The 61793-nt window shown below is 48.7% G+C and overlaps 3 protein-coding genes across 6 annotated transcripts; 2 read left to right on the forward strand and 1 right to left on the reverse strand.

Annotated features, from left to right (window-relative positions):
* Window positions 1-4271: 4271 nt before the first annotated feature.
* Window positions 4272-6251, forward strand: LOC130879906 (cardiotrophin-2). The gene is made up of 2 exons (XM_057778731.1): window positions 4272-4433; window positions 5780-6251. Exons 1-2 carry the CDS (start codon window positions 4272-4274, stop codon window positions 6236-6238), a joined length of 621 nt encoding a protein of 206 aa, XP_057634714.1. The 3' UTR covers window positions 6239-6251.
* Window positions 6252-6756: 505 nt separating this feature from the next.
* Window positions 6757-11469, reverse strand: LOC130879820 (cardiotrophin-1). 3 transcript variants are annotated; one of them, XM_057778657.1, is made up of 3 exons: window positions 11391-11469; window positions 10040-10158; window positions 6757-8134 (listed from the first exon to the last, which is right to left on the reverse strand). In XM_057778657.1, the coding sequence occupies exons 1-3, from the start codon at window positions 11413-11415 to the stop codon at window positions 7667-7669; spliced, it is 612 nt and encodes a 203-aa protein (XP_057634640.1). In that variant the 5' UTR covers window positions 11416-11469; the 3' UTR covers window positions 6757-7666. The 3 variants fall into 3 exon arrangements, with proteins under 3 accessions (XP_057634640.1, XP_057634641.1, XP_057634643.1); XM_057778658.1 differs by having other exon boundaries at window positions 10040-10155; window positions 11391-11447; XM_057778660.1 differs by lacking the exon at window positions 11391-11469 and adding an exon at window positions 11127-11219.
* Window positions 11470-14043: 2574 nt separating this feature from the next.
* Window positions 14044-49256, forward strand: Bcl7c (BAF chromatin remodeling complex subunit BCL7C). Of its 2 annotated transcripts, none has more exons than XM_057779686.1 (6): window positions 14044-14502; window positions 14961-15039; window positions 15369-15477; window positions 15560-15721; window positions 17201-17286; window positions 45094-49256. In XM_057779686.1, the coding sequence occupies exons 1-6, from the start codon at window positions 14411-14413 to the stop codon at window positions 45289-45291; spliced, it is 726 nt and encodes a 241-aa protein (XP_057635669.1). In that variant the 5' UTR covers window positions 14044-14410; the 3' UTR covers window positions 45292-49256. The 2 variants fall into 2 exon arrangements, with proteins under 2 accessions (XP_057635669.1, XP_057635670.1); XM_057779687.1 differs by lacking the exon at window positions 45094-49256 and adding an exon at window positions 17839-18023 and having other exon boundaries at window positions 14053-14502.
* The last annotated feature ends 12537 nt before the right edge of the window (window positions 49257-61793 follow it).

Below are 61793 nucleotides of genomic sequence, written 5' to 3' on the forward strand. Positions count from 1 at the left end.
CCTGGTTTACAGAGTAAGTTCCAGAACAGGCTCCAAAACTACACAGAGAAACCCTGTCTCGATAAAACAAAAAACAAAGAAAGAAACAAAAGTAATTTTCCCTCTGCAGTTGCATGAATATGGGGGTGCAGACACAGTTCCCTCTGCAGTTGCATGAATATGGGGGTGCAGACAAAGAGAGATAACTATATATTCAGAGATTTGGGACAGGCAGGAGGGGACTGACAGCGTCTACAGTGCCATGGTGATTACCTGGTCAGATTTGTGCTGCAAAGAAATGAATCACACTGGGGATGCTGGTACATGCCTGTGATCCCAACACTTGGGAGGTTGAGGCTGGAGGATGGTGAGTTTGAGGCTAGCTTGGAGTACATAGCAAGTTCCATCCTAGGCTCCATAACAAGACACCGTCTACAAACAGACAAGTAAAATATAATGGTGCATGAGAAGAGATGAGCTCACTCAAACTTCCTGAATAGGTGATGAAAGCTTTCTACTCTCAGTCTTCTTGTCTTACCTGCTCATTCATTCATTCATTCATTCATTCATTCATTCATTCGTTTGTTGTTGTGTGGTTTTTTTTTTTGTTGTTGTTTTGTTTTGTTTTTTTGAGAAAGGGGTTCACTGTGTAACAGACCTGGCTGTCCTGAAACTTGCTCTATAGACCTGACTGGCCCCAAACTCACAGAGATCCACCTGCCTCTGCCTTCCAAGTGCTGGAATTAAAGATGTGCACCAACACTCAGAGATCTGTCCCCCTCTGCCCGCCCCCAGTGCTGGGATTGAAAGCTTACACTGCACCTGCCCCCTTACTCTCAGTTTTCTCCCAACTGGTTCTGAGTTTAGGGACCTAAATGAACTAAGGGGACCATGTGCACTTACCTTCCTCCTACCGGGTGGGTGAGCCTCTCACACTGTTGAGGGGAGCACAAGCTCCATCAGGGATTTGGGAGGACGATGATTGTCAGCATGTATTCAGTGGAAAACAATCAGCACAGATGCCTGCAATCTCATCACTCAGGAGACTAAGCAGGAGGATGGAAAGAAAGCTCGGGGCCAGCCTGAGCATTTAGTGAGATTGCATGTGAAAACCAAGCATGAAAGGCATGCTGGGGCCTGGGCTGCCAGGCTCAGTTGGGAGAATATTCATACTGCATGCACGTAGCTTTGGGGTTGTCTCTAGCCCCGCAGAGACTGGGTGTGGTTCTGCACAGAGACCCTGTCTCAAATAAACAAGAAGGCTGGAATACCGCAGAGATAGCTGCACATCACATTGCACGTTACAATGGCCAGGGCCTGGAACTTGTGTAGGTGCCCATCAACGTACGAATGGAAAAAAGGAAATGGAATACTTACACACAATGAAATTTCATTCAGCTATAGAAGAGCGAAATTATAACATTTTCAAGCAAAATGAAGAGAAGCAAGATCATGGTGTTAGGCAAAATAAGCTAGATTCAGACAAATATTGCATGTGAACCTGTTTATATGCATGTGTAGGACATAAATGAGAGGGGAAAAAGTGGGGGAGAGGGGACAAGGGGGGGCAATGGAATACATGTGACATGAAAACAGAAAGGGGATGTTTTTGGGGGAAGAAACCTTAAAAAGGGGGAGAAGAATAGGAGAGGGTAAGAATAAAGTGTGTGTGTGTGCATTGTGTGTTACAATGAAACCCTTCCTTTGTCTGGTAGTCAAGATATTAAATAAATAAATACTGACTATAGAACTCAATAGAGAGAGAAAGGGAGAGAGCGAGAACCTGGAAATAAGACTGTTGCTACATTCACTCAACAAATAATGTATGACCAGGCAGTGGTGGCGCACGCCTTTAATCCCAGTACTCGGGAGGCAGAGGCAGGCGGATCTCTGTGAGTTCGAGACCAGCCTGGTCTACAGAGCTACTTCCAGGACAGGCTCCAAAACCACAGAGAAACCCTGTCTCGAAAAACCAAAAAAAAAAAAAAAAAAAAAAAACAAATAATGTATGGAAGGCAGCAACGAACCATGTAAGGGTTCTCTTTCCTGGGGCGACATTAGGGAGCTGTAGCAACAAATTGTAAGTAAACAAATAACAAAATAAATAATGAATAAATGAATAAATACATAAATAAATAAAACCAGCAGTGGTGGCACACACCTTTAATCCCAGTACTTGGGAGGCAGGGGTAGGGGGATCTCGGTGAGTTCGAGGCTAGCTTGGTCTATAGACAGAGTTCCAGGACAGGAACCAGAGTTCCAGTTCCAAGGCTACACAGAGAAATTCTGTCTTGAACAAACAAACAAACAAACACAAAAACAAAATGGGCTGGAGAGATGGCTCAGTGATTAAGAGCATTGGTTGCTCTTCCAGAGGACCCAGGTTCAATTCCCAGCACCCACATGTCAGCTCACAACTGTCTGTAATTCCAGTTCTAGGGGATCTGACACCTTCACACCAATGCACATAAAATAAAGTTGTTTCAAAACAAAACAAATACATAATTGTAGGCAACATGGTCTCTAAAGATGATAAATCAGGAGAGGGACACTGTTTTCTAATACTGTATTTATTACTGTTGTGTGAGCCATGTGTGATGTGTGTGCATATATGAAGAGGCCAGAGGAGGAATTTCAGAACTTGCTTCTCTCCTTTCCACTGTGTGTTCTGAGGATCAAACTCAGCTTGCCAGCCTCGCTTGGAAGTTCTTTTACCTGCTGAGACCAACTTTTGATATGGGGGCCAGGCTTTGCTGAGCTGAGACCCAAAGAAAAGGAAGGACACAGCCTTGGAAATGTTTTGGGGGTTCCTGTGGGGCACAGCAAGGGTGAGGTCATGAAGGAGGAAATGTGGGAAGAACATAAGGAGAGAAAATGCTGAGGGAACAGAGTCTTTGCAGTCCACCTGGGGACTTCTGTCTACACTGGATGAGGAAGGAGCCATGGGGATGCTGGAACAGTGGAGGGACATGCTTGGATGGGAGGGATCATGGGATGCTGGAACAGTAGAGGGACATGCTTGGATGGGAAAGACTGCACAGGAGGCCATCAGGTGGGACTGGAGACCAGAGGAGAGGGGAAGTGACTAGGATCAACCCGAGGCGCTACAGGCGGTAAGGAGTGAGGCAATTAGATTCTGGGGACATCTTTTGATTTTTTTTTTGTTTTTGTTTTTGTTTTTCAAGCAGGGTTTCTCTGTGGTTTTGGAGCCTGTCCTGGAACTAGCTCTTGTAGACCAGGCTGGTCTCCAACTCACAGAGATTCGCCTGCCTCTGCCTCCCAAGTGCTGGGATTAAAGGCGTGCGCCACCACCGCCCGGCCCCGATTTTTTTTTTTAAGTTTGTTGTTGCTGTTGTTTTTAATTTTATTGTTTTTAGTGCCTAAGGAAGCCAAAAAGAAGGCATTGGATCTCCTGGAACTGGAGCTAAGGAAAGTTGTAGGCCACCATGTGGGTGCTGGGACTTGAAGTTGGGTCTTTTGGGAGAGCAGCCAGTGCTCTTAACTGCTGAGCCATCTCTCTGGACTGTTTTAAATTTTTACTAAAAGTAATGAATGTACAGAAAGGTACACATTGTACTTGTAGGTGGCCTAGTACAGCTGGATTTTTTTGTTTGTTTTTGTTTTGTTTTGTTTTTTCTTTTTTTTTTTTTCTTTTTTTTTTGGTTTTTTGAGACAGGGTTTCTCTGTGGTTTTGGAGCTTGTCCTGGAACTAGCTCTGTAGACCAGGCTGGTCTCGAACTCACAGAGATCCGCCTGCCTCTGCCTCCCGAGTGCTGGGATTAAAGGCGTGCGCCACCACCGCCCGGCCTGTTTTGTTTTTTTAAGACAGGGATTCTCTGTGTAGCTTTGGAACCTGTTCTGGAACTAGCTCTTGTAGATCTCGAACTCACAGAGATCCGCCTGCCTCTGCCTCCCAAATGCTAAGGTTAAAGGCATGCGCCACCACCGCCTGCCTGGCCTGGATGGGTTCTTATAAAGGGAACATTTCTAACGAGCATTCAGATAAGAAACACTCCCACAATTGCATGCGGTGGTACAGGCCTATAATCCCAACACTCAGGAAGCAGAGGCAGGTGGATTTCTATGAGTTTGAGGCCAGCCTGGTCTACATAGTGAACTCTAGAACAGCCAGGGTTATACAGTGAGACCTTGTCTCAAAGGTGAGTTCTGGGCATGAAACAATCTGTCAACCAGGTAACTTTGCTCTGACTTGAATAGACATCAGTCCACAAAAGCTGTCCTCCTCGAAGACACTGTTGGAATGAATGCCTGATGAGGGGACCAGGGACTTAATGTGGACTCTCTTGTGTTCTGTACCAGCTCCCCTCTGCCTCCTGAGCCTGTTGCCACCCCTCAGTCCTGCAGCCCCCATCTCCCCATCAGAGCCCATCAGTCAAGCGTATAGCCTGGCTCTCTACATGCAGAAGAACACATCAGCACTGCTGCAGACCTATGTGAGTGACACTGGGCACAGGCAGGGGTCTGGGGGAGGTTCTGGCCTGGACAGGGCAAGCAGAGCAGGTCCAGGAGACCCCCCCTCTGTGAGCCTGAGGGTGCGGTGGCTCTTAGCCTGAGGAAACCAAAAGAGGGCATCAGATCTCCTGGAACTGGGGCCAAGGGAAGTTGTAGGCTGCCGTGTGGGTGCGGGGAATCGAACCCGTGTTCACTTCACATGTGTTGTCCTGGAGCCACCTCATGCCCTGGGCTTGCTCCATCCCATTGGTTCCTGGACTCTTCAAATGTCTCTGAGAGGTGGAGCTAGAATCCATTTTACAGGTGAGAAGGTGGAGCTGTAGAGAGGTAGGTAATTTGCCTTCAGGTACTGAGCTAGGGAGCGCAAAGCCAGCGTCTGGGACCAGGTCTGCGGAACTCCTTACTAGAAGCTCCCACCCGCACACTTACTGTCTAGATGTAGAACTGGCAGCTTGCTGAGTCTTGGATGTTGGTTTGCTTGACCCATGCGTGCTGGTTTCCATTCTCGGTAGCAGGGACAGGGATGCCGTTGTCCTCATCTGAGCCTGTCCCTTCCTAACTCACACAACTGCCTGGCCTGACCCTGGAGTTCACAACTCTCCCACTGCGGTTTTCCTTTACATCAGTGTGATTACAAAATCCAGGCTCTAGGTTGGGCATGTTGACTCATATCTTCCAGACCAGCAACAGGGGAAGAGAAGCAGGTTGAACTCTGTGAGTTTGAGGCCAGCCTACACACAGATAGACAATGAAATCCTATTTTAAAAATAAAGAGCCAGGCAGTGGTGGCGCAAGCATTTAATCGCAGCATTCAGGAGGGAGAGGCAGGTGGATCTCTGTGAGTTCGAGGCCAGCCTGGTCTACAGAGTGAGTTCCAGGACAGGCTCCGAAGTTACAGAGAAACCCTGTCTCAAAAAATGAAAAACAAACAAACCCCACAAAAAAAAAAGAAGAAGAAGACAAAAGAGAGAGAAACATCAGCTGTTACATTTTAATAATGTGCTCGGGCTGAACATACAGTCATAGTGCTCACTGGTATTCCTATATCAGTATGTGGTTCTCCCCTTATTGCAGGTCACACACTTAAGTGTGTTATTTCCTACCACTGTACAGTACTGCCACGCAGAGCTATGGGTTCTTGCGGTTCAGTGAGGCACAGTTGGTGCACAGAGGACGTAATGGAGCCAGCAGTGCGCTTGCTTACCCCTGCAGCTCCCAAAGGGCGGTGGATGGTGGCTTCTCTGGGGAAATGCCAGTTTCAGAGGGAAGATGTCTCCCCAGAAACTCCTTCAGTCACTTCCCTTCTATTTGTCTGTCTCTCATACAGCTCCAGTACCAGGGCAGCCCCTTCAGTGACCCTGGCTTTTCAGCCCCGGAACTCCAGCTCAGCAGCCTGCCTCCGGCTGCAGTCTCCTTCAAGATCTGGCACGCTATGGACGATGCAGAGCGGCTGAGGCGAGCCCAGGGAGCCTTCCTGGCCTTGACCCAGCACCTCCAGCTTGTGGGGGACGACCAGAGTGATCTAAATCCTGGCAGTCCCATTCTGTTGGCCCAGCTAGGAGCGGCAAGACTCAGGGCCCAAGGCCTACTGGGCAACATGGCTGCTATCATGACTGCCCTGGGGCTGCCCATTCCCCCAGAAGAGGATACTCTGGGACTTGTCCCTTTTGGGGCCTCAGCCTTTGAGAGGAAATGTCGAGGCTACATAGTGACCCGGGAATATGGTCACTGGACGGATCGGGCTGTGAGGGACTTGGCTCTACTCAAGGCCAAGTACCCAGCATAGAAGGTCGGCCTTCTGTCAGAAGTCCCAAGGCTTTTCTCTCAGAGGACTCATTCTGAGATGGAGAACACATCATATCTTACTTAGCAGTCAGGACCCCTGAGCCAAGCATTTGAACTATTTTCTGGAAGCCAAGCCTCCACTCCTTATGGCCTGGGTCTTCCTGCTGGGTCCTAGCAACTCCCTTCCGGATCTGGGCAGGACTCCATGGACCCATCTGATGGATCAACAAACAGAGTGTTGATAGTCCTACTACCTGGTTGTAAAGAAGAGCCCTTCTGAAGAGGCTTCACTTCCCACCCTAGGGAGAGGACAGCTGGTCTCCCCCCTGGGCTTGCCCTGCCCTGACTTTGCTCTTCCTGTATTTGAGGAAGTCCTGGGGCTTGCTTCCTGTCTCTGTCTACCTCAGCTCCCAGGTGAGAACACGGCCTTTCTGAACTCAGGCCTCTTTTTGCTCGAGTTCTTGTCCCCAATCTGCCTCTCCATTGGCGGCTTCTGTTGAATTGTCCAATGGATGGAGGCCCAACGCCCAGCCACAATCACCAGGGCTCTTCCTCATCTGCTTCCTGCTGAGGACACCTACTTTGTGGTCAGGACTGACAAGTGGTATCCCTGGCCTGGGCCCTTCGTGGATTTGTACTGTGCCTCTGTGGGCGGGAACCCACCTCCTGTGCGCTAAAGATCCTTTTCTCCTCAACTCTCATTCCCCATATGCAACAACTGTGTTTCATTAAATTGTGATTTTATTGTTAAACATTTATTTACAAATATTAATTTATTCTCAAATAAAACTCTCTTAAGATGCTTTTGACTTTCCCTCTCCATAGACCAGGCTAGGGCTGGGGCCCCTGGGAACGGGATATGGAGGTAAGAAAAGGAAGGGCATTGAAGGGGGAGGGGTAAGGCTCTAAAGGATCTGGCGGGAGGAGAGAGGCACCAGGGAGACAGATGGTCCTGAGGGAGGTGGTCTTGCACTTCTGGTTAGGAAAGGACAAAGGAACTAAAGGGATAGAAAGTGTCACCTCCGTGGTGACCATGGGGAGAGAGATGGAGAAACTGGGAGTCAGAGGCAGGTGGAGCTCTGTGAGTTTTAGGCCAGCTGGTCTACATAGCGAGCTTCTTCAGGTCATCCACGGCTACCTAGTAAGACCCTGTTTCAAAAATGAACAAGCAAGCAAACAAAGAGCAAGAGACGTGGAACGAGAAATAGAAACCTCCTGAAGGAAAAAAAAATCAAGACGGGAGGAAAAGAGGGAAAAAAAGAGAAACAGGTAGGCACGGAGCTCCCTGAGGAAACAAGATCAAAGAGAAAGAGACCACAATACTGCAGAAAGACGGGGACAGGGCAAGAACACAGTGACTCATATGGAGAGAGAGAATTGGAAGCCAAAGAGGTGGGACAGAGTGAGCTTGCAAGAACAGTACTAACTCTCAGGCGACGCCTCCAGGCACCAGCTGGCTCAGGTCGCCCTCGGTGCGGCTCACCCACTCGCCATAGAGGCCGCACACGTGGAGCCCCAGCACCTTGGCTGAGAAGACGCCCGCAGTGCTGTTGGCGTTGTAATGGGTGGTGGTGGCGGTGGGCTCCGCTCTGGGCCCGCGGGCTGCTGCGCCCAGAGCCGCCAACACCGTCTCTAGCGCGGCTCCCAGGGCGCGAGCCTGGCGCGCCGCTTCCTCCAGGCTCCGCAGCAGGCGCGGGGCGCGCGGGTTCAGCTCCGCCTGGTGGCGGCGCACAGCATCCAACAGCGCGGGGAGCGCACTCAAGGCGGCCGCGTCCAGACGCAGCCGCTCGGACAGCGGTAGCCCCGCGTGGCTCGGCGCTGGGCCGCTCAGGCCGGCCAGGGAAATCCGCGGTGGTGAGAAGCCCGGCAGCCCAAAGGGGTCTCCCTGCTGCTGTACCTGTGGAGATATGGCCACCGGTCAGCCGGGCTCCTGGGACCTTGTTGGGGGCTCGTCCACTCCTAACAGCCCTCCTCCCCTCTCGTGGGGCCTTAGTTTCTTGCAAATGATTGATCCTATTGTGTTTGAGATTAAACTAAGAAATTACACGGGCTTGCACACCACTGTCTTTGTTTCTCTAACAGCTAATAAGAGTTAAGCGTTAGAATCCAGGAAGAACTCTATAAATATTTTTTTTAAATTACTTTTATCGGGGAATACTTTTGAGAAAACAGTCTCACTATGTAGTATCCTGGAACTCACACTGTAGACCAGGCTGGCCTCGAACTCACGGAGATCCGCCAGCCTCTGGAGTGCTGGGATTAAAGGTGTGCGCCACCACACCTAGCTTTCCTTGTTTATTTTGAGACAGGGTCTCACTATAGCTTTTGCTGGCTAGGCTGGCCTCAAATTCACAGAGATCAACCCGCCTCTGCCTCCCAAGGGCTGGCGTGTGCCCACGGTGTGCTGGGAGGATGGCACCACACTGCACAGGTGAGAGGCAAAGACAACTTCACAGAGTCGGTTTTCTGCCACCTTTATGTTGGTTTTGGGGATCAAACTCTGGTCACAATTGCCTGGCAAGCCCCTTTACCAGTTAAACCGTATCTCCAGTCCCAGCCCTAGGTTTAACTCCTATCTGCCACTTACTAGCTGTGACATCCCACAAGACCATTGCCTTCTTTTGGCTTCGGCCTTCTTGTCTGTGAGAATAAAGAATGCTCCCTGTTCTGTCTTTCTACCAGAGGTCTCTCGAGGACCACAGAAACAGTGCAGGGACCAAGTCAAATTCACTTCCTCTTCCCTACTCGATTGCCACCAAATGGAAGACAAAGGGGACTTGTAATTTGTCAAATGCTCTAACAATAATATTTATTCTTTGCATATCTTGCCTCGGATGCAGGCCTCGTGGTTGCTGCTTTGAATACGGTGTCTTCCTAAAGATGGGTGATAATGACGAAGATGGCTTTGTAAGTAAGAAACCCGCGGCCCACTGAGATGGTTGCCGGTCTGACAACCTGAGTTTGATCCCGGGATCCACACGGCAAAAGAGAAAACCAAGTCCCTCAGTTGTCGTCTGACTTTCATTACACGCCATGACACTTGGGTGCCCACACACATGCACACAAAATAAATGAATATAATTTAAAAATGGGAGGAACACAAGCCATGATTGGCAGTAGGTTCCCTGGGAAGCAGCAGAGATGGAGTTTGGTCTGCTGACAAAGCTGGCTATATCCTCCTACTGCCAGTGTTAGATTCCTCTTTAAGGTTTACCGCTACATCCCAAGGTCTTAAGTTAGCAACCCTACAGTCTGAATCAAAACACCAGCCTTTACTGCGCCTGGTAATCTAGAAGAGTCTTTTTTATGTGGCCAGGATAGGACTGTTGGCGGGCCCCTTTGTTCTGGAGAGTCCCTCATGGGTAGAACTTTTGCCCCTGACTGAAACCCCTTCTTGGCTTCTCTAAATGTCCCAGGTGGAAATGGTCACAGTTCATATTGTTCAACTGCTTCATTTGACAGTGCAAAGAGACCTCAAGAGCATACTGAGCCCAGATCTAGGTTTCCTGACTCCCAGAGCTCCCTCTGGTTCCTCACACTGGTTCTGACATCTGGCACCAAGGATGGAGCCTCCAGGAGGCTCAGTATCACTGATGGGGTCCTCCACTTTACTGTGTGGCCAGAAGAAAGTTAATGTTCCCCTCAGAAACTCTGATTGCCACTGCTGGGGATGAGGTGGAAGAAATGGGTGAAGACCTCTGTGGGGCATGCTCCCCCACCCCACACCCCAGTCCCTACTCACATATTCCTCCAGCAGCTGGAGGTGTGTGCTCCTCCACCCCACACCCCAGTCCCTACTCACGTATTCCTCCAGCAGTTGTTCTGAGTATTTGGTCAGAAGTTGTGCAAGGTTGTGTGTCTGGCGGATCTTGGCCTCCAAATGGGGAAGGAAGGAGATTGGGGAGTCATCCTGGGAATCTTCTGGTGGGAACGAGGGAGGGGAATGAGGGGTTATGAGCACAACCCAATTCCACTCCTTAATTATCTTTCCTAAACTGGCTCTTTCCAAACCCAGAGGTTCTGTTCTGAAGGCTAACATTCAAGCTAGGAGGACTATGTCCCATCCCAATGGAGGGAAAACCAGGTCCCAAGTAGTTTCTCTATGTGAATTGTCTCTCCTGTCTCCAAATCACTGCAGAAATGCTATTAAGAACAAATTCATAATCTGTCTCCTTCAGGTTCTCACTACCTCAAATCAGTTTCTTCAGGTTCTCACTACCTCAAATCAGTTTCTTCTTTCACTTTAGGTAATTTGTTCATACTTCCAAGGTAGCTTCTTTTATCCGTGTGAATCTGCCTTATTCCGAAACTCCTTAGAAGGCAGCTATGCTTACCCTATACCACCATTGCTATCCCGAGACCCTTTAAGGACAAAGTTCATATATCTTTGGATTTCTCCAACTGTTGGTTGAATTCAGTCAGCATCACTGAAGCACAGAACTTCACCTTGAAACACGTTTTCCCGGCCTGTTCTACAGATAGAGAAACCGAAGACACATCTCTTCCTGATGCTTCCAGGTGAGGTGCTAGGCTCAACAGCATCAATGTATCAACGACAGTCTGACCTATCGCTGGCACAAATCTGAGAGCGGTGCCAAAGGAAGACGACTACATTTCCCAAGATGCACACCGCATGAATTCTAATGCATGCTGGGGAATGTAGTCCCGACCCGATAATCCCTTTCGTCTGATTTTCCACAGCGGGCCAAGATCTCAGAAGCCCGTACTTTGCTCTCTTCCTGTCACTCATAAATCCTCCGTAGGAGTTATGAAGCTTCCTTAACTAGCTTCTCCCTCTAATCCTCCAGCTTTGATTCTCTCCTAATACTCTGAGAGGCACTGTTATCCGGCCCCAGCCCGACCCCAGCCCTTCTTCAGGGTGTACTCACCCATATAGTCGGTGCTCTAACCCCTGAACCCAAGACCCTGAAGCTTCAACTCCAGGCCTCCTCTAAACCCTTGCTCCTGCCCTTTCTCCCAACTCACCCGCCGGTTACCTGACACCGGCGTCTCCTCCCTCTCCCGACCCCTCCCCCCCGCCAGGTCTTTCCCCTCCCAGACTCGGTGTTGACAGGAATCCAAACCCCAGCTTTCGACCCCCCCTCACTCCTATTCTCGTTAGGGACCCAGGATCCAGTATCTCAGCCCCTTACCCAAACTTCCCTCCCTCTGGCTCATGTTGGCCCCTGGCCGATCCCGGTTTCCCTCAACACACCCCTACAGGAGGGGAGGAGGGGAGGGGGGGAAAAGGGGGGAAAGGGTTAGGGGCGTGGCTCGGGTTCGGCCAATCATAGCTCAGACCCCAAACATTTCCTTCCCACCACTACTTTCAGGCAAGATTCCTTGGCTCTGAGCTCAGTAACCCGCTTGTGAGGCTTAGACTGGGAAGGGGCCAGAGTGGGAAGGCAGGTGTTGGCACAGCGAATGGGCACTTGGGCCTTTAAGGCAGCTCTTGTGTCTTGCTAGTAGGAGGAGACTCAGGCTCTGACCTGAGGCAGAGCTTGACAATAAGGGCTGCTTTGAGAGGAAGCTGGGAAAGCATCAGGGCTGGCAGGAGAGGAACCAAGGCCGGTCCTCCCCCTAGGCCAAGACAGAGAGAGAAGCCAGGGTAGGCCTGTCTAGATTAGGGCGCACCTAAGGCATACACACACACACACACACACACACACACACACCCGGCCTAGCTTCTTGTTTTAGATGCCTTCTACCTTCTCTGTCACTCTCATCGGAAGTGAGACAGGTCTTTCCCTCACCTTACTGTTATAGACCCCTTACACTCACACACACACACACACACACACACACACACACACAATGTTTAGGCATCCCGACCCAGATTCACACATACATGTATGTGTGTTTAGGCATCTGGACCCAGACTCTCTCTCTCTCTCTCTCTCTCTCTCTCTCTCTCTCTCTCTCTCTCTCACACACACACACACACACACACACTTATGTGTGTGTATCTAGGCAGTGGAATGCAGCCTCTCACACAGGTGAGCACAGATTTCAGACAGTTCACATCCAAACAGCAGCTTGTCACCCTGGGGGAGATATGGAAAGTCTTGCACACACTTGTCTCTACAATTGGTGCCAAGCACCTACTCTGTCTTGGGCTCTGGCACAGAGAGGACCCACATTAGGTTTCAGGCGTCAGATAATGGAATTTGGGAGCAAAAGGCCTGTGTGAGGACATTAGCGTGAGGAAGCCATCAGAACAAGGCATTCGCTCCTGGAGTGCACTCCAGGTACATTGGAAGCCAGACTGTCCGCAATGGCCACAGCCACACGCTACCCAGCAGTATTTATTGGGTATTCATCATGAGCCAGACACTGCCCTAGATGCTATGTATGTACGTTAACTTATTTCCGTGTTACAGACTTGCCCAAGGTCATGCAGGTGGGTGTGACAGAGCTGAGATTTTATCACTGACAGTTTGGTTCCAGAAATGCCGTCGGACATGGTGGGCGTGACCACAAAAGTATGCAGATGCCCCTCATACACCCAGCACAGCGGGCATGCCCTATCTATTGATGGGTCAGCGTCAAATCAAATAAACCAAGGTGCACTTATCTTCGTTCTTTCTCATTTATGTGTGTGTTGGGTGTGTTGGGGGCATATGTGCATCTGAGCGCAGCTGCTGGGGGAAGCCAGAAGAGGGTGCTGAATTCCCTGGAGCTACGTTTATACAGTGCAACGTGGGAGCTAAACCAGGGTCCTGTCTGAACTTAGATGGTAGAATTAGCTAATGCACGCTGTCACATCTGGCTTCTTTTATTTAAGGCATCCCCACTGTTGGGCATAGCAGGGCTTTGTCATTCCGGTTGCTGTGTCTGTGACCATGGTGTAAGCGGGTTATAACTGGTTTTTCATTCCATTCTGCTGAGGAGTTGCTTCCAGATTGTGAAAAGAGCTACAAACTTTCCAGTATCTGGGTCTTGGTGGTCATACAGGAACATTGTGTCCTGGTGAGGTTTCTATCGCTTTGATAAACCCCACAATCCAAAGCAATTTCGGGAGGAAAGGCTTTATTTCAGCTCACAGTTACAGCCAGTTCATCATGAAGGGAAGTCAGGGCAGGAACTCAAAGCAGGAACCTGGAGGAAGGAACTGAAGCATAGGCCAGGGAGTAACGCTACTTACCCTGGCTCGTTCCCCAAGGCTTGCTCAGCCTGCTTTCCTCGAGTACCCAGGACCCATCTGCTCAGGGGCGGCCACTGCCCACAGTGGTCTGGACTCTCCCACAACAAATATTAATCAAGAATATGCCTCACAAACTTACCTACAGGGCAGCATAATGGAGGCATTTTTCTCAATCAAGGTTCCCTCATCCCAAATAACCCTAGTTTGTGTAGAACAGACAAAAAACTAGACAGCACACATTTTTCTTCGGTTGGGCGTTGACAGCTTGGGACTGGAATTGCTGGGAGACAGGGTTGGCATAAATTTAGCTTTACTGGAAAACTGCCAGTTTCCCAAAGTATCTCTACCAAGTACGTTCCCTGATTCAAGGAATGCCAAGTTGCTCTGCTACCTCATCTACACGGTCTGTCTTTTTCACTTCCGCCATTCTGGCTGAGGAGGCCCGCTCCCCACTCGAAAGTCTGGCACGCACTTGGCACTGTCCATGAGACTTGAATGAATGGATGAACAAGTTAAGTTGGGCAGCGTAGAACCCAGCAGCCTGGAGAGGGCAGACGCGCGCGCACACAGCATTTCAGGGACGCCCACCCGCCGCGGACGCACACCAGGACAGTCCCTCTCGCGCACCCCTGTGCCCACGTGGCCGGAACGCACCGCCTCGCTCGGGCCGCGCGCGTCCAGCCGCACAGCTGCCCCCCGGCTCTCCCTCTCCGCGGCTGGCAGAGGGCGCTGTGCGTCCGTGCGCCCCGAGGGGCGGGCCCGGGCCGGGGCGGGGCTGGCCGGGCTTCCAGGCCGGGGCTCTAGCAGCCCGCGCCGCCCGGGCCGCTCCGGGGACGGGCCGGGGCGGGGCGCGGTCGCAGGAAGCCAGGCGGGGACGCGCGGAGGCGTTGGGGAGCGAGGGAGGGCGCGGCCAACTCCCGGAGGGCCGGCAGGCCGAAAGAGCGGCGCCGGGGCCTGGCGCGCAGCCTGAGATCGCCGGACCGCAGGCCGTCCCACCACGGGCTCTGTCCCGGCCCCAACCCCGCCAGCATGGCCGGCCGGACCGTGCGGGCCGAAACCCGGAGCCGGGCCAAAGATGACATCAAGAAGGTGATGGCGACCATCGAGAAGGTCCGGAGATGGTGAGCGCTGCCCCTGGGCCAGGGACACAGCCGAGCCACCTCCTCCAAACGCGTCCGCCCTTTCCTGGCCAGCTGCCCCCGCCCACCAGCTGTGCTCTGAATCGCCTGCACCCCCCCTCCCCCGGCAATTCCCAGAGGTCTACAAAGCGTGGTCCGGAGTGGTGCTTTCCCAGAGCGGGAGCCCTCATCTATGCCCCGCCCCCTGAAGCTTTGACACTCTTGCAAGCTCGGCCCCGGGTCTTCATTGCCAGAGTCCCTTGCCAGGCCTTGGTGGCGCCCTGCTGAGTGCCCCAGGTGTCTGCAAAACCGCAGCTCCAAGTTATATCCGTCTATGCCCTGGTCTTTACAAGGCTCTTTCTGTTTCTGTGCCGTTAGCGAAGCTTCCCTTACCCTAGCACATCTCCCTGACCCCCTGCTCTATAGGGTTCTCCCTAACCCAGTCTCCTGCCCTCCCACAGGGAGAAGCGCTGGGTGACTGTGGGTGACACTTCCCTTCGAATCTTCAAGTGGGTGCCTGTGGTGGATCCCCAGGAGGAGGTGAGCAAGCCCAACCCCCAACAAGCCTTGCGTCTGTGCAACCTCAGACAATTTCCATCCCCACCTTGGCCTCCACCTTCAGTTGGCTTGGAGACTCCAGTGTGGAGCTCAGGCAGATGGTAACGATTATAAGCGCGCACATGCACACACACACACACTCACACACACACCAATGCCCCCACCCTCTTCAAGTTCAAGACCTAACTCAGCCTACATAACCTGAGACAGCGCCTCTTGCTTCTCTAAGGCTAGGTTTCTTTATTTGTATTGAGAGGATTTGTAAGTGCTCACCAGACAGCTGGCTCTGACCTTACCCCTCTAACCCTCAGGAGCGGCGGCGGGCAGGAGGCGGGGCAGAGCGATCCCGTGGCCGGGAGAGACGCGGCAGGGGCACCAGTCCCAGAGCGGGTGGCCCTCTCATCCTGCTGGATCTCAACGGTATGTGCAGATTCTGGAATGGGGAGAGAAGGAAGCTACTGGGAGGCCCTCTGGCCAACCAACTTGGCTTTTGCTTCCACAGATGAGAACAGCAACCAGAGTTTCCATTCAGAAGGTTCACTGCAGAAAGGCACAGAGCCCAGCCCTGGGGGGACTCCCCAGCCCAGCCGCCCCGGGTCACCCACTGGACCCCCAGAAGCGATTGCAGAGGATACTCAGCCCCCACAGCTGGGCCAGGAGAGAGGTAGGACCAGGTGGCTCTCAGGAGCCCTCCCTTCTCCAAAGTTGAACCAACCATCTTGTCCTTGTACCTATGTCAATGTCCTCTCTCGCTGGTCCTGCTCCCCCTGAGGGTGGGGGGAACCTCTCCTGTCCCTGGGAGAAATTACATCCAGCTGCTGTCCAGTCCTCTGGCTGAGTCCGTCTTTGTGGGTAGCGTATCACTGTCTGCAATTTTTACACAGATTTATTTCTTTGCTTGCTTATTGTCTTTCCTGTTATCATCTCGCTCCAGCCATATTGATGTCCATTCCTGTGACATCAGAACACCATGGGATACATAATAGACGTTCAGTAAATACTTGTTCGGGGTATAAATAACTCTGACAGTCAGAGCGATCAGCAGCAGTAGAGTACCGGCTAACAAAGCCCCTTCCCTGCTAGGTGTTCTGAGCACGTCAACGCTTGCTGTTTGGTTTTTCATTTCATCTCCACTGTTACTTTCTGGGAGTGATGATCCTATTGTGATTCCTCTTTATACATGAGGAGCCCATCATCCAGACTTACAGAGCCAGTGAGCCAACACCCTGGGCCTCAGCCCTCTTCAGCTTCTCTGTCTTCATGTAGTCGGCCCCCTGTCTGGTCAGTACTGCTTCCGAGGTGTGGCTGATTTCTGCATCTCTGGCCCTGTCTTCTCATTGCTCACTTATGCCTGCTCTGGCCTCCGTCCCTGTCCCTAGTGGCCGCCACGCAGCTGCGGAACGGCTTTTCCTAAAACAGAGATTCCGAGAGATTCTTTTCCTGCTTCAGATCTTCAGTGGCTCCGCCGGGCCTCTGGTTCTTTAGTTGGACACTGGGGCCTTAACAAACTGTGGCCACAGGAACTGTTACCCCGCCACAAACACCATGACATGGTTGGGTCTCAGGACTGTGTGTAGATTGTTCCAGAAACCTCTGCTCTTGTAAGATGATAGGGTAGAGAATACAGCTCCGTGGCAGAGAGCTTGTCTGGCATGGCCGAGGCCCCGAGCCCCATTTCTGTTCCCACAATGAGTGGGTGAATGAGCGAATACATGAAAGAAGATTCTAGCTAGCACTTACTGAGCACATACTATGTGCTAAAGGCTTCCTCTGACCCTCACTGCTGTCTCCTGTGTTACTGTCACTGTTCCCGTTCTGCAGGTGATTCCATTGAGGTTCAGAGAAATAGCTTGCCTAAGGTCAGGATGTGGATTTAGTACAACATAGAATCTGTGGTCACCAAGCATGTATTTCCCTCTGTCTAAATTCTGCTCCCTCTCTCTGCTTGTCTCCTGGCTCACTCCCAACTAACAAAACCCAACCTGAATCTCCCCGCTCCCCTTGGCATCTTGGTGCCCTCCTCTGGCTCCCACAGTGTTGTGTTGTGTGATTGGTACCTGCCCGTTTCTTCTGCCCCCAGTCTGGTCTGTTATCTTGGCACAGAGCGGCTGCTCAGGAGGTGTCTGTTCATTTGGCATTCCAGACCCAGGGGACACACCTGCAGGCGGTACTGATGACCCCCCGAAGCTGACCAAGGAGGAGCCTGTTCCAGAATTGCTGGAAGCTGAGGTGAGCGAGGCCAGAGACTGGACTTTGACCTGGTGGGGAATGGGGTTCTGGGGGCACAGGGAGTCTGCATTCTAGGGTCCAGGAGGGAGATATGGACCTAGAACCCACTAAAAGTCTTAGCTGAGGTTGAATTCTTGGGTAAAAAGAGGAGTGTTTTAGAGACACCATCCTGAGGGCTGAATCATGGCTGATTTAAGAGCTCTGGAAGCCTGCGATGAACTTGGTGTTCCTCCACAAATTAAAAACCAAAAATCTAGGTTCCGGGTGCAGCTTGGCGCTGCTTCACCTTCTAAGTGTGCACGGAGAGCCTGGGCCCCCACATCACACAGACACGTCCTGAGCTGTCAGGTTTGCTTTTCCCTACAAGGACTACCTGATTCCCTTCCCAGAAAAAAGCAAATTCTTTCCCCCAAACAGCGTTGCCATTATTTTTGGTCACTTGGTCCTGGACCAGACTCTGGGTCCCCGGGGAATAGAGTGGAAAGGCAGAGGCTAGGAGGCTGTACTCCTGGGTTAGAGTGGAGCTCACACCTGTCCGCCCTTCCTCTTCAGGCCCCCGAAGCTTACCCTGTCTTTGAGCCAGTGCCACCTGTCCCTGAGGCAGCCCAGGGTGACACAGAGGACTCGGAGGGTGCTCCCCCACTCAAGCGCATCTGTCCAAATGCCCCTGACCCCTGAGAAGCTGCCTGCCTCCTGTCCTGTTGCTCCCAGGGCCCCTTTGGCTTTTTATAAATAAAGACCCTTTTGTAATTTTGTGTCATGTCATTTCCCTGTCCAGGCTGGGGAGGGTCTTTGGAGACAGTTTTGGCTCATGCTCTGTTCCTCAGGTGGGGTCACCAAGACTCTGAGATGACCTGTATCACACCACGATTATGTAAGCGGAGAGGGCGTGAGCCAGGACCTCACCTCCCTTGCTCTCCTACCTTGCCCTTCCTTACCAACTTTTCCCTCCCCGGGCCCAGCAGATATTGCATCTCCCATTTCACTTATAGGAGCACAGGCCTAGAGGGGTGGAGAGGCCTGGGAGGACCCAGCTTTTTCCCTGCCCTCAGGAAGCTACAGCATCCTGTCTCTAGGGAACCTTCCCTTCCATGGGAAACTCTAGGGCCAAACTTCTGTGCTGAGTCCTCTCATCTCTTGTGCAATTGTCACCTCCTCTTAGATGCCTTCCCTGGTTCTAGGCTCCATCAATATCATCTCCTTTGAGTTCCTATAGCCCTTTAAGCTTCCTGCTCTTTGTCTTAGCATTTATCTGGCCGTCTGGGGACAGTGAGTCTGTGTTTCTGTCCTTTAGGCTTCAGGCCTCTCAAGAACAGAAGTAGGTTTCCAGCCACGCCCAGCTTAGTGCTGGGAATACAATAAGCCTAGCAAATGCTTCAGAGTAGATGATAGGGCTGGGCATGGTGGCTTACACTTGTAATCAGGAGGCTGAGGCAGGAGGATTCTGAGTTCCTGACTGTCCAGGCAGTGAGATGTCTCTGTTAATTCTAGGGTTTTGTAAGTTCTTACAATGTACTTCCTGTTTACTTAGGTAACATTATGTTCTTCTGGGGTCTTTGAAGAGATGAAGACAGATAGTTATAGTTTTTCTTAGTTATGATAAAAGATAAATTAGATATAAAACTTTAGACTCACAAAGATAGGATATATAATAGAGTATTTTCCTTAATTTGCCAAATGTAAATACACTAAATATTGTAATTCTTGCTTGAGAACTGTTTTGTGTGTATATATATATATATATATATATATATAATTTTACTATGTTAAAGTTTAAAACCTTCCTTTTTATTTAGACATAAAAGGGGAAATGATGTGGGAATATTCCCCTCTGTATGCTGTGAATATGTTTTATTACCATTAGTTAATGAATAAAGTCATTTTGGCCAATGGCTTAGCAGAGCAAAGTCAGGCAGGAAATCCAAACAGAGAAATAGAAAGTAGGTGGAGTCAGGGAGATGTCATGTAGCTGCCCAAGAAACAAGAGATTACAAATCACGAGCCTCATGGTAAAATATATAATAATAGAAATGGGTTAATTTAAGATATAAGCACTAGCTAGAAAGACACCTAAACTATTGGCCGAATAGTGTTGTGATTAATATAGTTTCTGTGTGATTATTTGGGTCTGAGAAGTCAGGAAATGAAAGAGCAGTTTCTGCCTACAAGTTCCTCCATCATTGTCTGTGTGGCTCTAGGTCTCTACTCTCCGACTCTTACTTTGTTCACTGGACAAAAGGGGTAATGACTAGGCTGCACATCCTAGTCCACCCCATCCCTGGTTAGCGCCCCGTGAGAAACTTCAACCAAACAAGCACTCCTCAGTCTGTACTTGTCAGAGAAGCAGGATCAGGTGAGGTAGCCCTGTTTTAATTTTTAATAAAAAGAGAGATTGAGGTTTAGGAAAGAATCTTTTAAAAATGTCACAGTGTCTGATGAAGTGATTGTGAAGCCGGGACAGGCTAGGAGGCCGCAGCAGGGTTGCGATTGTGTGCGTTCCTATTGCTGTAGAAACAAATGACCAAGAATTCACCGCGTCATCAGTCTGAAGGTCAGAAGTCCAAGATCAGTGTTGCTGGGCCAGAGTCAGGAGCCTGCAGGACAGGCTCCCGTGGTAGGCTCTCCAGGAAAATTTGGCTTTTGCAGCTCCTAGAAGCTACTTGCATTCAGGAACGGATTCAGACTGTGGCTTTGTCCTCTCTTCCACCCCACCTAACCATTCTGCCTTTTTGCTTCTGTCATTGCATCTCTTTCTCTGGCCCTCCTGCTGCTCATGTGACCCCTACGATCATGCTGGCCTTCCCAGGTATACAGGGTCAGCCTCCCATCTTGGAACTTAGTCCATCTGAAAATCCCATTGTCATGTAAAGTCACATGTTCACACACTGGGGCTTAGGATGGACATCTCTCCCATTGTTGTGTAAGGTCACGGATGCTGGAGCTTAGGATGGACATCTCTGGGGGGGTCAATAATCAGGATGAGGTAATCTCAGCAATTTTCTGGGTTTGTGAGTCATCTCTATTTCCCGAGGTGACACTATGAAATCATGTAAATGCTCTACAAACTGTAAAGTGCCTTGTAAAGTTCAAGTTCTGGGTTTGAATTTCACTGTCTGTTTTCAGTTTCTTATTTTTAATTTTATGTGTGTGGGTGTGTTGCCAGCATGTATGCCTAAGCATGTCCATCACTGAGTGTGTGCAGTGCCTGAGGTGACTGGAAGTGGCTGGCAGATACCCTAAAACTGGAGTTAAAGTTTCTAGCTGCCATGTGGGTGCTGGGAATGTGGGTGTAGTTTTCCAGGCAACTTCCTGCTGGTTGGGGGCGCTGATAATCTTATGGGGACCTAAAGAAAATTTAGAATTATAACCAAGTCCTGAAGTATCCTGTGAGTCTTTTTTTTTAATTTATTTATTATGTATATATTGTTCTGGGCACCAGATCTCATTATAGATGGGTGTGAGCCATCATGTGGTTGCTGGAATTGAACTCAGGACCTCCGGAACAGCAGTCAGTTCTCTTAACCTCTGAGCCATCTCTCCAGTCCATCCTGTGAGTCTTGATCATCTCAGGCAGCAGTCTTGAATCTGTTCTGGATGTAGAGCTCAGACATCCGGGCCATCTGTTCCTACCGGAGATTTCTCAGGTGGTCCTCCTTAATCAAACTGGATTTTTCTTATCTCAGAGTAAATCCACAGCCTCTCATTTTCTGTGGAAACAAAAGCAAATCCTCTTCTCCAAAGTAACATACCTTTTGACTTCAATTTTGAAGCCAAGGTATTTTCAAAATACTTATCTTGGATTAATTCAGCAGCATTTATAAGCAAATATCTTTTAGCAGCTGTTGCTCCTTCCTCAGCATTCAAACAATTCAAAGAGAGCATAATAGCATACAGTATCCAGACTCTCTGTGTATTTTCCATCTTTATGTGGCTTTACTTTAACCTGTATTTCTTTTATTTTTACTTTGAACTTTTGGTTTTTTGAGACAGGTTCTCTGTGTATCTTTGTCCTGGAATTCCCTCTGTAGATCAGGCTATCCTTGAACTCAGAGATCCGTGTCTGTCTCTGCTTCCCCAGTGCTGGGATTAAAGGTGTGTGCTACCACACCTTGAACTCACAGAGGTCTGTCTGTCCCTGCCTCCCAGGCATTGGGATTAAAGGCGTGTGCTACCACACCTTGAACTCACAGAGGTCAATCTACCTCTGCTTCCCCAAGCGTTGGGATTAAAGGTGTGTACCACCACACCCAACTACTCTCTTTTTTTCTTTTTTAAGAAATTTAACCTTTTTTTCTTTTAAGCCTGCATATATTTTTAACACACTGTAAAACATTTAGAGGTGTTTTTTTTTTCCCCCTTTGGATTTCTCTTTACTGTATATCTCTTTTTCTGACTATGTGAGTCTTTAAGGAGAGGATTAAAGCCATGGCTTTTACGGCTAGATCTAGCCCATTCCTTAGCTTTTCAAGATTTCAGCCTCATGGCTGGGGTACTGACTGTAGCCACGTTTTATTGCCACAACTCTATGGCATTTCAAGGTCCTTGCCTGCAAGCAAGCTGCAACAGTGTTAAACAACACTGAAAAGCTCCGTAGTCAGGACCGCCTGCTTGAAAGAGTCAGAGTTTGCCCTGGCAGGACAGTCCAGAAAGCTGGCATTTTAAAACGGTGCAGCTTTTTTCCTGCTACGGCTGAAAACTGAAAAACATGCAGTCAGATTTTTATCAACACTATTTAAGTGTTTCTTGGCAGGGCCTCTTTAAAGAGCTGCAAGGTTTTGCAGCTAAAGCTGAGTCAGGAAGCCTCTCTTAGATGAGAGTGCTTGCTTGCCTCTAGCAAGTAGAGCAGACCCGAGAAATTGCTGCTACCAAGAAAACATGCTTTACTCTATTCTTTCCCAAGCTTTCTCAGGCTTTCCATGGATGCAGTTATCCACGTGGGCACCACACAACCCCCGAAATGTTCCGTTGGTCTTCGTTTCATTTTCTTATCCACCTATCCTTTCATTTCCTGTGCCCATCCATGTCCCCATCCCTAGTCCCCTTTCCTGAGCCAGCATGTCCTAAGTCTCCATCCTGTTATGATGTAGCTTTATTAGTCAGGGTTCTCTAGAGGAGCAGAACTGGTGGGATGAATACATGTGAAGGCAATTTAGACACCGTTCCATTGCTGTGAGGGGACTCCGTGACCAAGACAACTCTTAGAAAAGAAAGCTTTTAATCGGAGTCTCGCTTACTATTTCAGAGGGTTTGTCCATTCTCACCCCAGCAGGGAGCATGGTGCTAGAGAAGTAGCTGAGAGCTACTACATCCTGGTCCTCGGGCAGGTGGGGGACATAGAGTGTGATGTGGTGGGCAAACCTTCAAGCCCATCCCCAGTGGCACACCTCTTCCAACAAGGCCACCCCTCCTAATCTTCAGACAGTTTACCAGCTGGGGGCTAAGCGTTCAAATAGCCCATGGAGACCATTCTTATTTGAACTACCAAAATACCTTTTGTTTTGTTTGTTTTATTTTGTTTCTTGAGATGGGGTTTCTCTGTGTAGCCTTGATTGTCTGGAAACTCACTCTACAGACAAGGCTGGCCTCAAACTCAGAGATCCACCTTCCTCTGCCTCCTGAGTTGTGGGATTAAAGGTGTGCACCGTCATGCCTTTTTTTTTTTTTTTTCGAGACAGGGTTTCTCTGTCCTGGAACTAGCTCTTGTAGACCAGGCTGGTCTCGAACTCAAAGAGATCCGCCTGCCTCTGCCTCCCAAGTGCTGGGATTAAAGGCAAGCGCCACCACCACCCAGCCTGTCCTGCCTTTTATAACTGTGCGAGCTTCCATATTAAACCTAGAATTTCCACTCAGTCGTCCTGTATCAATAAACTCAGCCTGATCCAGTTTTTTTAAAATTTGTTTTATGTATATTTGTATTTTGCCCCCCCCCACATACACATATGCATCTATCTATCTATCTATCTATCTATCTATCTATCTATCTATCTATCTATCTATCCATCCATCCATCTATCTGTCTATCATCTAGCTATCTAATCTGTGTACCACATTTATGAGTTACAGTTGTGAGCTGCCATGTGGATTCAGGGAATCAAATTTGGGTCCTCTCAAAGAGCCGTCAGTGCTCTTAACTACTGAACCATCCCTCCGCCCACTCACCCCAGAAATCCAGTTTTATGTGCCTTCCACTATTTTCCCACACCCTTATAATCCATTCCCACACGTACTCCCCAGACTACTGCTTGACTGGATTAGCAGACTCCCTAGGCTCTTTAGTAGTGCAGCTCATCTCTCCATGGACTACGCTTCCCAGCTCCCATCGAGGAGCCTGCCTGACCTTAAGTCATAGGTCTTCAGTCCTATTACTAGTGGCTCCTGGGAGACACCAGTGTTCTCTTGCCGGGCATTTCTTTCAGGGAAAGTCGCGGCAGGCTTAGCTGACAATGAAGGATGGATATGCTCGCGCAAAGGCAGAAAGGCAGTGTTTCTGGGAGGGGGCGGGGTTGCATCTTCTGCTGAGGGTGGACGGACTTCTTCAGGCAAGAGCAAACCCTTGAGAATCTGAAGGTTCAAGGTGGGGCCTCTCACACACCTCCCCTGAGAGTTACAGGATCCCATTCTTTACCAGCTGATGTCCTGACTATGACCACTGACCCTCCGGTGGCTTTACCAGCTGATGTCCTGACTGTGACCACTGACCCTCCGGTGGCTTTACCAGCTGATGTCCTGACTGTGACCACTGACCCTCCGGTGGCTTTACCAGCTGATGTCCTGACTGTGACCACTGACCCTCCGGTGGCTTGGCTTGCATTTCCACTGTAATCCACTAGTCTTGCAGTGGGGGCTTTGTCGTAGTTTTCTGCAGTGTGAGCTCTGTGGCTGCTGGGGAGCAGACTCTTCAGGACACACAGGGAACCTTCAGGGTGTTTATGGGCTTCTGGAGCAGCCAGTCAATTTTATCACTGAGTTTGTTGTTTTTTTTTCATCAGCGTATCCTGAGATTCTCAGAAGTTTATCAGTTTTATCATGGAGCTCATCCTTTTCCTTTTTTAGTTCATCTGGGGTTGCTAGGAACAACCAACCAGCGTCATTATTTTCCATTTTCCCCCACACTGTCCAAGTTTTACATAGAGTCACTAAATTCCCTTCTTTTCACAATCAGGTGAGTCAGGATAATCAATGCATTTGTACCAATAATTTGTCAAAGAGTCCATAAATGGGTTTTTACTGTTCTCCATGCTTCTAGCAGAGGCTTCCGTAACTCAGCAAACTGGAAAGCTTCTTTCAGATACTTAAAACATTCATCCTTCTGTTGCTCCAGAGCAACCGCTCTGTTCCACAGGCCGTGTTAATCAGTTCTCCAGAGGCTGGACAGAAAGGTTCAGGGATCCAATAGTTGGCATCCCATGCGGCTGGATGTCTCAGCTGGTCTTCAGTAGACACTGGGAACCCAGAGGCTCTAACATCAGTGAAGGGGTGACCTTGCCAGGGAGAGTGACGGCAGGAAGCAGAAGCTTCCTTCTTCCATCTTTTTCACGTAGGCCGCCACCAGAAGGTATGATCTGGGTTTAGGGTAGATCTTCCCACTTCAAATGATCCAATAAGGAAAACTCGGCCACAGGTGTCCCTGCTTGAATTTTGCTGATTCTGGTTGTAGTCAAGTTAACAGAAAGAGCCATGACAGTAATCTAGGATGTAAGCCTCAGGATCACGGGCATGGGCCACCATGCTTGGTTCCCTGCAGTACTGAGGATTGAATCTGGGGTTTGTGCATGCTAAGCCACATCCGCAGCCTTGCTCTGCTTTCTTTAAGTGCCAGGGAAGATGCTCAGCAGCTTCCTGGGTTTCTTGCTTCACTCTTGCCCCCTTTGGCCTGAGCGTCTCCACTGTGCAGTGGGCAGCCCTTCACAGGCCCACATCTCTCCACGGTGCCACCCCACACGCCTTCTTGTCTGACTCCTTCCATGGAGGATGCGGCCCCTGCTGCTTCCCCAGATGCCGTGAATCATGGTCTCACCTCTGTCTGCTATGCCACACCATCAACTGCTTCCCCAGATGCCGTGAATCATGGTCTCACCTCTGTCTGCTATGCCACAATCCCTTCCTCTCCGCTCTCCTGTCAGGTTCCCCTGTCTTTCAAACCTTGGCTTCACAGTTGTGGTATCCTCTTGCCCTTTGACCTTCCAGGTGGGACCTTGTTTGTCTGAGGGCCTTGCAATGGTATGGTCAGCCTGAGACTCGGCATCAGCGTGACGCTCCGTGAGGGCAGATGACTCTCCCGAATGGGTGACATGGAGTTACGGTGTACTTACTGTCTCCCGGGCACTGTTCTGGGCTCCGGGGGTGTAACTCTAACAAGAAGGAAAGAATCCTGCCTTCAGGGAGCTTGCCCAGGGCATTGCAGGGCCTGGTAGGAAGCAGAGAGACACACATCATCCCCTAAGGAAGAGGAGGCGTCTGGACAAGCGCATCTTGGGCATTTTCATTGCTGTGTGACATTGTAGAGACTGAACACAAAGTGAGAAACCTATAATGTCTTCAGGTGGTACAGTCTTGTGGGACAGTTATATACGCTGCTTGTGGCTGATTGGAGGATTGTCTGTGTCTTGTAGGGGTACTTTAGAAAACTTATGCAGAAAGAGAGAGAGGAGAAAGAAGCAGTTGCAGTTTTAAATAGAGAGGTCAGAAGGGGCACCGCTGGGCAATGTTTGAAGAAGACCTCGGAGATGAGGCTCTAAAGCTTGTGAAAGTCTGTGGAAATAGTGTCGTGGGCCGAGGGGACGGCCAGTGTGACCACCCTGAGCGAGGATGTGCCTGGCAGCGAGGTCGGTGTTGCTGGAGCTGAAGGGAGAAGAGAACATGGGAAGTGAGTTCATGTGAGGCCAGCCTCATGGCAGGGCGAGCATATGTCTAGCACTCAGACTGGGGGACGTTAGCAGTTACAGTTGATGTGGACTTTTTACATTTATGTATTGTGCACATGTGCTGTGGACGCCAGTGGAGGTCAGGGGGCAGCCTGGACATGTGTGTGCCCAGGACGGTACACTATGGAGGTCAGGGGGCAGCCTGGACATGTGTGTGCCCAGGATGGTACACCATGGAGGTCAGGGGGCAGCCTGGACATGTGTGTGCCCAGGACGGTACACCGTGGAGGTCAGGGGGCAGCCTGGACATGTGTGTGCCCAGGACGGTACACCATGGAGGTCAGGGGGCAGCCTGGACATGTGTGTGTCCAGGACGGTACACCATGGAGGTCAGGGGACAGCCTGGACATGTGTGTGCCCGGGACGGTACACCATGGAGGTCAGGGGACAGCCTGGACATGGGATACCCAGGACAGTACACCATGGAGGTCAGGGGACAGCCTGGACATGTGTGTGCCCAGGACGGTACACTATGGAGGTCAGGGGACAGCCTGGACATGGGATACCCAGGACAGTACACCATGGAGGTCAGGGGGCAGCCTGGACATGTGTGTGCCCAGGACAGTACACCATGGAGGTCAGGGACAGCCTGAAGGAGACAGTTTTCTCCTTCCACCACGTGGGTACCCAGGGCAGAACTCAGGTCATCAGGTTTGGTGGCAAGCACATCACTTGTTGAGACATCACCATCCCTGCGTTTAATAGTGTGCGCGTGTTGTGTGCGTGTGTGTGTGTGTGTGTGTGTGTGTGTGCGCGCGCGTGTGCAATGCCACAGTATGCAGGTGGAGATCAGGCGACAGCTTTTGGGGGTGTCCTTCCTCCACAGGGGTTCTGGAGATAGCACTCGGGTCCTCGGGCTTAGTGCTGTGTTCTCCACTTTCCTAAGGCCGCCACCCTTTAATGCAGTTTGTGCTGTGGTGACCCCAACCATAAAATTATTTTTGTTGCTATTTTATAACTGTAATTTAATTTTCCTACTGTTATGAATCCTAATATAAATATCTATGTTTTCTGGTGGTCTTAGGCAACCTTTGAAAGGGTTCTACAACCCCTAAAGAGGTTGTGACCCACAGGTTGAAAAATGCTGGCTTAGAGGTGATGTCTTTATCTACTGAGCCATCTTGCCAGTCTAATCGATGTTTATTAAACCTCAGAGTGGTCTACCAGTACTCTGTCTGGACACCTTCAGGGCTCCCATGCCTCGGACTTGCGTGCTGAAAGCTCCCAAAGCAATACTAAAGTGCTTTGACTTTTAGACCTATGAATATAGGATTTGCTTCGTTTATATAATCTTGACTGTGTTGACAACAATTAAAAATCTGGACTCCTGACTGCCCTTGAAAGTAGGAATTCTGAAATATAGAGTGTGCTTCCCAGAAGGCTCTATCACTAAGAGCCTAGGGATACTGGCTACTCCTATGTGGATGAAGTTTGGGGCTGTTAATTCTTCCCCTTTAGTGTTGGTCTCTTGTGTGGCCTCAGGCTGCTGGCCCATCTGCCTCACCTCTCACTCAGTTCTGGTAATAGCTGTCTTCCAGTCCCTCGGGCCCCATGCTGCCACATCCTCTGGTCCCTCGGGCCCTGCGCTGCCGTGTCCTCCGGTCCTTCGGGCACCATGCCCCTTGTCTTTACCTATAGAGTTCATCCATGAAGTTTTCCAGCACAGCAGACAAGGACCTGTGCATGTGGCTCCTGCCCACTTCTCTTGCCCCTCTCCCTGGAATTTTCGACCTAACTTTTTTTTTTTTCTTTTTTCTTTTTTTTTTTGAGACAGGGTTTCTCTGTGTAGCTCTGGCTGTTCTGGAACTAGTTCTGTAGACCAGGCTGGCCTCGAACTCACAGAGATCCACCTGCCTCTGCCTCCCAAGTGCTGGAATTAAAGGCATGCGCCACCGCCTAGCACTTCTTCCTAACTTTTAACACTGAAGCTGAGCTATAATCTCAATAGAAAGGTCAGATGTTCAGAGTCATCCTCAGCTGTACAGTGAGTTTGAGGCCAGCATGGGGTGTGTGAACACAATTTTAAAAAAAATTTAAAAAAACAAGCATTAAAGTTGCCTGGGCTTCTGTCACTGAGCCCCCGCCGTGCCTCTGGCTGAAAAGCTCTTCCAATCCCCTCCTTCCAGCAAACACTTACCTTTCAGGCCTTGGGGTCGCACCTCCTACTGGGTGGTTCTTGACCAAGTCAGATCCTGAGCACGCCACTGTACTTCCCCATGTGACTGGGTCTCTTCCTTCCTTTGTCAGTAGAAGGCCACATCTGCCCTTCGGGGCACAGTGTGGGTGATAGTCACATTTCATCAGAGGAGATTGCCAGTGATGCATGTGTTAAGGATAAACAGACAAGATCGAGCGCATCTTCTTCACTGGCGAAGTCCTTCTTGTTCTCAGGTTACATTTCCCATGTGATGTCAGGGTTAGAGGCAAAAGAGATATATCTCAGCTAATAGAGCGTTTGCCTGACATGCATGAAGTCCTGGGTTCAATACCCGGACTTACATCATGTAAGCCAGGCAGGGTAGTCATTCTTGGCTTCATAGCAAGTTTTAGGTCTCAGATATGTGCCAGTCTCTCACCCGGAGTCCAGGTGAGTCTCTCTCTCTACATATATGCGCTGCTACTGTTGTGCCCATCTTTGTCCTTTCCGTAGAGATCAGGTGATCATGGAGTGTTAGCCGAGGGTCATCCTGCTCATCACGGTTTAGTAGTTCTTCATCTTGTGGTTACTTGGCCAGGTCAGACGTGTCCTTAAACAAACACTCTTCAAGGGGGCTGGAGAGATGGCTCAGTGGTTAAGAGCATTGCCTGTTCTTCCAAAGGTCCTGAGTTCAATTCCCAGCAACCACATGGTGGCTCACAACCATCTGTAATGAGGTCTGGTGCCCTCTTCTGGCCTTCAGGCATACACACAGACAGAATATTGTATGCATAATAAATAAATAAATAAAAATTAAAAAAAGAACAATATATGTAAAAAACAAAAAAAAAATAAAACAAACACTCTTCAACTGGCAGAAGCCTGCCATCAGTTAGCAGGGTGTCTGTAAGGCTGTGAAGGCAGGGGTGTTACTGACTGGTTACCCCTAAATCCCCACGGAAGAGAGACAGCACAATAACCTTTCCATCCCCTCACCCTTGGCTGTGGACTTGTGGACTTTGAGGTTGTCTGTCTGGTCCTCTGCTCCCGTGGAACAGACCTGAGTGGTCTAGGGATGCAGAGCAGGGGTGAGGTTGTTCTTAGATCAGACTGACTTGTACTTCTCGGACACGTCACACTGCCTGTCTAGATCTTAGCTACCCCAATAAAATGTGGAGCCAACGAGCCAATGTTCTTTTCCTCAATTTTGGGGTCATCTGCATGAATTTCGTCAGGAATACTGTGAGTCAAGTTCCAGGCCTGAGGATCTGTGACTCAGTCGTCGTGAGGCAGGCTCTTGCTGTGTAGTCCAGGCTACACTGGACTAACCATCCTCCAGACCCAGCCGCCACAGCTCTGGGATTCTAGTCCAGTCCCTTGCTGTCTCATCGTTATGTTTACTGCTATATTTGAATTTCTTGCACTGGTATGCCCACTCAAGGGAGTTTATTTAGGAAATGCAATAGTAAAATCAAACGTATTGTAAAATCTGTATTGAGCCTGGTTGGAGTTTTCATGAATTTTAAGAACTTGGGAAGGAGCAGGTGGAAGATGCTCATGGATTCATCAACCAACCATCGACTGCCTCTCCTCGGAGGGGTTGAGTTTATAGAGGGAGGGACTGGCTCAGTTTCCTGCTCAGCCTTTACGGAACCAGAAAACATAGGCAGGTCTGGCCCAGCTGCCCAAGCAGAGGGTGAGCGAGCTCACCCCAGCTGGCCTTGGTTTCCCTGCAGCTTGACTGGTACAGATCAGACACACACACACCCTATAGTGGCTCCCTAAACCACCTGCTGGGCCCTGGTTTTCCAGGCTGTGCTGGGTGAGGACAGCTGGTGTTCAGTTAAGGTACCTGATCCTCTAATACCCCTTCTGTAGTCCAGGAAGTGGGCCTGAGAAAGTTAGTTTGGCTTGTGGAGTGGTGGTTTCTCACTCCCTTGCCCAGTGAACTGAGGGAGAGAGTTTTTTTTGTTTTGTTTTTTGGTTTTTTTTTTTTTTTGAGACAGGGTTTCTCTGTGGTTTTGGTGCCTGTCCTGGAACTAGCTCTTGTAGACCAGGCTGCCCTCGAACTCACAGAGATCCACCTGCCTCTGCCTCCCAAGTGCTGGGATTAAAGGCGTGTGCCACCACCGCCCGGCCCTGAGGCAGAGTTGTTAAGCACAGCCCTGGATTCCTAACTCTGCTCTGGAGGCTGGGTCAGCTCCTTCCTCCTCCACTTCCTTCCTCCCTGCTTTCTTCTTCCCTTCCTTCTCACAGACTCTTCCCCTCCTTCCTAGTGCTGGAGTTTCAGAATGTCTCAGGATTCCTGGTTTCAGTGGTGCTGGGGATGGAACCCAGGGCCACCTGAGCTACATCCCCTGCCCCAGCTGCCCTCCGCCCTCGGTGCTGAGGATGGAACCCAGGACCTCAGACATGTTAAGCAAGCGAGCACCCTGCCTGTGAACTACACCCATAGTAGTAGCTACTGTTATCTGGTCCGTGTGTGTGTGTGTGTGTGTGTGTGTGCGCGTGTGCGTGAGAGAGAGAGGGACAGACAGACAGAGACAGATAGACAGAGATAGAGTGTGCAAGAGAGAGACTGAGGGAGAGAAAGTGTGTGTGAGAGAGAGACAGAGAGAGAAGGTGTGTGTGAGTGAGAGAGAGGGAGTGCATGTGTGCGCACGCGCGCGCGCGCGCGCACGCGCACGCGCGTGTGTGTGTGTGTGTGTGTGTGTGTGTATGTGGTGTATCCTTCTTCATATGCCTCTCCGGGTTATTTTTTGAGAAGGGCGTCCACTGGACCCAGAACTCCTCAGTCTTGTTAGGTTGGTTGCCAGAGAGCTCCAGGGTTCTGCTCTCTTTCCTCCAAGCACTGAGGTAGAAAGAAGATCTTCCCTGCCATGCCCAACTTTTATGTGTGTGGTAAGAGGATCACCAGTTTGAGACTATCCTAGGCTACGTACGGATACCATGTCTCAAAAAAATAAATACAGAGCTGATGAAGATGGCTCATTTGGCAGAAGCAGCTGCCGCACAAGTCTAATGCCAGAGTCCACACACACTTTAAAAATCTTTAAATCTGGGCTGGAGAGATGGCTCAGCGGTTAAGAGCATTGCCTGCTCTTCCAAAGGTCCTGAGTTCAGTTCCCAGCAACCATATGGTGGCTCACAACCATCTGTAATGAGGTCTGGTGCCCTCTTCTGGCCTGCAGGCATACACACAGATAGAATATTGTATACGTAATAAATTATATATATATATATATATATATATATATATATATATATATATATAAATAAAATCTTTAAATCTCAGGACTGGAGACATGGCTGCTCTTCCAGAGGACCCAGTATCAATTCCCAGTGCCCACATGGCAGCTCATAACTGTCTGTAACCCCAGGTCTAGGGTGTCTGACACCCTCACACCAGTGCATATAAAATAAAATTAAATAAATTATTTAAAAACTTTAAAGCTCACTGGGTGGTGGCGGTGTACACCCTTAATCCCAGCACTCATGAGGCAGAGGCAGGCAGATCTTTGTGTGTTCGAGGCCAGCCTGGTCTACAGAGCGAGTTCCAGGACAGGCTCCAAAGCTACACAGAGAAACCCTTTGTCAGCAGGGATCTGCAGATGGCAGGTACAGAGTTTTTTCCTGCTCTGGCCACTTTCTCTTGGCCTTGTTATGTTACCAAGGATGACCTCAGAGTCCGGCACAGTGATCCTCCTGTGTCGGCCTCCCTATTCTGGGACACAGGTGTGCACTGTGTCTGCTGAAACACCTACCTTTAGCCAGGGTGGGCTACACACAACCCTATCTCAAAACCAACTAAACAGACTAACCCCAGAATAGCAATGGACTCGGAAGGTCAGCACCAGGTCACTGCAGGGGTTGAATTTGCAGCCACACCTCTGCACCCTTCAAGCCTAGCGTGCCCCTCTTTTTCCCTGTGACTGTCAGCTGCCACAGGCAGTGAAAATGCTGCCATGATTGCAAGGTGAGGTGTGGCAGGGGGTCTGGAGAGATGGCTCAGTGGTGCCGAGCACTTGCTCGTCCTACAGAGGATCTGGGTTCGGTTCCTAGACCCACATGAAGGCTCACAACCATCTGTAAGTCAAGTCCCAGCGGGTTGGCCTCTGAGGGCCCCCAGTACATATGTGGTGCATATACATGTAGGAGAGCATCCATATATGTAAAATAATATCTAAGACATTTTTTAAAAGTGAGACCCGGAAGCTGAGAAGAAAGGAAGGTAAAATAGAGGCTGTAAGTAAGAGAGCTGGGCGGTGGTGCACGCCTTTAATCCCAGCACTTGGGAGACAGAGGCAGGAGGAGCTCTGAATTAGAATTCAGCCTACAAAGTGAGTTCCAGGGCCACACAAAGAAACCCTGTCTCAAAATAAAGCAAACAATCACCTTTTCCAGTTATATTCATTTTGTATCGATGTAATAAGCTGTTATATATTTATTGGCTTATCACAGCACGGATGGCGGCTGCTGCTGGTGGTGGTGGCTCATGCTTGCTGTCACAGCTCTCGCTCTGGGCAGTGAGACAGAAGGGTCAAACAAATAAGAACAGATTTATCACGTTACAGCTCTGTAGGTCAGATGTCCCACCCTGGTTTCTGTTGGTGTGGTCATGTCTGTGTGTATTCCTTTCTGGAGACCTTAAAAGGAAGTCCGTCGTTGCTCTTTCTGGCTTGTGAGACTGACTCCCTGCACTCTTTGGCTCATGGTTCCTTCACCATCTGCATCTGCCTTTCCAAAGTCATGTCTCCTCTGATCCCAGCCAGAACTAACTCTGATTTCAGAGACCCTTGGGCTTCAAAGGGATCACTTGGACAATTCAGGGTAATCTCACCAACATACTATCCTTCATCACCTGCAAAATTCCCAGCTCATGTAGGTCATGGCTTGATCAGCTGGTATTCCTAGTGTGTCATTTTCTATTGGCAAAGAATTTAGTCCTGTGCAAGCTCAAATGTGACCAAACGGGTCCCCCATCTCTTCTTTTTTTTTTTTTTTTTTTGAGACAGGATTTCTCTGTAGCTTTGGAGCCTGTCTTGGAAGTTGCTATGTAGACCAGGCTGGCCTTGAACTCATAGAGATCCACCTACCTCCACCTCCCAAGTGCTGGGATTAAAGACATGTGCCATCACTGCCCAACCTCACATCTTTTCTTTCCAGGTTTGTTTTTTTACCACCATTGCCAGTATCAGTTAGAATAGTTAAGGTCAATCAGTGTGGTGGCTTGAATATAATTGGTCACCGTAATCTCATAAGGAGTGGCTCTCTTGGGAGGTGTGGCTTTGTTGGAGTGGGTGTGGTCTTGTTGGAGGAAGTGTGTTGCTGTGGGGGTGGGCTTTGAGGTATCCTATGCTCAGGATACAATCCAGTGTTTCAGTTGACTTCCTGTTGCCTACAAGATGTAGGCCTCTCAGCTACTCCAGCATCACATCTGCCTGTGTGATGCCATGCTCCCCGTCAGGATGATAGCAGACGGAACCTCTGAAACTGTAAGTGAGCCACCCCAATTAATTATTTTCCTTTGTAAGAATTGCCATGGTCATGCTGTCTCTGCACAGCACTAGGAACCCTAACTAAGACAGGAAGCAGAACTGCGATGGGAAAGTTTAGCATACAGAGTATTTTGGGGTGTCATGGCAAACACTTACATTTTCAGCATTTGGAAGACTGAGGCAGGAAAATCACAAGTTCAAGGCCAATCTGGGCTGTAATAGTGAGACCTCGCCTCAAACAAACGAAAGAATTATAAATAAATGATTTGAATGATTTGGCCACAAAGAGCCAAAAAATTCTAGTGCGTAAGTTACAGATACCAGGATTGGCCACTGTCCCTAAAGCTGTGTTGAAAGGATGTGACAGTTTAGTCACTCACGTTCCTCAGCAGTGGAATGTCGTCTTCAGTGTCAGGAGCTCCTGGAATCGAGGACTGTGGCAAGCGTGCTTTGCTGGGCTCTAACAAAGCCAGACTGACATCCCATGTGACCTGCTTGAGGAATGCCTGCGTGTCTTTCCCAGCCCTGCTGGAAGGGATCAAAGACTTTCAAAAGACATGTCAGTACAGGACTCAGGCACCAGCCACACATTCTCAGTGAGATACAAGACTGGGAGAAGCTGCAAGACACACAGGTGGTCCAGTGCTTATGAGACAGTTGCTATAGAAACCGAGCGCTGGAGAAAGACTGCTGTGCCATAGCTCAGCGCTAGAGAAAGCGGCATCAGGTCAAGGTGCGATGTGTGCCGAGATGTCCAAGCGCCAGAAATCTGTGCTTGCAAATGCAGGCTATGGTCTGGATTGTGGGTGTTGGGAGAGGAGGCATGGTAAGGGGGCGCTCTTTGTTCCTGACATCCATGTAAGGAAGGGGACCACCAGGATGTCCCCATCTACAGGCCCAGCCAAACTGCAACCAAAGACAAGAGAAACGAAAGCTCAGCAGGACCAGGACCAGGTGGAGCAGAGCCTTCCTCTTACCGTGTTCCTCCAGCGCCCTCTGCTGACCAAGCTTCATGTCGTGCTCTGAGCCCATGATCAGTCTTAAAGAAGGTACTGGAAGATAAGCAACAAAGTAACCCACAGACTGAGAGCCAATGTGGGAGCAGGGGAGGGTTCAGTAAAAGGCTTGGAAACTTCTTTCTAGAAGATCCATGAAAGATCATGTCCCTGAGGAAAACAGATTAATTAATGTGAGCATATTGTCATCTATGCATCAGTCTGGCCCAGAGAGAAGTTACTCGGATCCTGGAGAATAATTGAAGATGACCATGAACTCTATCAGGTGATGACACCGATTGCACCCACCATATCAAGTACATCTTTCTTGGAGCAAATCAGTATGGCTCTTGGTATTTGGTATGAAGCCAGCGTCCTGACCCTTTTTCCATACAAAGTATATCAATCAAAAGAAGGGTTTCAAGCCATCCTTGGTTACAAAAGGAACCTGTGCCCTGCAGAATCCCAGGGCTCATACTTGTGGCGTAGGCACTTTCATATTTGTGAAAATGAGCCCTCTAATGTCAGAGCCAAGCTGCATCTCACACGGTTACTCCCCCTAAAAAAAGACCTGATTCCCGGAGGCCTATTTGTCTATCAGAGGTAACATACTGGATATCACCAGTGGAGTTATCCATAGGGACCAGAGCTTGACAAGGCTCCAAAGCAAACCCACGCTGCAGTCTGCTGCAGTCTGTGCTGTTCTGTTTGGCACTTGTGACCTGGCCCGTTGAGACTCAGTGTCTGTGCAAACGACGGTGCTTGCCTCTAGACAGGCTAGTGGAAGGACTCATCTCAGAGTCCAAAGATTTATTCATTTATGTATTTATTTTTGAGACAGAGTCTCACTGTGTATCTCTGGTTGGTCTGGAACTCACTCTATAGACCAGGCTGGACTTGAACTCACAGAGATCCTCCTGCCTCTTCCTCCCAGTGCTGGGATTGATTGTATGCATGTTACCAATTCAAGAGTTTTTAAAATTATCGTTTGATTTTATGTATATGACTGTTGTACCTGCATGTATGTCTGTGTACCCCTTTCTTGTGGATACGAGAAGAAGGGGCCAGGCTCCCTGGAGTTAGAGTTACAGATGGTTGTGAGTGACCATGTGGGTGTTGGGAATGGAACTCAGTTCCCCTGAAAGAGCAGCCAGTGCTCTTAACTGCTGAGCCATCTCTCCAGTGCTCTCTCCTTTAAAAATATTCATGTATTTCATTTTATGTATATGAACTTTTTGTCGTTATGTGTGTGCCTTGTGCCTTTGGTGGCCAGAAGAGGGTCTTGGGTCTCTTGGAATTGGAGTTACAGGCAGTTGTGAGCCACTATATAGGAGCTGGGAACCAAACCCAGGTCCTCTGGAATAGGAGTAAGAGCTCATAACCACTGAGCCATCTCTACAGCACCCACCCCAAGCCCATTTTATAATGATAGCCTTTAACTTAATGCCAGCTGGAGCCATTACCGCCCTAGATCGGCTTGGTCTTTTGCTACTTCCTTGTTGCTGGTCGCTGAAACAGTACCAACAGAAGCAGCTTAGGGAGGCATTGTCCCCGCTCACGGTTTCAGTCCGACCTGGTGGCCAGTGTGGCAAAGCTGATGGCAGGAGATGCTTGCAGCAAAGGCTTTTCACATCTCCGTAGGTCAGGAAAGCAGAGCTAGCCGGGCAGTGGCGCTGCACACCTTTAACCCCAGTTTAATCCCAGTGCTCGGGAGGCAGAGGCAGGCAGATCTCTGAGTTCGAAGCCAGCCTGGTTTACAGAGTGAGTTCCACAGGACAGGCTCCAAAGCTACAGAGAAGCCCTGTCTCAATAAACCTAAAAAGAGGGGGCTGGAGAGATGGCTCAGAGGTTAAGAGCACTGGCTGCTCTTCCAGAGGTCCTGAGTTCAATTCCCAGCAACCACATGGTGGCTCACAACCATCTGTATTGAGATCTAGCACCCTCCTCTGGCGTGCAGGCATACATCGAGGCAGAATGTTGTATACATAATAAATAAATAAATAAATAAATAAATAAATAAATTTTAAAAAAAAAACCTAAAAAGAAAGAAAGAGGGAGGGAGGGAGTGGGAGAGAGAGGGAGAGAGAGAGAGAACCAAAGAAAGAGAGAGAAAGAAAGGAAAGGAAGGAAGGAAGCAAGCAAGCAAGCAGAGCTAGGCTGGAGGCCTGAAGGCTTGTCTTTGGAGGCCTGTGATAGCCAACCAGACCTCATGTCCAAAGGATCCGTGCCGCTGGCTAGGGACCAATTACTCAAACCATGAGCTGTGAGGGACTCTAACCAGAGCACAGAAGCAGCCCCTGTGTGTCACAGCCCTTGTCATCTGTGTACGAAGTGTCCGCTGTGTATTCTAGCCTGGCCTGGAGACGCGCCCCGCTTTGGAGTGGACTCTGGAGTGGGTTCAGCTGGAAGGCCGAGTCACTGACCGTCAGAGGTTATCTTTTCTGTTCCCTGCCCACCATGAGATGAGGTTAGCAGGTCTGTGCCTCCGTACCGTGTACCCTTCAATGTCACTCTGCCTCAAGACAAATCCAGAAACAATAGTAACAGTGACTGTGGACTGGAGCCTCTGAGACTGTGAGACAATAAACACTGTTTCTTCCTCCTCATCCTCATCTTCATTAAGGCAGCATTTCTCTGTGTGGCTCTGGCTGTAGTGGAACTCGCTCTGTAGACCAGGCTGGCCTCAAACTCAGAGATCCCCCTGCCTCTGCCTCCTCAGTGGTGGCATTAAAGGACTGTGACACCACCGCCCAGCTAAGCCTTTCTTCTAAGTTGTCTTTCTCAGGAATTTTGTCACAGCATCAAAAACTCAACCACAAAAGTCTGTTACATTTTTTTTTAAAAAAAAAATTACGATTGTGTGCGCGTGTGTTTACCACATCGTTGTATGAAGATCAGAGGACAGCTTAAAAGAGGTGTTTCTCTCCATCCGCTGTGTGGGTCCCAGGATTGAACTCAGGTCCATAGGCTTAGTGGCAAGCACCTTTGCCCATTGAACCATCTCTCTGGCCCTGACTTTTATTTTTTTCCTTACTTTATTGCTTCTTAGTAGCCAGAATAGGAAATGAGGTTGTTTCAACACAGGCAGGTGGCTCAGGACAGTCTTGTCATTTCCAGTGGACTAACATCTCACTCTGGTAGGGCTGTTAGGACAAAGTACCACACAGTTTAGTGGCTTCTATAGCAGAAACTTATTTTTGTTGTTGTTTATAAGATAAACATTTAAAAAATTGGTTAGCGGGGATGTGTAATTCATGGTACGAAACTGTTATGAGGGGCGGCCGCAGAATGGTAAAGGTAGATGCTGAAAATGTCATCACCTCTTTCATCTTCCGTCACAGATTTTTTAGCACATTTCTCTGCCTCCTTCCTTACAGCTTTAGAGGCGATGTGTGTCTTCCTTTGTTGTCAGACTTCCTTTTGGGACCACCAGCTCCCATATAACGACACAGAGACTTTTTGTTAATTATGAATGCTCGGCCTTTAGCTTAGGCTGTTCCCCAACTGGCTCTTATAACTTAAATTAACCTGTTTCTAGTCATCTACATTCTGCCGTGTGGCTTGTTACCTCTCCTCCATATTGTATGTCTGACTTCCTCCGTGTCCTGCTGGCGTCTCTGCCTCTCTTCATCCCAGAATTCCTATCTCTGCCCAGAAGTCCCGCCTCTGCTCTCCTGCCTAGCTATTGGCCATTCAGCTCTTATTAAACCAATTAGGTGTTTTGGCAGGTAAGGTAAATCGGCAACAAAGTCACAATCACCAGTGTGATACAATATCCCATAACATTCCTTTAGTTATTTCACCAGCTCGGCTGAGCTCTCCTTCAAGAGCTTTGTCTTTAACCTCACACGTGTGATGTCAGTCACCCCTGCAACTTCTTGAGCTCCGTCACAGCAGGTCATTTCTTTCAGTTGAAGCCTTTGAACGCCATCTTTGCAGCTTGCCTGCCTTTGCCAATGGCACAGCCCCAATAACCATATGAAACACCGGAGGGGTCAACCATATAGAGCTGTAAGACCCCAACATGGAACTTGCCTAAAGGTGTAAGAACACTTTAGCGAGTACAAGCCTGTATGGCTGGTTGTCCCGTCTGTGAAATGTTCTAGAGGATTCTTACAGCCAAAGTTAGATCTAAAGTTGGCAGTGTTTTCTCTTGTTATGTCTGCTAACAAATGAATATCTGCCAACAAACCTATTTATATATGATTCCAACATGTTGGTTAGCATTAGAAAGTCGTTTATTGGAGCCTCCTCCATGGAGTTTGGAAAGGACTAGCTTTTCTACCCCAAGGCAATGCTCTCTTTAGTTATGCTGCTCATAGCTGTACTGAGTCCCATGGCCTTCATGCCATACTCAACTGAAACCATCTGGAGAGCCTAGAGGCCAACCGGCTATACCTAGTACTGTTGGAGCTCACGGTGCCAACCCAGAGGCCTCACAGGGCTTCCGTCTGAAGTGCCCTGCACAGCTCTGAAGAGTAGACATCTAAGAAAGGTCTGAGCAGGTTGGTTTCTTCAGAGGCTCTCTTCTTAGTTGTTTTCCCATGTCTTCCCACGGTCTTCCTTGGCGTACTCTGTGTGCAGATTTCCTCAGCAATCATGTAGGATTAAAGTTGACCCTAAAGACTTAATTCAGTTGTCAATTATTAAAGACCCTCTATCCAAATTATCTGAAATACTAGGAGTTAGGACTTCAACATGTGAGTCTGAGGGGAAGGTTCTGTTCAGTCCCCGACAGTGAGAACTGAACAGATTTGCAGACATTATCCTACCGCAGGACCAGCAGCCTCGCCCATGGAGCTTCGGGAACAAGGAGCACTTTCTGTAGGTCGGCCAGCATGTGCAGCTCCCCTCCATGTCCCAGAAAGAGAGCAATTTAGCTGGCTTCCCCGAGGCTGCTTGTGTTGAGAGTCGGTGTTGGCTTGTTGTTTTGGGGGAAGGCTAAAGAAGTCCTAACCACCCCCTTCCTGTGCCCCCAGCCCTGTTAGAGGTAATGAGTGATTTAACCATCTATTTCTCACAGGCCACGGGTCTCCCCTAGCAAACCTTGGCACTTGGGAAGACAGGGCAGAATGGAAATAGAATCCCCTTTTAGGGGAGAAATGAAGGCAAGATAGGTGTGAAGAAGCGTAATTCCTCCTTCCTAGCCACCACCGCTTCCTCAGTCAGTCAGGAGGAGGCCTTTGGACTTCCCTCTGCACAAAAGGGAGTCTTAGGACTGTGGCAGCTGTGTTCTCTCCAGCTGAGCTCCTGTGTGAAGGTGTGCGTATGTTTTCTCTGCTGTTTACTGGTCTGCCAGAAGCTAGGCTTTTGTTTGTTTGTTTTTATGTGCGCTGGTGGTTTGCCCTCATGTGTTTCTGGGTGAGGGTGTTGGGTCCCTTGGAACTGGAGTTACAGACAGCTGTGAGTTGAGTTGCCATGTGGGTGCTAAGAATTGAACCCAGGTCCTCTGGAAGATCCGTCAGTGCTCCTAACCACTGAGCCATCTCTCCAGCCCCTGGAGTGCACACCTTTAATCCCAGTGCTCCAGAAGCAGAGGCAGGCTTGTGTGTGTGTGTGTGTGTGTGTGTGTGTGTGTATCCTTTGAAAATTGCATTCTCTGGTCTTCAAGTTTCTGAAGAAAATGTTCTTAACTTCTGAGCCATCTCTCTAGCCTCAGTTGTTTGGTTTTTGAGGCAGGGTCTTGTTATGTTGCTTAAGTTGGCACCCAAGTCCTGAGCTCAAGGGATATGCCTGTTTCATGCAAATATGCAGTGTGTATCGGTCATAAGTCACACCCACCCACCCACCACCACCGACTCCCCCAGCTCCTCTTTGTGCCCCACCCATAACACTCCAACTTCATGTTTACTTATTTATTTTCTTACTAACAACCCCGAATCCAATTAGTGCTGCCCATACACACATGGGTGTGACCATCCACTGGCAGTCATGTCCTCAGAGAATGACTCTCTCTCCCTTAACAACCATGAACTGCCAATAGTTTGTCCATTTCCCCCAGCCATGCTGGAATTGTACTTATCTTTTTATTTACTGGGTTTTGAGACAGGGTTTCTGTAGCCCTGGCTGTTCTGGAACTCACTCTGTAGTCCAGGCTGGCCTGGAGCTCAGAGATCCACCTCACCTACCTCTGCCTCCCTCCCAAGTGCTGGGATTAAAGGTGTGTGCTTTGCACCATGCTGGAGCATACCCTACCCCCTGGCACCATGCTGGAGCACACCCCACCCCCTGGCACCATGCTAGGATTTTATTGGCTTGATCATGCACAGGTAACTACAGCTGGTGTGCATTCACGTGTGCATCATCCATGCCGTGTCCAGATGCCTGCATTTCCTAGGTCTTCCTCCATCAGGGAGTGCTTGCGTTTACCCCGCCCCCCCTCCGCCACAGTGGTTCTTGAGGTTTGATGGAAATTGATATAAATGATTTATTCTCAGCTACTCCCTCACAGGAACTTATATTCTGTACTCTGACCAGTTATGTCTCTGCCTTAACCATTACCACTACTACAAACAGAAGCTTCTATGACCAAAGTTAAGAGCAAGAGAGCATCAGAAATGTCTGGGTATAAACATAAATATTTACAGTGCAGTTTGTAAGATGCAATGGCAAGTCCATTTATTTAGCAAAACATTAGCAGGTGCGCCCCATCCCCAGCGCCTGTGATTGCCCTAGCAATGGGCTTTTGACCAGTTTGGAACCGCTTCTGCAGAGCAGGCCTAATGGCCGATCAGAACATGCTCAGTTACCACTGCAGTCACGCCACAATGGCGCCAGTGGGCACACACTACTAGGCAGAATGGCACTGTAGCCTGCAGGGTTCAGTGCTGGGTGAGACTTGGCAGCGTTTACCCCTCGGCAGCCTGCATAGCAACTTTTGGCCAATGTAAGCTGGGCAGCAGGGAGGGGACCCTCTGCACCTCCGTGAAACCTGATGTAGAAATTTGATGCCAGGATTTAAAATGGCACCTTAATTACACCTTTGAACTCTCTTTGCGGTGATTCTTAGACAATGGCTTTGTCCCAGGGGACAGAGCTCTCTGGGTGGGGGCACATCCTCAGAATGCTGCTGCAACACTGAGGAAGCTCACTTGCCCCAGACCTTGATAGAGCTGAGGTACAGACAAGCACAGAAGAAGAAAATACGGAGGAAGACCCAGCACAGAACACATCTGTTACAGTCTCTAGAGACCTCCGCCGGCTCCTCAGTTGGTGTGCACGGATCTATAATGTTTTCTCATCTTGAGAGGTGATCTCACTCTGTGGCCTTGACTGATCTGGAACTGCAAAGATCCACCTGTGCCTGCTTCTCAGAGAGCTATGATTAAAGGCGTGTGCCACCATGCCTAGCCTATTTTGTATGTTTTTTAAAAGATTTATTTATTCATATGTATGGATGTTTTGTTCAAATATACAATAAGCGCACCGTGTTCATTCCTGATGTGCACAGATACCAGAGCAGGTGGGGTCTCCTGGAACTGGAGTTACAGATGACTGTGAGCCACCATGCAGGTGCTGGGTGTTGAACCCCAGGTCCTCTGCAAGAGCAACATGTGTTCTAAACTATTTTGTATGCTTTTTAAACAACTGTCTTGTGAGGCCAGAACGTTAACTCAATGGTTGAGCGTGCTGGTCTGCAAGAGGACCTGAGTTTGGTTCACAGCACCCACGTAAGGTGCTTCACAAGCCTGTGATTCCAGTTCCGAGGGATCCTACACCCTCTTCGGGCCCCCACAGGCACACACGAAAATATTTTGCAAGTTTTAGAAACTGGGCATGGCAGCATATACCTTTAATTCTAGAAGGCAGAGGCTTTTTTTTTTGTTTGTTTGTTTGTTTGTTTTGTTTTTCGAGACAGGGTTTCTCTGTGGTTTTGGAGCCTGTCCTGGAACTAGCTCTTGTAGACCAGGCTGGTCTCGAACTCACAGAGATCCGCCTGCCTCTGCCTCCCAAGTGCTGGGATTAAAGGCGTGCGCCACCACCGCCCGGCTTTTTTTTTTTTTTTTTTTTGAAAAAGCTTTGTAACCTCAAGAGGTAGGGCATGCTCCTCAGTCCAGCACTTGGGAGGTAAGAGCCATCAGGAGTTCAAGGTCATCTTTAGCTACGTAGTGTATTATGGTCAGCCTGGAATATATAAGACCTATCCTAAAGACAAAACTTCAAACACACAAAGGTGATATAGCATATGGAATCCTGTGAACTTACCACTGAACTTTACTAGTTAGTGATTCACAGACACCAAGTCATATCTCATATCATAATTTGAAAAGATTTTTTAAATTTATAATTTTTTTCTTTTTGAGTGTTGTTTTTTTGTTTTTGTTTTTTGTTTTTGTTGTTGTTTTTTCAAGACAGGGTTTCTCTGTAGCCCCAGCTGTCCTGGAACTAGCTCTGTAAACCAGGCTGTTCTCGAGCTCACAAAGACCTGCCTACTTCTTCCTTCTGAGTGCTGGGATCAAAGGCGTGTGCCACTATGACTGGCCTCCTATGCTTTTGAGGACATCGTATACGCCTTTTGCCATTTTTTTTAAAGTTTATTTTTGCTATGTGTGGTGATTGTTTTGCCATGGGTGTCGGGTCCTCTGGAACTGGAGTTACAGACAGACATGAGCTGTCAAGTGGGTCCTGGGAATTGAACCCGGGTCCTCTGGAAGAGCACTCAGTGTTCTTAACCACTGAGTCATCTCTCCAGCCCCGCCTTTTGCCATTTTTAATTAGGGTGTTTGATTTTCTTATTGAACTTTAGTTCTTTCTTTTTCTGGCAGGGCTGGGGATGGAACTGAGCCTCAGTGTGCCAGACAAGCCCTCTGCCATGGGCGACATCCTCGGCCCCGGATGCTCTTAAAGTGTTGTGAATGAGGTCCCTCATTGAACCCAGGACTGTTCTTTCAGGATTTGGAGCTCAGTAATTTTTTTAAGCTTCCCAGGTTGAGAACTGTAGGGTTCTCGAGTTGTTACAGCTTGGACAGTGACCATAATTAATGACCATCTTTATCTTTGTGTAGTTGCACCGAGCATCCTAGAAATGCTTCCGCTTTCTGTGTCAGCAGGATGCTGCAGACCCATCTGTATTTTTTCTGTCTCAAGGAACTGAATCAGCTACCCGCTCTCGGCTCCTGTTGACGTCTGATAGATAGTATTAGTGGTGTTGGTTGAGGGGAGGGAATAGGACAGCCAAGGCTGACGGGTGGAAAATGTTTTAAGGTAACCTCTCTCTGCCTTCCTGAAGATCTGTGGACTCGCCCTCCACCCTGCAGCTGCTTCCATTCCTCCCGTCTTACGGCTGGGCAAGCTGAGACTGGACAAATGTGTGCCGTTGTCCAGGACTGCAGAGCGAGAAGTACTGGGCCTAAGACTCAGCCCAGAGTGTCTGATTGCAGAAACCGCTCCTTCACCTCTCTAACTAGGCTGTCCTTCCACTTCTGTCTTCTGTCAGAATAGAGAACTTAGGTTTATTTGGTAGGGTGCCCTGGGATTCTTGTGATGGGAGGAGACACCCTTCATCTCATTGTCCTCTGGCTTTCACACATATGCCTTCACTCCCCTCCATTCACACAAAACAAATAAGTAAGATTTTTTTTATTATTATTATTATGTTTGCTTTATTTTTGAGACAGGAACTCTCAGCGTAGCTTGGCTGTTCTGGAACTCACTCTGTAGACCAGGCTGGCCTTGAACTCACAGAGATCCGCCTGCCTCTGCGCCCCAAGTGCTGGGATTAAAGGCGTGCGCCACCACGCCTGTTGTGGAAGTTGTTGGTGCAGGTTTGTATGTAAGTGCTGAGGAGGTGGGGACAGGTGGAGCCAGGGACTTACTGGAGCCAGACTAACCCGGTCTGGGGGCTGCAGGTTCAGTGAGAGATCCTGTTTCAAAAATAAGGTATAGGGTGATTGAAGAAGACACCCAAGGGTCCACCTTGGCCTCCTCATGCGCCTGCATACACAAACATGTGCGTACACACATGAACATGCACACACACACAAACATGCACACACACACGAACATGTACACACACACGTGAACATGCACACACACAAACATGCACACACACACGAACATGCACATACACGGACATGCGCACACACACACACTAACATGCACACACACACACACAAACATGCACACACACACAGAGGCTCCAGCTGTTTGCAGTATTCTCTCTCTGCTTTCTCTGTTAGTTCTCCTATTGTCTTTCCAGCTTTGTGCAGGATAAGGAGAAGAGCGACTATCGGTGTTTTCTTCTCTCCTTGCAGGACTCTGGAGTGAGGATGACCAGGAGAGCCCTCCAAGAGAAAGGCTTGAAAACAGAGCCTCTCAGGAGGCTTCTGCCCAGGAGAGGCCTCCGGACAAACGTCCGGTCTGCTTCCACAGTGCCAGACACCAGAGCTCCGGGAGGTGGGAGCAAGGCCCAGAGGGCGCCCAGGACGATCCCACAGGGGAAGGGGAGATGAGGGGGCCCAACCCTCAAGGTGAGGCCCTTAGGTCTTCTTTAGCTGCCCCAAGATCCACTCACCTCCTCACACTGCTTCAGGGTGGAGAGAGCTTCAGAGGTGGATGCCTGCTGTGTGCACTTGGAGGTAGGCAGCCAGCCCTCTGCTTGTCCCTAACCCTAAATCTGGATCCATCTTGCTTGTTGTGGGTCCCAAACTGTGGGGCTTGGGGCAGGTCACAGACAAGGCGCGCATAAGGACGCCTCTGGGTGATGCCTAGAAGCAACATGAGTATACAAAAGGATGGACCCCGGGTCGACTTGGCCACCTCTTCAAGCACCGGGGCAGTCATCTGCCAAAGGGCCAGGCATGGCCCCCAAGGTGGCACATTCGACCTTCGGAACCACAGGATCTACTCTGGTGAGCAGCCAGCAGTGTCTGAAGCATTGGGCAGTAGGTGCTAGGTGCTAGTTTGCAGAGTCTGCAAATGGTGTCCAAATCCATGCGTGTGTGGGAGCATACCCGTGTATAGACGTACCACTCCAGCAAGCACCCGGCAGCCTCCCCTCCCTCACAGGCCTGTGGACGCTAGGCCTGCCAAGAAGACACATGCCAACCTTGCCTGTGAGGCAAGGGGCGCACATGAGCAATCTAGTGACCTCTCAGACCAGGCCACCACCTCCTGCTGGAGGACTCAAGTCCAGGGATGGGTGGAAACTTGTGGTCCAGCCCTGAGCCTGCCAAACCTACCTGGAAAGGACCCGTTTTGAGAAACCCATGACGAATGAGCCATCTGAGTGGCTCCAAGGGCTTCTATCAACCTCTCGCCTCCTGACTTAACAACCTAGTGGGCCTGCCGTGCCAGGAAATGTCTCCCACTTGTTGAGGGCTTCCTCTACTACAGACTGCAGTTTGTGGGAAGTATTTAGTACAATATTCCAGTGTCATAGATCCTGTTACTTTTACATTTTACAGATACGGAAACTACATAGCCAGGCAGTTGAAGAGCTTGCCCTAAGTCACCAGCCTGCCTGTGGCAGAGCCAGCATTCCGACAGCTCCCTGCCTGACCCCCAGGCCCAGCTGGTACACCACTTCTCACGCTGGGCTTGCTGTGGGGCTGAAGCTGTGAGTTTAAGGCATTCATTTATGGAGCATCCGTTTTTCTCAGTGGAAAATTCTATAGGACTTTTAACATTTTAAAAAATATTTTTTATTTATTTATTTTTTTCTGTCTCACTATGCAGCCTTTGCCAGCCTGGAACTCACTAAACCAGGCTGGCCTTGAACTCACAGAGATCCCCCTGCCTCTGCCTCCTGAGTGCTGGGATTCAAGGTGCATAACACTACACCCAACTCAGGACATTTTTTTTTTAAATAATAAAAAGAGCAGATGTCCTGTGGGAGGAAAGAATTTTGTGTCCGTAATGGAGATGCTATAGAAATATATGGCAAGGCCTGGAGTTCCAGCTCAGCCCCCGGGTCCCCGGGTGACCTAATGCTGCAGGAAGGTCATCCCAGGCCCCACTCCCGTGTGGAGGCTTCCCAGAAGCCACGGAAAGTGGCTTGTGCTAGCCTACTGAGTGACTGGGGAACTTCAAGAAGTAAAGATTTATTAGTTAAGACTTCTGAATTTCCAATGGGGCAGAAGTTTTCAAATTTCCAACAGATACTGATTTTCAGGAATTAGAAATGAAAACTGGGAATTCTGGGGAGATCCAGAAAAATCATCCTTTGTATTCTTTCAAACTCTCTGTACTTTAAAGACTAAGATGCTCGCAGTCAGTAGCAATTTAAAAGAGCTTGCTGGCCATGGCGGGGGCGCACGACTTTAGTCCTCAGCAGAGGAAGGCAGAGGCAGGCAGGTTGTTTTAAGTTCAAGGCCAGCCTGGTCTACAGAGCTACTAGTTCCAGGACAGCCGGGGCTACACAGAGAAACCCTGTCTCAAAAACACAAAAACAAACAAAAAAGAGCTCTAAGCCTTAAATATTCAAAAGGTGGAAACTGCCAGTGTGTGTCACTGGGTAGTATCTGAATAGCAAGATGTTTACAGATCCAGTTAGATTTATAGTACGCCACAATCATGAGTTGAAATTGCTGATACAAAAGCTTAGTTACAAATATATAATTTCTCAGAGCATCTTAGGATTTGCATGTGAACACATTCATGTTTATCTTACTTGTGAGAGTCATCAACAGGAGCAGGGTCACAGAAGAGTGGACCGGGCAGCAGCAACTCCCAGTTATGGGGTCCCAGATTCCGAGGATAGCTACCTAAACTCCGTGTGTTAGTGTTTCCCGTTCCTGCTCTTTGACCTGATGCAGTGGTTCCTCCCAGCCAGGACTCCTCTGGGCTCTGAGCGTTGGTTGTTAGAGGACAGCTAGTTACAATATGTTCTCTTTTTTCCTCAATTTATTTACTGATTGGTTTTGAGATTAAAACAAAGCAAAACAAAAAAACAACCCCTCCCAGGTTTACCAAAGAGTGTCAACAAGGAATTCTGAACAGAAACAGTCCTTATGTGCTGGTCCTTATGAAGCCCAGGCTTCTAAACTCCATGGAGTGGAACACCCCAGCTCCGCCTGTGCCCGGCTGTGAGGCCTTGGCTGAATTACTTACTGCCCAGCTTCAGTTTAGTGGGTAGACTCATATCTAGGAAGTAATATTCTTGATTTTGTAAGGTAACATTGTGGAAAGGTTACCAGCATGGCTCTGGGGTCGGGCAGGCTGCTGTTCAACCCCTAGCCTCATGGCTTCCTACCTCTTTGACTTGGGGCAAGTTCTAACCACTGGATTTTTCCCTTCTGTAAAATGGGGACGCGGATCTAATTCATTGGGCTGTGGTAAGTTTAAGTGAGATCACGTATGAACTGCATAGGGTGTACATGCTTGATCCACGTGGGCCAGGATAGTCGTTACCCACTGTATCTACCTCACAGGGCCGGTTGTGAGGATGAAGGGCGGCAGAGAATGCTGCGGACACTGTCTAAGCTAGTGACAGTAACTTGCCAGTCTTCCCTCTGGAGATGGGGAGATAGGAAGTCAGAATGCCCAAGGAGAGGGACAGGCATGCTTCTGGCCAGACGGCGTGGCCGGGCTGAAGGGGAGGGGTCACTATGGGCAGCCAGAGAACAGGGTGCGCATGCCCTCCCTCGGGTGAGGGTTGCTCCAATCAAGTGGGCAGTCCAGTGCATATGTCATAACCCTTGGGAACAGGGAGAAAACAGGATCAGTTTTAAGAAGGATGCTAGCTGAGGGGCTAAAGAAGAGAAGTGTTTGCCCAGCTCGAGCAAGGGACATAAATTTCATATCTAGCACCTCAGGAAAAATATAAACAAACAAACCAAAACCAGCCAAACAAAGATCTCGGTTAAAGGTTTTGACGGAAGAACAGTGTTCCGTGGATGCATCCACAGTGTGTTTTTAAATAGGACTTGAAATTGCAGAAAGGACCGTGTGGGAAAGCGGTGAGAGGTGACTGGGTGCACGTTTAGGAGCTGTTTCCATTGGCTGGAAGCCAGCAGCCTCCTCCCGCGAGTGCAGAGTGCAGACCAAAGCAGTTCTGAGGCCCTCCTCACGATCCCGGCAGTAGCTTCACACAGTAAACCCTCAGATCAGAGACGGGCGTGCCATGCTCGCGCATGCTCTCTTAGGACAGGATTCAGGCCTTTCACCTGCACTGAGCTTCCTGCACCCAGCAGCATCACACCGCTGATCCTGAGCAAGGAAGGAGTCAGTGCCTTGCCTAAGCGCCCTCCCCTCCTGGCCTAGCAGCGACTCCTGCCCTCACTCCTCCTCCTCGTTTCCCTGTAAGTCAGGATCCTCCGGGTGCCACCCTTAGACTTTCTTTAACCCACGAGGGTGCTCTCATTCACCAGACTGCCTCTCCGAACACGGTCGCACTCAGCTCCTTGTCTTCTGGGCATCTAGGCTCCCGACTCACTCAGCGCCATTCCTTCCACACGTCCCTCGTGAGTTCCCATTCCTTAACCCCACCCCCCCCCCCCCCCCCCCCGGCCCTTCAGTTTCAAGCTCACTTGGCAAGTGGGCAGTCAATTCAGGGCTTCTTCAACGTCAGCGCCTCTTGATCAAACTCTTGGGACAAGGATTAAGGGCAGGGCTGAGAGTTGCCAATAGCCTGGAGCTGAATTTAGAGAGTGGGATTTGCCCTCTCATCACCTAGCTGGTTACTCGGTTGCCCACGGCTGTGCCAGCTTCACTAGCTGGTGCAGGAGATACACTAGTGAGCAGAACAGACCCAAACCCTGGCTTCAGGGAGCCTCCAGGCAACTGGGGAAGATAGACTGGCATCCAGTTCTCCCTGAATACCAACTTTTAACCTGGCATGGTGTCACACGCCTATAATGCCAGCCTTTTGGGAGGTAGAGGTAGGAGGATCAGGAGTTCAAGGTTAACTTTGGCTACTTATCAAATTAGAGGCCAACCTGGGCTGCATAAGCCTCTGTCTCAAAAACAAACGCAGTGCACACATTGTAACCTGTGACATAGATGGGGAGTTCAGAGTGCTGTGAAAGCCTAGAACATAGGGGTGGGGTGTGTCAAGACAGCGCCAGTGTGGGCTGCAGTATGGAGAAGGGAGTTTTATGTAAAAGCAATAATAGACCCTCAAAGGGAGGAAGCGCTGACTGTGTTGGGAAGCGGCAATGCTGTCCTTGTGGCTGGACTGAGCCTCGGTGGGGATGATGTCACAGACCTTGCAGACCGTGTTGGTGTTAAAGTTTGATTTGAAAACAATTTCAGAATTACCGGAAAGTCATGAGAGCGGTACAAACGAAGTCTGCATAGTTTGACGGCGAACTCCCCAGTGTAAGCGTTTTGTCCCGACGTCTACCTGTACTGTGTCCTCATACCTTGTAGTCTGAACTCTGAGAGTAAGTTGCATACATCTGTTTACACTCACACAATACAGTGGCTTTTTGCTAACGCCTTGCTCGCTTCCCTGAACTTCTCACTGGTCAGAAGGTGGCTCAAGCTCTCCTTGTTCGTCAGTGGCTCTCAGTCACCTTTATTAGCGTCTCCCCTTTAGGACAAAATCAAGTCTACGAATGCTGTGGAGCATACCTTGTGGTTTCTTGCTTGTATCTTTTAATGTGGCATAGACTTTCTTTCCTTTGTTTGAATAGACAATTTCTCCTTTGGGGTCTGTCTGCTGTTTCTTTGTTACTGTAATGTGCTATGCATTCATGGTTGGGAGAATGTCTAAGTGATTGTCCTTCCTCAGTGTCACAGTGAAGGCACACAACATCTATCTGTTCCTCTGGTGATATTCAAAAAAAAATTTTTTTTTGAGTTAGTGTCTCTCTGTAGCCCTGGACGTCCTTGAGCTTGTTATGTAAACTTGAACTAATGCCTGTCTCCCGCTGGAATCAAAGGCATGCAAACTACATTTCTCTCTCTCTCTCTCTCTCTTTCTCTTTCTCTCTCTCTCTCTCTCTCTCTCTCTCTCTCTCTCTCTCTCTCTCTCTTTCGTAGGGGTGGGGGGTGGTTTCATGGCAGGATTTCTCTGTGTGTAGCTCTGGTTGGCCTCAAACTCACAGAGATCTGCCCACCTCTGCCTCCCAAGAGCTGGGATTAAAGGCGTGTGCTACCACAGCCTGGTCTACATTTTTTTTCAAGACAGGGTCTCACTGTGTAGCTCTGATTGACCTGGAACTCGCTTTGTAGGCCAGGCTGGCCTCGAAATCGCAAAGATCCTCTGCCTCTGCCTCTCGAGTGTTGGGATTAAAGGTATGTGCCACCACGCTCAGCTAGCAATATAATTTTTCAAATTTTGTCTTTAGAGCTGGAGAGTTGGCTTAATGACTAAAAGCACTGGTTTCTCTTCAAGAGAACCTAGGTCCATTCTCAGAACCTACATGGCAACTCACAACCTCCTATAACTCCAGTTCCAGGGGATCTGATGCCCTCTTCTGGTCTCAGAGGGCACAGCATACTGCACAGACATACATGAAAGCAAAACACCCATACACATAAAACAAAACCCCAAAACCCTATCATTTTATCCCGACTTCAATGAAATAATGACCTGGCGGGATTCAATTTGTGTCTCATCCCACCCTGAGTGCCGTGTCAAAGTGAACTAGTTAAGGAACTAAGGATGCTGGGCTGTTGAGGTGTTCCTCTGTGAGGGGTACCAAGGTGTGTGGCAGGAGACCCTCACACGGGCCTGGAGTGCCAGGCTACTGATGTGCTCTCAGCAGGGCGCTGGGTGGCAGGGTGATTAATCTGGGTCTTATTATTGTTCTGCCAGCCGGACCAATTTTTTTTGGTTTTTTTCAAGACAGGGTTTCTCTGTAGCTTTGGAACCTGTCCTGGAACTCCCTTTGTAGACCAGGCTGGCCTCGAACTCACAGAGATCCGCCTGCCTCTGCCTCCCGAGTGCTGGGATTAAAGGCGTGTGCCACCAACGCCCGGCCTTATTTTTGTTTTTTTGAGACAGGGTTTCTCTGTAGCTTTGGAGCCTGTCCTGGAACTCCCTTTGTAGACCAGGCTGGCCTCGAACTCACAGAGATCCGCCTGCCTCTGCCTCCCAAGTGCTGGGATTAAAGGCGTGCACCACCACCGTCCGGCTAAGACCATTGTTTTCTATATAGCAAGTTTGACCAACCTGGCTATATGAGATCTTGTCTCAAAAAAATACAAAGACTAGATCTAGTCAAAGCAACCATAGGCAGGTTCTCGTACCTCAGATGTCCCCATGCCTGAACATGGCCTTGTTCATCTGAGTGCACAATGATAATCATGAAACCTGTCTCAGCTGTGCTTACCGGGACAGCTTACGGTTGGGCCCAGGCAGTCTGCCAGCAAACACCTCTCTCCCTGCCTCATTGTGGCCAAGGTCACGCCACCCAGTCCTCCCTCGTACTATGGGAAATGAGTCCAAGTCTGGCTGAACATCATGGAACATCCTCTTAGAGGCTGATGCGTAGGAGGCCACAGTCTTGCCTGTGAAGTGCTCACAGCAATGGCAGAAATGTAAGAGACTGGAGAAAGCTGGATGCTGCGAAAACCCACGCAAGGCAAGGCTGCTTCCAGGGGGAGAAATCTGGGTAAGTCAGCAGAGAAGGCGGCGTGTGACCTGAGCCTTGAGTGCAGAGAATGTTGGTTTCTGCTTTACAAAAGAAGTATTTAATTATTCAGTAAATAAGGAAATTTTTTAAAAAGCAAAGCCCATATCTTTATTTGTCATTCAAACATGATTAGTGTTGGTTTCGTGATACTCCATTAGGCAGATAATCCACACTCACTCCCCATTGTTGAAATAATCCACTCTGGGCTGCATGACATTTGTCTAGGCACCAAGGGCAGAAGAAACTGTGGGAACCAGATGCAATTTAAGAATCAGCTCAAGGGGCTGGAGAGCTGGCTTAGCAGTTCAGAGTACTGAATGCTCTCCCTGAGAGTTCGGGTTCAATTCTTGGTGCCCACAATGGAGGCTCATAACTGCTGTTAACTCACAAGTGTGGTGCACGGGCATATAGCCAGCAAAGCATGAATACACATAAAATAAATAAATAAAAGTTAAAGAAAGAACCAGAGCTTGAGCCTGTGCTCAGATTCTAGGGAGAACAGGATATATACCAGGCCCTGGCAGTACACTGGGTATTGGGACGTCGTCCCTGTCCTGTGACTCTCGTGGGACTCATAAATGGAGAGACAGAGCTTTTTAGCGTCCTGTAGAGGGCCACCACAGAGGCCATCAGAGGACCAGCGACAGAGAGAGAACACAGCCATCTACTTCTAGGTTTTAGTTATTTTTTTCTATTTCAATATTCCTTTTCTCCCATTTTGGGAGAACTATTGATATATTCCAGAATCTCAACAATCATTCTTATTTAATTCCTTAGATATTTATTTTTATGGTTTTGTTGTTGTTTTGTTTTTCAACAGGGTTTCTCTGTGTATTCCTGGCTGTCTCGGAACTCTGTGTAGACCAGGCTGGCCTCGAATTCAGAGATCTGCCAGCCTCTGCCTCCCGAGCACTGGGATTAAAGATGTGTGCCGCCTGGATAAAATTTATCTTTATAGGACCGGAGAAATGACTCAGCAGTTAAAAGCACTTGTTGCTCTTCCAGGGGACCCACATTAGGTTCCCAGCACCCACATCTGACAGCTTACAAATGCTGGTAGCACCTCAGAGGGACTCGACATCCTCTCTGGACTCTGAAGTCACTTGTGCAACACACACAAATGGACTCACAGACTGTACACTGTTGTAAGAGCCTGCCTGTTTGTTCTCAGCCACGTAGGCCTGAAATAACCACACAGAAACTGTATTAATTAAATCACGGCTTGGCCTATTAGCACTAACTTCTTTTCTTTTTAGGTTTTTTTTTTTTTTTTTCGAGACAGGGTTTCTCTGTGGTTTTGGAGCCTGTCCTGGAACACTAGCTCTTGTAGACCAGGCTGGTCTCGAATTCACAGAGATCCGCCTGCCTCTGCCTCCCGAGTGCTGGGATTAAAGGCATGTGCCACCATCGCCCAGCTAGCTCTTACATCTTAATTTAATCCATTTCCATTATTTTGTGTATCACCACATGGCTGTGGATTACCAGCAAGGTTCCATCCAGTGTCTGTCTCTGGTGGGGCTACATGGCTTCTTATTGACTCTGCCTTCTTTCTCCCAGCATTCAGTTTAGTTTTTCCTGCCTAACTCTATCCTGTCACAGGCCAAGGCAAATTTCTTTATTAACCAATGGTATTCACAGCATACAGAGGGGAATCCCACATCACCCCTCCCTTTCTGTTTAAATAAAAAGGAAGGTTTTAACTTTAATACAGAAAAATTACATACAACAAGACAGGTATCAACCAAGAATTACAGTTACAATATTTATATCTACTTTATCTTTTATCATAACTAAGGAAAACTATAATTATAACTATCTATTCTTCAACTCCATCAAAGACCGCAGGAGGATATAATATTAAATAAGTAAGCAGGAAGTACATTGTAAACAACTTTCAAAACTCTAGAATTGACAGAGACATCTCACTGCTTAGACAGTCACCCAAAGTTCTTCTGTAACGTTGGGGCATCCAGTCTTCAGCCTACAGGCCCACACTTTTCCATGAAGCAGGAAATTTCAAAGACAGTTCCGTCTATATTGGCAGTTTGTCAGTCACTTTCTTCTGTGTCCTGCAGAAAAATACTGGCAGTCTCTTTCATGAAGCAGGAACCCCGAAGGATCGTCTCGCCTTTAGGCAAGTTCAGCAGTCACTTCTTTTTTATATATATATTTATTTATTATGTATACAATATTCTGTCTGTATGTATTCCTGCAGGCCAGAAGAGGGCAACAGATCTCATTACAGATGGTTGTGAGCCACCATGTGGTTGCTGGGAATTGAACTCAGGACCTTTGGAAGAGCAGGCAATGCTCTTAACCTCTGAGCCAGCTCTCCAGCCCCCCAGCAGTCACTTCTTTGTGGATCCTGCATGTCCAGTTCATACAGTACACACAAAGAGAAATAATAAAACTAAATCTTTAAAAATTATTTTTAAATAACATTTCTTAATCTTGACTTATTTGTGTCCTAAGGATATCTATGTCTACATATACAGAGAGAGAGAGAAACACGCCTTAAACATATGTCTACATATACAGAGAGAGAGAAACACGCCTTAAACAAGGCGGAAGTTGAGTGATATCTGAGGTGTTATTAGTCCTCTCCATGTGTACAGTAGCACAGGAACGCCCACACTTGCCCATTCAACCATTAATTAATTAATTAAAGAAGCCAAACCCCTTCAAGCTAATTACATCCATGAGTCAGGTTAGGAGCTCAGGCTCTGGAGACAAAGAGCATGGGGAGGGAAATCCAGCTCCGCTATTTATTAACTTAGGTGCTTTTCTGTGAAATGGAGACAATAGGTGTAAATCCATAAACACTTCCTGGTGAGTGTTCCTTAGGCTAAAATGTGCCACTGTGGTCATTGTTGCCTGACTGACCAGTAGTGACACTTAGGCCTCTGGAACAGAAATAGAAAGTTTTAGTTCCCTCACTCTTTTTTTGAGACAGGGTCTCTGTTTGTAGCCCTACTTGTTCCGGAACTCTCTGTATAAACCAGGCTGGCCTCAAACTCGCAGAGATCCACCTGCCCCTGCCTCCCATGCTGGGATTAAAGGTGTGCACCACTACACTTGGCTGAAAAATTGAAAACGGAACTGGCTGGTCACTCAGAGCAGCCAAAAGGAAAAACCCACTTACATGTCTATCAGCAGGTGTACCTACTAACTGATCGAATAAGGAGTGTGCATATAATGGGTATTTTTTCAGTCTTTTTTTTTTAATATTTATTTATTTATTATACAATATTCTGTCTGTGTGTATGCCTGAAGGCCAGAAGAGGGCGCCAGACCTCTTTACAGATGGTTGTGAGCCACCATGTGGTTGCTGGGAATTGAACTCAGGACCTTTGGAAGAGCAGGCAATGCTCTTAACCTCTGAGCCATCTCTCCAGCCCCTATTTTTTCAGTCTTAAAAGAGAATAGAATTCTGATCTAACATGGGTGGACTCCAACATTTTGTTACATAAAATAGGTCAGACACAGAGACGACTCGGAGGTGAAGAGCACTGGATACTTCTCTAGAGACCTGGGATTTTTTGATTCCTCACACCCACTTGGCAGCTCACAACCATCCTGAACTCCAGTGCCAGGGGATCTAGTGTCCTCTCCCGGCCTCTGTGGGCACTGCGTGCTGATGGTACACAAACATATACGAAGGCAAAACACTCTTAGAAGTAAAAAAATGAGACAAAATGAAAAAGTCAAATATCATAAATTCCACTTATATTAGACACCTAGTTCAGAGACATAAAGTAGAACAAAAGTAATCAGAAAAGAGTAGGAAGCATAACCAGGTGGCTATGCCTTCTATTTATTTATATATTTATTGTGTATACAGTGTTCTGCCTGCATGTATGCCTGTAGGTCAGAAGAGGGTACCAGATCCCACTGTAGATGGTTGTGAGACACTATGTGGGTGCTGGGACTTGAACTCAGGACCTCTGGAAAAGCATTGAGTGCTCTTAACCTCTGAACCGTCTCTCCAACTTCCAGGGGGTTATGTTTTAATTACTGTGGAATCGAGTTTATTAAAAATGCTCCTAGCCGGGCGATGGTGGCACACGCCTTTAATCCCAGCACTCGGGAGGCAGAGGCAGGCAGATCTCTGTGAGTTCGAGACCAGCCTGGTCTACAGAGCTAGTTCCAAGACAGGCTCCAAAGCCACAGAGAAACCCTGTCTCGAAAAACCAATAAATAAATAAATATAAAAAGGCTCCTGAGCCAGGCAGTGGTGGCATATGCCTTTAATCCCAGAATTTGGGAGTCAGAGGCAGGTGGATCTCTGTGAGTTCCAGCACAGCTAGGGCTACACAGACAAACCCTGACTTGAAAAAAAAAAAACAAAACCCAAACAAGCAAAAAGGCTTCTGAATGGACAGTGAGGATGTCAGGGCAACATTGTAAATGTGTGTAGTACACAGCACATAGACTGTACATCTAACGTGTGCAACATTGTAAATGTGTGTAGTACACAGCACATAGACTGTACATCTAACGTGTGCAACATTGTAAATGTGTGTAGTACACAGCACATAGACCGTACATCTAACGTGTGCAACATTGTAAATGTGTGTAGTACACAGCACATAGACCGTACATCTAACGTGTGCCTGTCCTGCTATGGTGCACTGAGGACAACTCAGAGGACAACTTCCAGGAATCACCTCTCATCTTCTACAGTGCAGATCTTGGGATCAAACTCAGGCCCTCAGACGTGGCAGCAAGCGCCTTTTCCCACTATTGTGCTGGTCCTGTAAATGTGTATATTTATTTACAATGTTTACCTTTTGAGACCAGGTTGTTCTATGTAGTCCTGATTGGACTTGAATTTGGGATCTCTCTACTGGGCTTACAAGTGTTTGCTCCTATTTCTGGCTTATAAGTGTATTTAGTACCATGGAATTTTGCATTTAAAAGGGTTTGGTAAATTTCTCTTTAAAAAAAAATCAAACTGGGTGTAGTGGTGGATGCCATTAATTACAGCCCGTTAATTACAGACAGAGGAGGGGGATCTCTGTGAATTAAAGACCAGACTGGTCTACATAATGACTTCCAGGCCAGCCAGGGCTACACAGGGAAACCTGGTCGTGAAAAAGAAAATAAGAAATGCACCACAAGCTTCTGCCCTCCGTGGGAACCAGAGAAGTAGGTGATGCACATATGTGCAGGCAAAACACTCATACAATAAAATAAATAAATATAAAGAAAGACTTAAGCTGTTTCCCAGTAACAGAACTGCATCATAAATTAAATGCAAGATTTATCTGAAGAAGAGGTATTTATAAGGGGTGGGGTGGCTCAACAGGCAAAGGCGCTCGCTATCCAGACTGGCAAGCTGAGCTCAGACTCTGTAACCCACGTGATGGAAGGAGAGATCCAACTCCCAGACATTGTCCTCTAACATCCACATTCATGCATGGCTTGAATACACATACACACGCACACATGCATACACACGCTCACACACACATGCACATACATGCACACACACACTAAATGTAATATTAATAATAAATGCAATATTAATAATGGTAGCATGGATCTGTAATCCCAGTACTGAGAAAGCTGAAGTCTGAGGACAGAGGATTTGGGACCAGCCTGCACTGCACTACTGTGTGAGCTACGAAGTGTAAAGAAAAAGAAAGGAGGCGGATCTCTGTGAGTTCGAGTCCAGCCTGGTCTACAAGAATTAGTTCCAGGACAGGCTCCAAAACCACAGAGAAACCCTGTCTCAAAAAAAGAAAGAAAGAAAGAAAGAAAGAAAGAAAGAAAGAAAGAAAGAAAGAAAGAAAGAGAAAAGAAAAAAGGAAGGAAGGCAGGAAGAAGAAAAAAGTGAGAGAGAATTATCCTCAATAACCAGAGAGGTAGAGTTAAAAGTGCCTGAGCTGGAGAGATGGTTCATTTGGTGAAGTATTTTCCACAGAAGTGTTGTTTTTTGTTTTTGTTTGTTTGTTTGTTTGTTTGTTTGTTTTGATTTTCAAGACAGGGTTTCTCCGTAGCTTTTTGGTTCCTGTCCTGGAACTAGCTCTTCTAGACCAGGCTGGCCTCGAACTCACAGAGATCCACCTGCTTCTGCCTCTTGAGTGCTGGGATTAAAGGCCACCGCCCAGCTTTTCCACAGAAGTGTAAGGACAGTCAACCTCCAGAAAAATAAATAAATAAAAAGCCGAGTATGGCGGCGTCCACTTGTAATTCTGGTATTGGGGAACCGGGACATGTGGATCTCTGGGGCTGCCCGCCAACTAGCTCAGTCCCTCACTGCCTCAAAGAGAAACAAATTGGATGGCCCTTGAGGAACAACACCAGGGTGCTCTCTGGTGATTCACACACACACTCACACATGCACTCCCACATCACCCCATGCACAGGCACACACACATGCACACATGCTCACACATGCACTCCCACACTCACCGCATGCACAGGCACACACACGTGCACACACGCTCACACATGTACTCCCACACTCACCGCATGCACAGGCACACACATGTGCACATGCGCTCACACGTGCATTCCCACACTCACCGCAAGCACAGGCACACACACATGCACACATGCTCACATGAATGCCTGCCTGCTAATAAAAGATGACCAGATGTGCAAGATCCCAGGAAAACATGGTTCATAGTTAACTGAAAGTGCTCAGAATGGAGAACTTTTAGAAGGAGCAGAGGACCCAGAATAGTGATTATTGCTGGGCTTCTTGGTTTTTGTTTTCTTTTTCTTCTTTGTTTTGTTTTTCAAGACAGGGTTTCTCTGTGTAGCCTTGACTGTCCTGGAAATTGTTCCATAGACCAGGCTGGCCTCGAACTCCCAGAGATTCTCCTGCCTCTGTCTGCAGAGTGCTGGAATTGAAGGTGTGCACCACCACCGCCTGACTTGGAGGATATACTCCTTTAATGTTTAATTTTTTATGTTTTCATGTTTCTTCAATATTAATACTGCGTGATGTAGCTGGAAGACCGCTTCCCCCATTCTGCAGCTTTCTCTTTGGTCTGCTTCCTTTTGTTAGATGGAAACTTCTGAAAATGTCTGCAATTCCACCTGTCAATTCTGGAGATTATTTTCTGTGCCATTGAAAAATCTCTGCCTGTGTCCATATCTTGAAATGGCTTCCTCCAGAGCAGTGGTTCTCAACCTGTGGGTGGGTCAGGAACCCTTTGGGAGGCAGAGGCAAATGGATCTCTGTGAGTTCAAGGTTGCCCTGGTCTACAAGACAGGACAGACTCCAAAGCTACAGAGAAACCCTGTTTCCAAACAACAGCAACACAAGATCTCTCTATGATGCAATTCTGGCTGTCCTGGAACTCGCTGTACAGACCAGGCCAGCCTAGAACTCACAGAGATCCCCCTGTCTCACCCTGCCTAGTGCTCCCTGCCTTCTTGAAAACCGACTTTGAGGTCCCCACTGGCTTCTACAGGTTAAATGAAGGCAGCCAGTGTCACACTCTTCTCGTGGATAACCTCACGTCCTCTCCCCTGTGGATGCTCTTTCACCTCCTTTAATTTTTGTTTTGTAGTTTAACCGTAGCTGCCTCTACTTTTGTTTGTTTTCCGTTTTGTTTTACCTGGCATTTGTTTGTTTGGGGGCTGGGCTTTCCGGAGTCCAGGCCATCCTTGAATTGGCTAAGTCGCCCAAGCTGGCTTTGAACTCACAATCCTGTCTCCACCCTGGGAGATTACAGGACTGCCCTGTTATGTCTATATGAACCTTGGCTTCTGAAATAGTGGGCTACAAGAGGTGGGTTGCAGCCTAGGAAGGCAGGTTTAACCATGCACCGTTGGAGCCTGCCAGAAGTTAGGGAGGAGGGGTGCGGAGGCGGCGACCCGCCCCTACCTAACACAGAATGGCCCGTGGTTGGCACACTGCCTTAAACCACACCCGGAAGCCAGGCAACGGCCTGTTTCCCAGGGACTGGGCACAGAGGAGGACCGCGGGAGGGCTGAGGTGTCCGGCTTGGGAAGCAACCTCCACTGTCTGAACACCTGAATATTGTCTCCAGTGATGCGCTCAGCTGGTGCAGCGAGCACGGAGCCTGGGGGTGGGGGGGGGGCTAGTTCAGGCTAAGTAGGAAGAGCAAGGTCGGGAAACAAGGCCCGCAAATTGCAAGGAACCACGATCTTCCGGATCCTGGTAATAGAGGGATTGGACTCACTGGATGACGTCGAAGGAGCGTGCCCTACAACAGACCTTATTTTTCGTGGACATCTCTAAGTCTGAGTGTTTAGGGTCATAGAAGCATAACAACTCCGCAGGCGTAGGGAAGCGCCCGACCCCTTGTCTGCTCTGTGGTCATAACCAAGTTACATCTCCTGTTCCTTCATCTTGCAGTGCCGGGTTTGTCTGGGCGTCCTCTACGGCACTTTTAACTTCTTCCTTGTCGTGAAGCATCCTTGATGGGATGTGTGAAGGTTCTTTGTAAATGTCTGGCAAATACAGCCCCTTAGCAATGCAACACACATCGACTCAGCCACCCGATTCCCCACCCCGACTCAGCCACCAAACTTCAAGTACCTAGAAGCTACAGGGAAGGCGGGAAAGTCTAGGTTGGTAACTAAGAATACGTTAGGGTGTGTCAGCACACACCTGAAAGACAGCCGGCAACCCAGGCGGTGAGCCAGTGAGGACAGGGGAGTGGCTACCATACTTCACTGCATCTCCAGAGAAGAAAGAACTTGAACGCAACTAAGTCTAGGGGAAAAGGAGTCTGGCAGTCTTAGCAGACAGAGGGCGCGAATGTGTGAAAACCGGGAAAGGAAAACTGGTCCACAGCAGTTGGAAGCAACTACTTCGCAGTACATTCACCTGGGATTACTATCCTGCCCACATGTTGGGAGACTTACAGAGAAAACAGAAATGAAATGCAAACCAGAACCAGGCACGGTGGTAGAGGCTCCCATTTTATGCTCCAAACTGATTTGTAGACCATTTGCTCTGTCACCTGCCTGCCTTTAAAATCAAAGAACTGAATCAGCTTTTCCCCAGGGGCCCCACGGCTTAGGCCCTTCAGCCTATCATTGCAGCAGCTTGGAGAGTGGATTCACAGTCCTCTTGACCAGGGAGGGAGTCAGTCCTGCGCCTTCAGTGAAACCTACAGGGCTGACTAGAAAATAAAGCTGTTGGCCCAGGATTCAAATAACAGGACTAGGGTGCAACGCGACCCTTCTGTGAGTCCCGGTAAAGACTTTGAAACTCAGTCTCAGAGAAGCAGGTTCTGAACATTGAAATGAGCAGGTGGGGTTTCAGCACACACTCGTGAATGAGCTTTTAAAGCTCTCTCCAGGACCAGAAATGCAGTGATCTATTAGGGTGTAGGACAAGTGTTGGCAGAGTGAGGTTTAGAAGCAGGAATCAATTTCATGGTCTACCAACCAAGTCCAGAGAGGCAGCCTCCACCTACAGAACACCATGACAGGAGGTATGC

The sequence above is a fragment of the Chionomys nivalis genome, chromosome 8, assembly GCF_950005125.1.
Source record: "Chionomys nivalis chromosome 8, mChiNiv1.1, whole genome shotgun sequence".
NCBI classification, from domain to species: domain Eukaryota; kingdom Metazoa; phylum Chordata; class Mammalia; order Rodentia; family Cricetidae; genus Chionomys; species Chionomys nivalis.

Coding starts and splice junctions, on each gene's coding strand:
- LOC130879906 (XM_057778731.1), top strand. CDS start 4,272: ATGTGGACTCTCTTGTGTTCTGTACCAGCTCCCCTCTGCCTCCTGAGC. Junction 4,434..5,779: donor CAGCACTGCTGCAGACCTAT/GTGAGTGACACT, acceptor TCTCTCATACAG/CTCCAGTACCAGGGCAGCCC.
- LOC130879820 (XM_057778657.1), bottom strand. CDS start 11,415: ATGAGCCAGAGGGAGGGAAGTTTGG. Junction 10,159..11,390: donor CCAGAGGGAGGGAAGTTTGG/GTAAGGGGCTGA, acceptor CGTTCCCACCAG/AAGATTCCCAGGATGACTCC. Junction 8,135..10,039: donor AACAACTGCTGGAGGAATAC/GTGAGTAGGGAC, acceptor ATATCTCCACAG/GTACAGCAGCAGGGAGACCC.
- Bcl7c (XM_057779686.1), top strand. CDS start 14,411: ATGGCCGGCCGGACCGTGCGGGCCGAAACCCGGAGCCGGGCCAAAGAT. Junction 15,040..15,368: donor TGGTGGATCCCCAGGAGGAG/GTGAGCAAGCCC, acceptor TCTAACCCTCAG/GAGCGGCGGCGGGCAGGAGG. Junction 17,287..45,093: donor CAGAATTGCTGGAAGCTGAG/GTGAGCGAGGCC, acceptor CTCTCCTTGCAG/GACTCTGGAGTGAGGATGAC.